Source organism: Apaloderma vittatum, unplaced genomic scaffold, assembly GCF_000703405.1.
Source record: "Apaloderma vittatum isolate BGI_N311 unplaced genomic scaffold, ASM70340v1 scaffold14948, whole genome shotgun sequence".
Taxonomy (NCBI): domain Eukaryota; kingdom Metazoa; phylum Chordata; class Aves; order Trogoniformes; family Trogonidae; genus Apaloderma; species Apaloderma vittatum.
This window is the reverse complement of record NW_009729228.1, coordinates 1-61165: the sequence shown is the minus strand read 5'-3', so window position 1 is coordinate 61165 and position 61165 is coordinate 1. Positions and strand designations below refer to the sequence as shown.

The following is a 61165-nucleotide window of genomic DNA, read 5'->3' as shown; positions in this document are numbered from 1 at the left end:
CCCAGCCACTCCTCCCCCAGTCGATAGCGCTACGGGAGGGTTACTGTGGCCAAAGTGTAGGACCCTGCACTTGGTCTTATTGAACTTCATACCGTTGACCTTGGCGCATTGACCCAGCCTGTCCAGGTCCCCCTGCAATGCCTTCCTACTCTCCTACCCTCCTACTCCAACCCAGTTTGGTGTCATCTGCAAACCTCGTCCAGGTCCTCAATAAAGAACTTGAACAGGACTGGGTCCAGTACTGATCCCTGGGGCACACCACTGGCCACTGGATATGAACTGGATGCAGCACCATTCACCACCACTCTCTGGGCCTGGTCATCCAACCATTTTTTTACCCAGCAAAGGGTGGACCCAACCAAGTCGTGGGCTGCCAGCTTTTTCCAGGAGAATGCTGTGGGAAATTGTGTCAAATGCTTTGCTGAAATCGAGGTAGTCACAGAAGGAGAGAAGGCTGGTCAGGCAGGACTTTCCTTTCCTAAACCCATATTGTCTGGGCCTGATCCTCTGGTTGTCTTCTACATGCTGCTTGATGGCACTCAGGATGATCCGCTCCATAACCTTGCCAGGTTATGAGGTGATCAGTCCTTATAGTTCTGTGTGGGTCAGCCTGGTGATGTGCTTGTGCGTCTGAAAGCTTGTCTGTTACTTGCAGTTCTAGCTTTCCTGTAGATTGTTGAGAGTGACAAAGAGAATAAAAAAGTGATAAAGATATCTAAGTGGGAAACGTAAATAATTTAATTATAGAAGTAAAGATTTTCTACACTGAATAGTGCAGAGAAATGTTCATAAAGGAATCTCTGCCAAATACTAGGGAGGAGGTTTTTTTTGTCATCAGAGCAGCACACTTTAGTGATTAAAATAAAATCTACCACTGAACTCTCCTTGAGCAGGAGGGCAGTCCATGATTAATGGCTCAGTCAGGTTCTTTAGCATTTCTAATCCACAGGCACATAAGTAGCATCTAACTGGTTGCTCACATAAAATTTAGAAAGTTTTTTCACCTTGCATAGGAATGCCTGGTTGCTATCCTTAGATGACTTGAATCATACTATAGAACTGGGCTGCAAACTTTGACATTTACAGTTGAGTGCATGGTTATATAGTACAGAAAACTGTCCGCATAGTAAATTCATGGTGACTGCATACACAGTCTGTATGGAAAGATGAGTCAGACACAATCTAAATATTCCCAGTGAATAAAATGCAGATCCATATACTTTGCACATATGTCTTAATGGTCAGCTAATACAGTCTGTTTTTCTCCTGTTATTTCAGTCAGCTGTCTTCCTATTAGCAGGTAATTTTGACTGTGAAACCAGAAGCCTAGGGTCTTTCTGAACATTGAATCTCAAGGTCTAGATGCCGAGAATCAAATGACTTCAAATGGTTTTCTGCTGCCTGGTTACCTGTGGCAGCCCTGGTATCCTGGCTGCTGAGGGATGAAGACTTTCAGACCAGTAAGATTTTCATTGATGAAACTGAAAGAAATTCTGAATTTCATAGTTGTCTGCTGCCACACTTCTGTTGATATAGCTCTGCTCAGTTTATGAGGAGTGCCATCAGTTACATGAAATCTTTTCTTGTCACACCACTGTTTGAAAAATGCATTTGATTTCAGGAAAAAGAAGGCAATACATAGGGGTATTTCCAGCTCATAAGAAATTTTTCACAGATGTAACTGAGTCTTTACTGTGTGTTTAGAACTCTAGTTGACCCTATGGGTTTAGGGGGTTTGGACAAGATGACCTCCAGAGATACCTTCCAACCTTAAACATTCTTTAATTCTGTGATTTCATGAACCACATATCCTGAATTATTATGGTGTCATAAAGAAGGTAAAAAAACCCGCAAATAATAAAATTGGCAGACCTATGAAGCCATCCACAAACTGAATCAGAATCAATAGCTTATTCAACACCAAATTAGTTCTCCAATTTTACAGATGTTTCCGGAAACTATGAGCAAATTCATTACCTACACATTAACAGGAAAGTTCATCCTTGTTATAGCTAAACCAGCTGTCTTTTCTGCTGAAGGAGTATGTGATGGAATATGTCTCCCTAGTTTGATGGCAGCTAAGCTAGAAAGAGAAAAATATGGGAAAGTGGCTCTGAGGAGGGTGTGAGATAATGGCAATGGGAAGGTACCACTTGCCTGGGTAAAGCATTATTGACTGTAACAGTGGGGAACAATCCAGCCTTGGCAAGAAGACGGATAACATGATCTAATATGACTTTTCCATCTGTAATGTCTCTGATCTGCAGCTGGAGAAATAATAAGTACATATCTGATGTACAGCTGCTTTGTTTCAGACTCACTTCTGTTTGGACTGTGGCATGACATCTCCCTGGCTCATGTTTTCAGAGTCCTTTCTAAGGACTTGAAATAGAAGAGAGTACACATTCAGGTATTGCCCCAACAGCATTATGGAATATTTGGGATACACATGAAGATCCACTATCCTGGAAATGCTCCTGGGCTTCTGCAAACTTGTACAAGAGATTTCTGCCTTGCAATGGTCACACGCACTTCTGCCAAGGTCTTGGCACTACAGAGTAAGGCTTTCCAAAGACAACCTACTCCATACTCGACTTCATAGGAAAAAAAAAAAAGCAAAACCGAAAACCAACAGAAATATACGTCTTATTTTAGAAAGTTCTTTACCAGGGTTTCCCTTTAAAAAAATGTACTTACTGTGTTTCATGTCTCTGACCAGCTGAGATCCAGAAATGAGTTATCCTTCTGTCCTCCCTTGAAAGAACAGTCTTTCCCAGTTAAATCTTAGCTGATTTTTTTCAGAGATGTAACAAGAAAGCTTAGCAGTTTCACTCACCACTCCATCTATACCTTCCACCACCATATGGGGACTTTATAATCAAGATCTTCATTAAAAAACACAAACAAGTCCTGCTAAGTCCTCCAGACAAATGAATCCAGATGTCTGTAGACACATGCATCTTGTACTTGCCATTAAGAACTGCTGGGTCTGGATTTGCTACATATGATAGTGACAGAGTGACAGTGACAGGCAGGCACCTGAGTTCTGGGGGACTGTAGGGACACTAATGACTTTAAGAGGTTTCTTAGATCCCATCTGCAGTACAGTCAACAACCTGAACAAAGAACTTCTACAAATCATACCTCAAGTCACTCCTGCCTATTCTCTTGAAAATGTCCCCATCTCTTGCCAGTAGTTTTTGCATTGATGTATTTTTCTCAACTAGTAAATATTCTGTTTTAATTCTATTTAGCATCACATCCACATCACAAGGCTTCAATGTTGTCCTGACTCACACTACATGTTCCATTGTTGGAAATACAGCTGTTGAAAAAAAATCTGTTAAATACTTTGCTGAGAAAAATTTAAAAGATAATTGGATCAGCAATTAGAGGAATACATGCCTGTGATTCAACACAGATATGATTAAAACAACTGTAACAAATATCAATAGGAGTTATAAAGAAATGGATTATTATAAGACAGGCATGAGGTAGTGCAGCCCTCATCACTTAAACATCCGACACACCACGACCAGCAGCGTATTTCATTTCACAGTGATATATTCCAGGGGTCACTACTGGGCCTGATATTGTTTAACATGGATATTAATGACTTGGGCAATCAGACACAGTGTCCCCACAGAAAGTTTGCAGAGACTACAAAAGGAGGAGGAGTGATTGATATACCTGGTGACTGTTCTGCCATTCAGAAGACAGCCTAGAGAAACTGGCCGACAGAGAACTCATGGAGTTCAACAAAGGCAAAAGCCAAGCTATGCCCCTGGGGAGGAATAATCTCAGGCACCAGGAGAGATTGTGGGCTAACTGGCTGGAAGGCAGCTCTGAAGGTGAGGGTGTTTGATCCTGTCAGCAACACATCAGGTTGACAATGTGTCCTGATGGAAAAGCAGGACAACAGCCTCCTGGACTGCTTTAGGAAGAACACTATTAGCAGGTCAAGGGAGCTGATCCTTTTGCTCTACCAGCATAGGTCAGGCCGCATCTAGAGTGCTGGGTCCAGTTTTGGGCTTCCCAGTGCAAGAGAGAAAAAGAGCTACTGAAATGAATACAGCAAATGACCACTGAGATGATGAAGGGGCTGGAGCACCCGACATATGAGAAGAGGTTGAGAGACCTGGGGCTGTTTAGACTGAAGAAGAAGGTTCAAAAGGATCTCAGCAAGTTCATAAATACCTGGACAGAAGGTGTAACAAAGATGGAGATAGGCTCTTCTAAGAGATTATCAGTGACCGGGGTAAGAGGTAATGGGCAAAAACTGAAATACAAGAAACGCTTTTAATATAAGAAAAAGCTTTGCTATCATGAAGGTGGTCAGTCACTAGAAGAGGTTGTCCAGAGAGCTTGTAGAGTCTCCATCCTTGAAGATAATCAACACTCGACTGGACACAGATCCCAAAGAACTTGCTCTAGCTGCACTTGCTGAGGAAGGGGAATTGAGCTAAGTGATCTCCAGAGATGCTTCCCAGATTCAATGATTCTATGATTCTGTGATGGCCAGTGGAAGTGTAAAGTTTATATTTTTGTTTACAAATAACCTAAACAATGTGGCTTGTAGATAAAAGTGATCACCTCTCACACACATAAATCTCACACATTTTTTACCAGAGATGAGTTAATTATCGAAAATTAGAAAGAAAAATGGCAGGGCATTAGATAAAAAGATGCCTGAAACTATTATTTTTATATTCTCCCCCTCTACATTTGAGTATGTCAGACCTATACAAATATTACAGAACCTAATTTACACCAACTCAGATGAAGTTAAACATGAGGTAAAGTGTATAAAAACATCTAGTCCTTAGCTGCATTTGTACTATAAACAGTATATGGGAACAAGACAAAGTACTGAACACAATTCTCTGCTGACAGAGCACTCCATAGCACAGTTGTAGCCAATGCCAGCTTGCGTTTTTGAGCCCATACATTAATCTGTGAATAACAGATTCCAGGAAATGTTTCAACAGACAGCACAGGCAAGGCTGCACAGATTTTGCTTTCTTTCTTCCTCCAACTCTGCCCAAGCAGGCTTTGCATGTTCAGTTAGTTCCTGTAGGATTTACCACAGTGCCTACAATGCAAAACCTCTGTGTCGTGTTAGAACAGCATCCTTGAAAACACTGTGTTAATTCACACAATCTAAAGCAGAGAGGAGGGGAAAAGGGCATTCCTCCCCAGCCCTGAACAAGGAAATTAAACCACAGGGACATCAGCTGGTAAAAGCAGATTGACATATAGTGCTGTTTAGTGTGGTTACAGACTGAATTTGCCCCCGGACCTAAAAGAACACAGTCTCTAGTTCTGTCTTTATTTAGCAATATAAATATGGAAATTAAAATCAAAAGTCAAGAAATCTACACAGGCAAGAGATGCATCAGATCAGAAAGTGAAGCAAGAATGTAAAATCCAATGCATGGGGATGGGTGAATTTTATGATCCAAAGTGTAAGTGCTGATGCCCTTCCTCTGAGTTCCACATTCTATGTGCAGTAACAAGGTTACTTCTGTTTGACAAGGAAGAAATTAGTAAAAGAAAGTTTGAGCTATATGGTGTTTAAAAGATGCCAATTAAAGCAGAAAGACAAGAATATAGTAAGGCATTAGGAATAAATTAATACGGCTGTAAAGGAGACTGAAATGTCTCCCAAATAAAAACTACCTCTACCTGTCAGTCAATAACGTGCTTGGCTCCTAATGACGTAGTGTCATCCTGATCTTTTACTAACAGCTTGTACCATGAGGAATCATTCTCCTCCCCATGCAGTATCTGTAGCTAGTACTTCCTCTTCTCTGCTAGCAGAAACATGAAACTCATGTTTACCATGAAACTCATTTTATCACTGAATTCTGAATATTTATGCTTAAATAAATGGTAATATACTGATGTGAAAGAAGCTTAATCTTCATTTTATAGTCAGCACAGGTGCTGTATTTTATTTTCAAAACACATTACCACTACTTTCACATGAAAAAGAGGTGCCGCCTGGCCTTACTGGAGCAGCAACTCTGCTCAGCTCCTTCACTTGCCTAAGGAGAGTGATGAGCACCTGCAGTTGGGGAGAAGGAAGTACAAACCAGATCTTATGCAGTCTCTTATCTTTTTTAAGGCAGAAAGACATTTATTGGCAAAGAACTTGAGGAAATGTAGGCCTGTCTGATGACAGTATGTCCAGCCAATATGTTCCCCTGTACTCAGCACTCGTGAGGGTTCATCTTGAATCCTGTGTTCTGTTTTGGAACTCTCACTACAAGAAAGACATTGAAATGCTGGAACGTGTCCAGAGAAGGGCAATAAAGCTGGTGAAGGGTCTAGCGCACAAGTTTAATGAGGAACAGATGAGGGAAATGGAATTGTTTAGCCTGAAGAAAAGGAAGCTGAGGGAAGACCTCATATTAAAAAAAAAAAAAAGTCAGGCATTATTAACAATATTTTTTCTCCTTTCTTAGGCCTTGTTTCATCATTTTTGTGGTCAGGGGTGAGGGTAGAATGATAGGAATGTGTGTAAGAGTATGGAAAGTTTTGTACATGGATGTCAGTCATCTATTACATTTTGGACCTCTTAGGAAATTTCAGATCATAGATAAATTTGGCAAAGTGTTATTGAACACAGAAGATAGAAATCTGTATGAAACAGGCTATGATTTGTGGTGCTCTTTTTAAAGGTTGTTTATTTATGTCTTTGACACACTTTTCCTCTTTAAGGGAAAGAATAAACAAAGTTTTGTTTTGGAGAAGTCGATTTTAATTATTTTGTCTTGTTCTTTATAGCAGGAAAATTTGAGAATCAAGTTTCATATGCACTAAACTAAGAAGAGTTAACTTGACAGCAAAGCTCAGAGGACCAATTTAGAAATGTTTTGACCATATGGATCCATGCCAAATAAGTGTTCAGGTATTCTTGCTGTTCACTTCACATGGGAGATGAGAGGACAGAAGTGACCATTTTCATAGGGTCATAGAACATATTGAGTTGGAAGGGACCTTTAGATATCATCTAGTCCAACCTCTCTGCAGTGGGGAGGGACATCTCTAACCAGATCAGGTTGCTCAGAGCCCCACCAAACCTGGTCTTGAATGTCTCCAGGTTTCCACCAGCTCTCTTTGGGGAACCTGTTCCAGTATTTTGCAACTCTCATTGCAAAAAAATTCTTCCTTGCATCCGACCTAAACCCTGCTCTAGTTTAAAACCATTAGCCCTTGTCCTGTTGCAACAGATCTTGCTAAAAAGATTTTCCCTATCTTTCTTAAAAGTATCCTTTAAATATGGAAGGTCTGCAATAAGGTCTCTCCGGAGCCTTCTCTAAGCTGAACAACATCAACTCTCTCAGCCTGTTCTCGCAGGAGAGGTGTTCCAGTCCTCTGATCATCTTTCATGTATAAATAGTTAGTGATCTTCTAGATCATTTATGTGAACCTATTGCTGGCAAAACTGGCATATTTGGAAGCTCTGCCAGTTATAATTTCTTTGGCATCAGTTTTTCACACACGATACTAAAGGAAGCAAATGAAGCTCAACTGGGAATTCCTGCTTATAAATCCTGAAGTTATTATAAGGAAACACCAAAGAAAAGAGTGAGTTCACTGTTATATTACTAGTAAGCATTCTGACTTGGTAATATGCTAATCCCTTGTTTAATCACACTCTATTTGTTTAAATTACTATAAGGTGAGGGGAAATAAATAACAGACAGGAGGAATCACAATCACAAAAGTTCTCCAGATTTGCTCTTTAGTAAAGATTGTCCTTGCTGAGACAGAAATGACTAACTATATGAGAAGCATTTAAAAGAACATGTTGATTTTCTTTCTGTAGTGGCTTGTGGAAGGATTCTTGTTAAGATAAATAGAAAAAAACACTCCACTAAAAGAGATGTCAGTGTGCAGTGTTGCTGAGCAAACATCTTCTGTGGTTAATAAGGAACTGAGAGGGACAAAGTGTATCAGGGAAACAAGTGTTCATGTTGTATTTCACCTGAATTGTATTCATGAAGAGTGAAGTACGGAAAGGTATTTCGATGACTACAAGAGGTTTTAAAATGTTAGCAAAGCAGAAAATATACCACAACTAGTATGTTACCAATACATCCTCACTTGAAAAATTAAAAACAACCTGTCAGAGGATAGGTTTTAACTAATTTTTTTGCCTCTTGCCACTTCTTCCCCAGTTCTTGTACACACTTTATCCATCAATTCTGTTCTATGTTCCTCCCCACCTCCTACTCTTTTTGGGGATTGGAGAGCACCCCTAATATAGTTACTGTTGCTTCAAATCTAACTTGAATCATAGAATCGTAAAGATTGGAAAGGATCTTTTGAGATCATCAGATCCAATCTACAGCCCTACAACAGCTTACAGACTGATACCTTAAGAGTGGCACAGCAGTGGAGAATGTGGATTAAAGTTAATGATTTAATGACAGTCAAAGGGGAAAGGTGACAGTTTCATGTTCAGCCCCCAGGCAGTCCTAGAAGCTCTCATCTTCACCAAAAAGCTATCTAGTGCTTCCCAGGGTTAAAATATGTCCTTCCACCAAAGCACCATGAAAGCAGATGCTGAGGCCACCTCAACAAAAACCAGTCTGACAGCCCCGTAAGGCTACACAACGTATCAATTCAATGCTTAGATAGCTTTACCTTTCAGGAAGCAGTGCTTATGGCATGTGATTATGGAATTAGAGAAGGGGTTTAATTCTGTTTAAGGAGACTAATGCAGCTTAAAATTCATTAACATGCTAAGTCAGAAAGGGAAGCATCAATTTTCTTCTGTGAAAGCATATAACTAAAACTACACTAAAAGCTCAAAAATATTTAGAATTGGTTTTACTATTAAAAACCCCACATTTACAAACGAAAGCAAACACAGTTTAGCCAAACTCTTTATTGAGTGTTTCAAAACAGAAGTATAAAATCACATTAGATAACTTCTCTGAAACTTTGGTCAGCAGAATTAAGGCACTTTTAACACAATTTTTCTACTCCATGAGCAATTGTTTCCAACTTTTGTTAATGAAGGCAAACAACTTTTACCAGTACAAAACTAGAGTTATAAAATTGACATAATTTACAGACAAATCAACATTAGCACCAGACGTTAGCAAAGCATGTTTTGATATAAAAGCTTTCAGACCTAGCCTCATTTTTGTAAAACCTTTTTCCATGCTGAGTTAACTGTTTGCATGCAATTTATTTATCCTTTTTATCATCTACTTTAATAATCAAAAGACACATTTAGGTAAAAGTGGTAAAACACTTTCTCAGTATGTGTATTGGTATAAGATTCCTTTACTGGGAATGATTTTTCTTATCAATAAAGGAGTCAAAATGATTTCAAATACATTTCAAGAAGCTCATTCTCTTTGCTTTTTTTTCTCTTTAAGAGCTTCCATTAGCCACGTTACTAGATGGTATTTGGATATGCAATGTAGAACAAAAAAAGGATACATTTAACATAAGACATATTTGCTTAGAAAAAGCATCGTTACTGTTGTCATTATGACGTTAAATAAGCGATGAATTTTGACTTATAAAAAGCGTACAATAATACTGAACCAAAAGTGCTCTGTCAAGATCTCATATTTCCTTAGATTATTCTAAAAGTCACTCGTTTTTTTTTTCTAGAAATGATCTAATTTCATTTAAATTTCTTATTTAGTGGAAATAATAATAATAATAAAATACATTCTGTATTGTTCCCTGCTGTTTTTTAATCCAATCCTGCAGACACTTACTAGCCTGCAGAAGAAGGAATCCTGGTTCTACAGAAGCTGATGGACTTCAGAAATTCCAGGATGCCACCCTGCATAATGTTTACTATCAAGAGCAGTTAAAGCACCTCAAATGGACTACTTCACCTAGTAAGCACTTTGCTAGCAGTGAGTATCTGCAGCTTCACATCTTTTTGTGGATTCGTGGTTCAGTTTACATTCTATCAAAACAATATCATTTTCTAATGTTCTTGTTTTCCCAAAACCAGTTTCTCTTCCCCTCAAAGACCATGTTGTTATTTTGTAATTCTGTGAATTCTATCTTGGAAAGGTTTTATGGATGAGCTAGTCTTGTCTTTCTTCTTGCTGTTCCCCCTGGGAAAAATAGAGGAAGAACTGTAATTATTACCTGCAATTATATATAATATGGTTACACTGTATACTGAATTTACTTGTGAAACAGATGTGAAGAGGAAAGATGAAACGTGATGCTGAATCTTCACTCTTGTAAAATTGCAATGATCTCTCATTTTTCTAATTGATTGAAATAATGCAGCGTCAGTGAATTACAAATCCCATGGTGGGGGCAACCCAGTGCCATTTCAACAGTTTCAGACTCCAGAGTCAAATCTCACTTTGATGGTTTTAACTTAATTTGTAACAGTGTATGAACAAAGCACATAATCTAAGCTGTTTTCAGAAGGAAATATATATAAAAAAGAAATAAGGAAACCCTATACTTAATAATACAAATATTTTTTAAACTTCCTTTTTTTAAAAAAGCATAAATGCAACTCTTGCCTTTTGAACTCTGCTTTAAGTTTTTTTTCCTCCTGATTTTTAACATAATTGAGAATAACATTTCTTGTGTGTTGAAATGTTTAAATGTATGTTTTTCTTTTACCTTGTGTTCGCCTTGTTGGTTGTACTTTCCGTACAGGTGCATCTAGAAAAGAGAAATGTTGCAGTCAGAAGTTATTTGTAAGAATCTTTGAATTAAATCTCATTAGAAATGTTGGAAACCCATTGTTGACTTGCAAAGTTTGTTCTATAAGATTTTCAGCAAATTAAGAATTTTATACTATTTGCATATGGATCACCTGAAATGTGAAGGCTTATAATACAGTTCAGATATTTCTACCATGTGCAGTCATCCATCAAATCTCACCAACATTTCAAAAGTATTTTTACATTTTAATAGCAAGAATTAAGCCATTATTTATGCTGATCTCACGATAGTTACATGATGCAGGCAGGTGCCAGCATGTTTTGCCCATGTTCTTCATTCAGCAAACTCCATGTGGCACTATCGTCGATGTACAAGCTCAGTTTAATGTACAGCCTAGGACTCAGTCTCAGCTTTTGGCAGAGGATATCCAGATGTGCTACACAGGCATTACATCTGGAATTGATTCTAAGTGATATGCTTGAAACTCAACCATCACAAGATATTGACCACATTTCCAGCTCTGTTTAGGGGTTGATGCATTTTGAGTTCACATTATGATTTCACATTTAGAGTTCGGTTAATTTTCTCAGACACTACTGTTTTAAAAGGTAGAGTAGAATGTGGGCTATTGAATAGGTACCACACTCATTAAGAAGTATATCAGTTTTCGAAAATATTGACTCACTGAAACTATGGAGAGTTTTTCCTTTTCTCATCAAAACCTAAGATATTTTTTAAACCGTGTCTCCTAATTAGGAGGAAAAACCTTTCACAAGCTTGAGATAATTCTTCTGTTGTTTTCACAGGAATGTTAACTTCAGCATTTTTTCTTCTTTACAGCGATGAAATACTTGCATCTTCACTTAACCTGCTGCAGTCAGTTGTCTTTTCATCCTGATGTACAGTGTATATAAACACATACTCCTGAGATGCCAGCTTCACCTCAATGCAACTCAGGCTAAACACTGGGTATCTGCACCATCGTGATAGAAAACTTCAAGCTCTGCACTGCCTTAAGAAGGACAGAGCATAGTCCATCTGAAGTATGCTTTCCATACTTACATGCTGTCCATACAAATACACTTTCTGGTAAACCTCATGGTCAAAGATTGCACCTATCTGTCATTTTCAGGCAATAGTTTACTTCCCCGCATACCTTGTACTACTCAACATTGAAGCTATCCAAACACTATAGTATACTTTCAGCATTTAGCACAGACTTCAAAATTAAAAAGTAGAAACATATACGTTGACTTCGTTCTCCACAAACCATAATATTTTGTCCTATTAATTTAGTTTGAAAGCTGACAGAATAACTTATTCTGCATTATTAGAATTGGAGAAGGACATACAAAAGAAATCCAAAACAAGCTACTTTTTAACTTTGAATGAAGATCATAAAAAAAAATTATTGTTAAACTTGAAGACCGAATTCCTGGTATAATGCCAGGCTGAATTGTATGAGGCTCCTTTAAGAGATTAATTTTGTACTTCAACACCATTCAGCTTTTTCAAACCCAAGATCTTCCCTCATGCACGAACAGGATAAGCACAGAGAAATTCCAAGAGCCTATGAGATATTTACTCAACCCCAGAGGTTATACTCCCTCCACCCTACCGCCCCCCTTCACCAAGCTGACAACACCCTCACATCAACAGATCACACTAACACTAACAAGAAATAACTCAAGTTAAAAAACAACTCACGTGTTCTTCTTCTGGTTGTGCTGCTTAGAGAAAAGGCAATTTTTTGGTGTGTGTTCCTTCAAAGTTTAGGTTTTACCTAAGCTTAGGTCTTACTTGAGCTTTACGGTTCAACTTTTCCTCTTACCTACTCTGCTTGCCAAATCTTTTAGTTCCTTTTAGTCACAAGACAAGGCTCAGCATTTTGCTCTGCAATATCAGTTAAAGAATTCTTTTCTAAATCAATTACAAACCCCTTCCTGCTAAAATACTGGCTTCAGACCTAAGTATTTTTTTGTGAATAGATACTATAAAAACCCCACCTGGAATGATCACTTCAGACAAAGCTGGTCTTAGTGATACTGGATTTTTAGACAAACTAACCTTCCAGATGGACTTTCTTGATTTCTCTCTCGATAATCTGTGGCTCTCCCTCAATTACTTTAGTAACCTTGGTGTACTCAGTTCCAGCTACGATAAGCATCAAAAACAAATGAGTTAAATCTGGCACAGTATTTTTCCATAGGCAAGGAGCCTTCAGTGGAAACAATGGCATTTTGGGCGTGTAGGTGTATGCAGGTCACCATGTTATTCATGCCTTAAGGTCCTGCTGATTTCCTTGGCCCTGCCACAGGTGATTCCTTCTCTAAGGTTGAGCCATTCATTGCAGTCTTGGCTTGAAGCTTTGTTTCAGCAAAGACTGCCAATTGTAATAAGCAGCCCTGCATATTTTATGAGTATAATTACAGCTCATATGAAAACATTCTTTTACGTTAAACAGTGGTAACACATTCATCTGTGACTGAGCTTAGGAAATTTTCAGTAAAATGGGTGTATTTTGATACAGAAGAGAGGGCTATAAGGCATTATCACAATTAACACTAACAACTGTAGAGCAAAATATATATCTGCTTTTATTGTCTAAGTGTATGGTAAGGTATTATCATGGTAGCTAAGGGTAGCGGACTGAATAAATTATAGAAAAGACAGAGAAAAATCAAATTAAAACAAGAAACATATCTGCCTATTTTGTCCATTCTGTAAAGCAGGAAGCTTGTGCAAACTAACATAATAGCAAGGAAAAAAACCCAAGAATTCAAGAGACAATATTGTTGTTTCCAAATTTACTATAGAGAAACTATTTATTTCTTTTTCATTCACTATATGATCACAGTTAGATCTCTACAGATGTAGAGATGTATCTCTACAGATTATGTCTATTTAGGTGTATACCTCTGTAACTGAAGATGATTACAATTATAATCTTAAGCATTAGATTCTGGCATCAGACCTGTCATTAGTATATTGAGCGGAACTACAGATAAAGTTTGATCCTGCTCTTTATTATCTGGTTGATGCTAATAGAATATTTCCCAGTATATGGAGAGATTTTCTTCCTAAAAATTCTTTCATTTTCAACTTTCCTTTTAAACAATCAAACCTTAAATAGGCATCTCCAGAGAACAACCCTTTCCAAATAGCTGTGACACTTAGGATAAGATGGAAAACCCTCTGGAAGTTCTTATTTCTCTCCAGTCATTTAGGGCAAATTCTGGCTTAGATCTGTAAAACTAAGATTTAGAGGTTTAAAAGAGAAGAAATACAGTCAATAGTATTCATAGCCATATCTTGGCTTTTCACTAAGACTAGCTGTATTTTCAACCCCAGGGTTTGGTTTGGTAGAAAGCTGCTCAGCTGTTTGGCCATGCCTAAATCCTTTACTGGACTGAAGTTTACATCACAACCACAGAATAGTGCCTTTGAAGGACTACAGAATTTAATTCAGTGAAAACACAGCTGACTATGAGCCATTTTACTGGCATTCAGGATTGCAACTTACTGAAAAGTGAACATAAACTGGATTCATTTAATTTATGCCGAGAGAAACATAAACATTTTTGAGCTTCTGACTCAAGTTTACAGTACCATTTACTAAAACCAAGACACTTGAATTCTTTCTTTATTCCTTAGTGCTATTATAGATAGTTTTTTTAATCTACATTAAGCAGAGAACATTCCAAATTTATAGATAAAGATTAAGTTCATAAGCACAAGATCTTTTACCAATTTTCTACAGCTACTGGTTATATATTGCCAAAACAGTTAGAATTAGGAGAGCAAGAAGGAAAGAAACCATTCCTTGGAATTCTATATTTGAAGAGAATTAAAGTTAATGCCTTGATATTCATCACCTGTAGCAAAGAAGGATGCTAAACATGCCTTTAACTATTAACTTGAGGGCAATGAATATTCATTTCTGAAGAACTAATAAGTAAGATGAATTTGGCCTATTACGATACTTTCACTTAATAAGTCTTTTTCATAGATTTAAATTTGCTGGAAGAAAAAGAGTTCACAGCTAGTGGAATAAATCTTCATTGCTCCCCTGAGTTTTAATTTGATAACTTTTTAAAGACTGAAAAAATTATATTTTTCATAATCAATATTATTTAAAAATTGATTAGTCAAATTTTGGTACGTATTTCGATTTCCCAGACATCTGGCACTTCATAGATGGCATTCTATTTTTTTTCCCCATTGAAATTACACTTCCCCTAGGTCAGTCTTTAAAACGTTGAGTTAACGTATCTGAGAGGGTTTTCAGTTACCATAACCTGTTGCAAAAAGGTTAGTTATAATACACCGAATTACCTCCCTGCAGAAGTCGTTTGATTTCTTCATCTTCAAGTAAATGACCATCACCTTCAATAAATTTGGTCACCTTGGTAACCTCTGACAGGATACAGGTTATGGCAAAAAAATTGTTTTACAGAAGACATTTGACAATCCTTTAACAGTGTATTACTGAATTAATCCTGTCATAGTGTTCTGCTGAACTGCAAAATTCATCTGTTAAGACATTAAATTCTGTGTAAACACTGAAAACACCATATTTTATGACAAACATAGCATACTATATATTAGACCCAGGCAGTGTCAGCTCTGGAGCTGACTGAAATATGAAGATCTGAGAGTCAAAAAAGAACATTAGATTTGGACATTTCTCAGGTTCTGAAGTTTAATCATCTGGGTATGATTTTGCAGTATGAACATAGCTGAAAATATGGAGTAACCATTCAGTAATTATCTAAGTAATATAATTTTATTTTAAATATTTTTTGAAGTAAGGAAGAAAACAAGGATACTAACCTTCTTCAAGCAATTTCTTTAATTTTTCTTCATTGTCTGAGCCACCTGCAGTAATTCTGGCATATTTTATTTCAGGACCTGTAAAAAAGATGTGTAAGATAATGATTTTAATCAGATATAAAAGGATTGCCTTTTAAATTACTTTTTTCCTATTTAACACTTAGGTTAATTCCATGGTTAACATGCTTTAATCTGCTTTGACAGAACTTAAGATGTGTTACTTATGTATGCAGTAGCATACATAAGTATGCTCAGCGTAGTTTACCTTGAATAATTCTTTCTTCTGTTACTTTTTTCTCTGTCACTTCCACAGGTCGCCCATCAATGATTTTGGTGTATGTTTTAATAATTGGTTCTACAAGGATTTTTAAATTGAAGACATTAATCAAGTACAAGTGCTGGTTTTGAGATGCTGAAACTTACTGAAGCACACAAGGAAATACCATAGTATATGTTATGAAAAATAAAAATGTTCAGAGGAGACAAGTAACTAACTTCAAATTTAAGATGGTCACATGCTGCTTTTCCTTTAAAACCACCCTAAGTGTGACCTTGCCAATGTCCCACACAAAGCAGAAGGTCAAGTTTTGTTCTCTGTCTGAAAAAATTGCCTTTCTATCACGGAATCACTTACTGCAATTTCGATTGCAGGACAACAACCAGCAAATAATTCTTTTCAGAGACAGATGTTATGCCAGCATGCAGAGCGTTTCTAATGCTGTCTGACTGTGGCTAGGCAAAGCAGGCAGGCATAAAAAACATTTTTTGAAATGCATGAGAAGGGAGAATGAAGCTATGCAACAAAATTACAACACTTTCAGAAGGTCTTGTGAAACATAACACAGTTGTTTTAACCTATCACAGGAATCACCTTTATAACACAGAAACTGTCTGGGAATAGCGAATGTTTCAAATTTTAACTAATACAAATAGAGTTGCTGAAAGCATACCAACCTCCATGAATCACTTTAGTTATTGTCTCCCCTTCCCTGACTATTTTGAGCTCAGGTTCTCCTTCAATTAATTTAGTGAGCTGTGTGATAGATGGGTCTGTGACACAGGAAAAAACACATCATGTTACAAATAGTCATAGAAATATTTATGCTATTCCATGGAGCTGAGATGAAGATAACATTATTCTCCTTACCCTAAATAAATCAGATGGTGGTAATGGAGGATACTTTAAATCTGAGAAGCCATTTGCAGCAATGCTGTACAGTATTGAACTGCCTCACATGCTGTCTTAAATTTAGATCCTATCGTACACTTACTTTTTGCAACTTTTTTTTTTTTTACTTTTGCGTATTTGATATTTTTAACATCTATTGACAGGTGTCAGGCAAAACACAGATCCTCAGAAGCTGAAAGGAAGTTTTCCTTCCTATATATAGGTAAGAGCTTTATTCTGCAATGTTGTTGGAATTTTATGGCTATTGCTTCACTAGTGACTAGCATGAAAACTACTGTGTGAAAGCTTAGAAATGAACTACAGAGATAAATGTTTGTCATGTTATTTCCTACTAATGGCATAGATATCCAAGGAAACTAGCTCTTTTAATCAGAATTCCATCATGTTTGTTTTCAGAAGGTGTTTGTTTGTTAGTTTAGGGGTTTTTCTTTGTTGCCTGGATTTTTTTAATTGTTGGGTTTTTTTTATTTGGCACTTTGTTTTTTTTTCCAAGCCACCAAGACTTGGTCAGTCATCACACAGTGTAAAGAAAAAAAGATGAATAAACTTCATAGAAGTGCTGTAAGGATATCTGTGAGCATTAATAGCTATAATTTTTTGATCTGCAAAGAGGTCATCTTGATTACAGTGGCCAAAACAAGTCTCTTGAACTTGTGCAATCCCTGTAGAACAGATAGATACAAATGTATCTCTGTCTGCCAGATTGGAGCAGTATTTGCTAAATAAATTAGGAACATGCTATTGATACAGTCAATTACCACGAATAGTATGGGTTTAAGTTGAAGGGGAATAGATTTAGATTGGACCTTGGGAAGAAATTCTTCAGTACAAGGGCGGCAAGACTTTGGAATAAATTGCCCAGAGATGTTGTGGCTGCCCCCTCCCTGGAGGTGTTCAAGGCCAAGTTGGACGGAGCCTTGAGTAGCCTGATCTAGTTGAGAGGCGTCCCTGCCCATGACAGGGAGGGTGGATTAGATGATCTCTAAGGTCCCTTCCAGCCTAGGCCATTCTATGATTCTATGACAATACAGTTCTTCTGTAACAATTGTTACAGCAACATCTATTTAACACACACATTCCTCACTCTGTTTTCAGAGTTAGAAACTTAACAGAGTCCACCTCTCACTTTTCTTAAAAATCCTTTAAACATCTTTCCTTATATGAATTTATGTAGAAGTTGATACTGCATATCTTTTTTTTTTTTAATTACTGATCAGGATTTAACAATACTTTTTAATATATGCACCTTGTGTTAATTACTGCAAACAGTACAATTGAAGCTAGCAATTGTCTTTCAATAGTAAAAACCTCAACATTTTTCTTTGTTTTTACAAAAGGTGATTTTATAATGATATGTTAGACTCTTGAGCTAAAGAATTCATTAATTTGCTACAAATGAGATGATAGGATCATAAAAATTCTCATTTATCTTAGAGCTCTATTCACCTACTCTGAGTTTTAAATAGCTGAGGAACCCATTGCTTTTTTATTTTCTAACAAGTCTGGCTAAATAACATTCATAAATATTTTAAAAAAGAAACAAAATTCATTAACTTGTTTCTGATTTAAATTTAAAGGTCTTTTTGCACGTTGAAAATTCATAAACACCAATAGTCTTTTACAGAAGTGATGAGCATTAATGGAAAAATATCAAAGGTATATTCACGTTTTCTACATTACTGTACCTTGCTATGTGATGGATACAGCAGATGTACGCAGAATAAAAGGTAAAGACATATTTTGCTACACTGCTTAGTCTAGAATCAATCTATTGAGTATTTAATGATTACAATCTAGGTTTCAATCAGATTTAACTCTTCAGATCCCTTTAACTTGCCTATGTATGGACAATAGAAGTACAACTTGGTAGAAAACAGTGAGATAGGACAAAGCGGTCATCAGCCTCTAAACTTGGAGGTGGTGGTGGTTTGTTGCTTTGTTTTGTTTTGGGTTTTTTTTACAGGAATCTTCTTTTCATCATGATCTTCTAGAATTTCCTGACATATGTTGAAAAAATTAAAACACAACTTTGACAGCTTTTTCCTACAGATGACTGTGGGTTTATGTAGTTTTGATGAAAGCTGTTGCTCAATACTGTTAATAACAGCAAATTCAAAAGGGCCAGAATTGGCCTATTTGGTCTATTTCTGACCCATCAACAGAAAGGCTGTATTGGACAGAGATCATTCCCTGGACTATATTCCAAAGCAGAAACACCATACTGGCAATGTAAAGGAGTAACTCTTCAATATTCATTAACTTATAAAGTTATTTGACTATAGAAGTGCTCAGACATTTAATTTGTTTTTTGAAAGAAGGTTTTGTTTCAGTTGACTTTCAACTTCTAAATATCATGTAAATCACCTAAACTATATGCTCTGTCTCTAGCTTTAACATCAAAGAACAGATACTTTCAGAGAGCGATTCACCTTCACCATCATCAGATTTGTAAAATATCTTGGATAAATTACCATATGGAATCATCTATCTATTTATATTGCTCTGTGGATCTGATTTAATGACAGATACTAGGCAGCAAAAATCAGCACATATACTAGATGATGTTTAATCCTAAATGGGATGAAGCACAGACAAGCTGCTGAAAAAGCAAAAAGCAAGCTCATGCAATTTCTGCTGGATGGAAGTGCTTCCTGAAACATTGATTAAACAATCTGGATATAATTTTTGCAATACATTTTTAACTGCCTTTTTTCTTAGCTGAGGTCAACCAGATTCCTTCTGAGAGTTTTTACTTCAATGGGAAACTGGATCTTATTAGCAGTGTACCTGGGCTAGTGAAACCAACGGGTGTTTTAGTTAAGCTATAAATCACAAGTGGTTTTGACAGTCTCAGCCCCACTTTTTATTCTCTACAATCCCACCATTAATATTTAAGTCATGCTTTTGCCTCGAGACAGTTTGGTTAACCATCCTCCCCAGGCATCTGACAGATATTGGTATTTAGAACTGATTGAAAACTACAGGAAAAAAAATGGATTTTTTTTTTCTACAAGATATAAGAAACAAATGTAGGTTATTTCTTAAAATAAGTCTTTTAAATAAAAAAGTAAGTACTTTTATTGAAAGTATAGTAATATTTGGCGCACTTAAAAGAAGTGGTTTGAAAAAGTATTTTAAAAATATTTTAAAAATGCCTGTAGAAAAAGGAGAAAATCCATTTGGGGAGAACATCTGTGGGTCATCTTTTTATGCATAATATTTCAGCCAGTTCTAAGTGCAATATTTGTATCTTTGCTTTTGAAGCAAAGTACTGGATGTCCTGGAGTTCCAATGTAAAAAATACACTGTGTTAAAGAAATACACACAATATATATTCTGTATATGCATATGAACATATACAGAAGTATATACACTAAGGGCCTCATTTACCTTCCTTTTTGATGATGGGCTGGACGTTGCTTTCAATTATGTTAATTTCTGAAAGTATAGAAAATGGAATACAAAGTACATTCCATTCTTACAGAGAGTTTCTGTACAGTAACGATCAGTTATAGTCTGATCTTAAAGATGTGAGTTAAAACATAGTAGTGGTGTTTACAAGTCAGATGGAGTCTGCTCGCACATTTTTGTTTATTTTGCTTTTCTTTGTTTGTGCCTTATGAAACCCATGATAATGTGAAGTATATAATAATGGCTCATACAATTCTCTGCATATAGAATTGCACAATTCCCTGACCTATCTTAAATTTGAATCTTGCCCTTGTCATTGGAGGGCTGACCTGGTAAATAGAGGAAACTCTCTCACATTCAGAACAATTCCCACACCTGATAGACTGTCATGAACAACACGACTGTGGTGCCCTTGAGAGATCAAGTTATCTCTCCACATCTGAGAGAGACTCAAGTATTCATTGAACATCTCTGGACAGATTATAATCTGATTCGCATCTATTCACTGGTAGAGAAGCCTTCAGTGGCAGAGGTCTCAGCATTCCTGTTCCTGCATTCAGCTGTATCAACAGTTAAAACCTTCTTGATGTCTGGCATTGATCTCTTTTGCTTCAGTTTACAAGCATTGCTTCTTGTGCTACTCTCATTGGCCGTGGGACACAGAACCATGAAATCATAGGATATCTTGCATTGGACCCTTAAGTTTCACTGACTCCCAATCCCTGCTCATCACAGGACTACTTAAAATGAACCATATAAATAACAGTGTTGTATAGACACTCCTTCAGCTCTGGCAGGCTTTGTGCCATGACCACTCCGCTGGGGAGTCTGGTCCAATGACCAGTCACTCTCTCAGTGAAGAACCTTTTTCTAATGTCCATTCTGAACTTCCCCTGATGCAGCTTCATTCCATTTCCTTGTGTCCCATTTCTGGTCACCAGAGAGGAGGTCAGGACCTCCACCTCCACTACCCTCCTTTAGAAACTTGTAGACTCCTGTAAGGTCGCCTCTCAGCCATCTTTTCTCCAGACTGAAGAAACCGAGTGACCTCAGCTGCTCCTTGGAAGTCTTGCCCTTGAGACCTTTCAACATCGTGGTTGACCTCCGCTGGACACACTCTAATAGCTTGCTGTCCTTCTGATACTGAGGTATCTAAACCTGCACACAGTACTCAAAGTGGGGCTGCACCAGTGCAGTGTAGAGTAGGACAACCACCTCCTCTGACTGTCCAGTGATGCTGTGTGTGATGCACCCTAGGGCAGTGTTGGCCCTACTGGCTGCCAGGGCACACTGTTGACTGATTTTCAACTTGCCATCAAGTTATTCCAAGAGTCTTTTAACTTCAGTGCATTCATTCTCAATTTTCGAAAGCCTAATGAAATTGTCTCTATTTCCACTAAGAAATGTGGGTAGAATTCTACAGAAATTTAATCATCTGCTGAAACTCATATTCCCTTGTAAGCCAAAACATCAGCAGGATCTTTGCCTTCTAACAGTTTGCTTCAAGAGGTTCTACTACAGAAACTAAATGCAAACTCTGAGAAAGGCTGCAAGAGAGCAAAAAAAGTTTCCTTTTTTATATTTGGTTCCTAAAACAAAAATGGTCACAACAACTGTCTCCCATTCAAGCTTCATGTTTGCACATATGGGAAACAGGTAGAATGGGTATGGTCTGTTCCTCTGGAAACATTCATAAAAAAGAAAGCATCTCAGTGAAGTTTGGTCAATGGTACATCTTGGAGAGTCAGTACAGTACAATTCTATGCCGTGGAAGGAGAGGCATTACGACTCTGCTGTGAAAAACAATCTTTCCCATGTGTATCTTGACTACCCCAAAGAATCTGAACAGCTTACTTCAGGGCTACTTTACTGTCACACATCTGGAAAGTGGAAAAAAACACATACAGTAGCACAACTGCCAGACTACTTCGAGTCTTTCTCTTCCTATGCTTCATTGACACATCTTACTTTACCAGAAATTGCTTTCTTTTGATTCAAAAAGAACTACAATTCAAGATTGGAATTGGCAACCTTTAAAAAGCAGTCCCAAACCCATGTGGAAATATTTAAAATGAACTTACTGTAAAATGTCAGTGGAATTTCTTTGAAGGTACTGTCACGAACAAACTATAAATACAGAAAAATAATTTTAAAATTTAAAAGAAAGAGTACTTGTTTTCTAGTTTCCTAATGAGTGTGGGTAGGATTCATTGCTTCATTGACCTAAAAATTAGATTATGCCATTTGCCTACATCCTCTTATTCATTGCTGAGGGAGAATAAATAATGATTTTTCTCCACAATCTATTGAAGCTGGTAGGTTTAATGACATAGCAGTTTAGACACTCAATTATTCATTCAAAAAAAGGATTGCCTCAAGGATTTAGAAATGATTTATTTTGCTGGAGCAATATAAATAGCAGATTTGGGCCAGTTCACATTGGAGTTATACAAATGCAAATATTCTACCATTATCTGGTGTTGACAATCATAAATTCTGTTAAGCGCAGTATATATTTCATGATTATATTTCAGTAACTGAGATCAGTTCAGTGTATTATCTGATAAAGAAACAGAGGCACCAGAGAATCACTTATGAATTATAATGTACATGGTTTAACAGATTCTTCCAAAAAGACAGGGGGATCATTATCTAAAGAGTACCTTAATTTGAATGTACTTAATCAACTTCTTCAGGATTGTGAGCAACCGATCATTTCCAACAGGCAGATCTGACAAAAGAAACAGGCATGTAAGAGGAAAAATACATCTGTAATAATGTTGCTTTCTTTTACAGTGATCAGGAGATGTAATCACTCTCAAACATTCACACTATCATGTACTTGTATATATATGTTCTTCCATATTAGCAGAAAAACAATAGCTTATGGTGTCTTGTATTCTATATACTTGACTTTCACAGAATATCAGAGCTGCCATGATTTCAAGTAAGGTTCTTCCACAAAGAGAGCAGTGAGGTAAATTGTCTATTTTTTATTCCACATCAGAATTGTCTCTCTAAAGTTATTTCATTTATATGACATGTAAACAGATTAATTCCATGAACTGATACTAACCTGCTGGATATAGGAGTTTATCTACTACATGAATGACACCATTGGTTGCCATGAGATCAGGTTCTCTTGATTTCAGTTCATTAACCAGAAGAGTATCATTCACCTGGTAAAGAGAACAGAAGTTATCATGGATATTAAAACCGAACCTCAAATCCTAATATAGTGTATAGAGAAATGCATCCCATTCTGTATTTTGAATAGACAGGGAATGTCAAATCCCTGTTACAAGGCTGTATCAGGGACACTTTTTTTTTGTTTTTCAACACTTAACTGTTTTCAGGTAGAGTTTCCCTCCCTGGATGCTTTTAAGAATGTTTGTCACTCCAGGCTCAAAACCACTTCCAATGAAAACTCCTTGTGTCAAGTGGTAAAGAAGAATATTCCTGAGAGCATTTTTGTCTCCTATTTAAAAATACAAGAGAAGTAAGAGTAAAAAGTAGATGGTAGTGGATAGTTCTTTCTAGAAATTCTAAAAATGAACATAGGCTTGAACTAGAATTAAGCATAGTATGAATGAATGAAATAACCATGAACACATACAATTTGAATATGTTAAAATTGTGATAAAGGGAAAAAAACCTACTCGTATGACAAAAAGACACTCAGAGCATAATCGTATAAAGATGCTATGCAAACTCTTGTACAAAAAAATAGAAAAGCACACAGAATTTTCCTATTTTTCTGTAATATTTCCTCTTATTTGCTTGCACTTCTAGTCAGAATATTTTTGTTCCTTTTCTTAAATACACTCCACAAGTCACTCACAAACACAATAATTTAGGACCACTAAGCAGTTGGCAATATCACATTTCACAAAGCTACTGGATCAACTCCAGTCTTAGTACTGTTACAACTAAAGGGAACCACAGCTTAGAATTAATATAATTATTCTCTTGTGGCAACACTCTTCTGAGATGATTGAGAATAACTCACAACTCTTTACATACACAAATCTCCCATCTGGGACAGCAGAAAGTTGCTATTTACATCAGACAGGAAAGAAAGAGTCACTCGGAATGCTGGTTTTGTCTGTTCTTACAGAGAGCAGACACAGCTTGGAGAAGTTGGGAAAGGAGAAAAAACTCGTATTCTAGGGATGATTACCATATTTCCAAGTTTGGCATTCATATATCAAAAGAAAAGAAAAAAGCCAGCATTTTCAAGCCCATCTTAAAAAGCAAATGTTTTCTGGAGCCCAAGTTAATGTCCTGTTAGTATTTTCTCATACCCGGGTTCATGGAAGTTCAAAGTTGTAGGATGAGCTCTAGGAATACCCACAATCTCCCCGTGAGAGACAGTGTCAGGCAGAGCAGTTTTAAAACACATCTGCTTGCCACTACCTGGGGTATTGACTGTTCTATCACAAGTCTCATATTATCATCACATGCTGATATTGATTGTTATTGGGAGTTTCAGTCGTGACGAAACTGCAATAGAAATATTGTCTGGTAATAATTTTCTCCTTGTGACTCTTTCAGTGAACACTTTTCATTCTTCTGCTTTTTGCTTTGATCACTGATATTACTGCAATTTACTACTGAAATTCAATTAAATGCTCTTTTCTTTCTTCCCAAATTAAAATCTCATCTGCCAAGGAAAGTAAGTAGAAACCGAGCCACAATGATAGGAAAAGATAGTACATAAATCCCCTTGAAAAGCAGAATGTGAATATAATTTATTTCTCAATTACAGAAATAATTTAAAATAACATGAGCCTTAGGTACCACATCAAGTTGTGAACTGAAAATAGAAATTATAGAACTGGTAAACTCAATCTTAGTTAGTAAAATAACTATATAGTCCAATAAAAACAGAACAATGGCGCTTACCCAGTTACTTCGGTTGACAGCCTTGAGGCAAACTTCATTTCATTTTATACCTATCTAATACTGGTCATTTAGGCTAATTTAGTTAGTCACTAGAGACACACCATACTAGAAGATAATTTAAACCATTATTGTAACTTTAAATGGGTGAAGAGATAATTCAAATTCACAGTCCCTCATTAGGGAGTTAGAGGCTATATAGAGCTGGAATTGCTCCTTATCAGTTCTCTGAGCTGGATTTCATGAAGTCATTAAAAATTCATGGGATTTATCTTCCTGCCTTTGATTTTGGATCTGAAAAAGGCAGGAATGGAAAATGCAATTGACCTTCTGGATGTGGGATTTCAGGCAACCACTCCTCCCACACTTGTGCACAGGCCAGATTGACATTACTCTCAAATAAACTAAAAATATTTATAGTGCTGTGGCCGGAGTCCACTCCTCTAGTGGGAAATTCTGCAGGAGATTCGAAATGCACTTCTCTTATGGAAATAAAGCATGACATTAAAGCACCTACTATTAAATCTTGTGAAAAATCTATATAATTCCAAAGTTTAAAAATGTAAGATGGGAAGAAATTGCATAAATTGGCATTCAGCAATATATATATTTAATATTTAACTTGTAGGGCACAGGTGGTATCAGAGATCACTGGGTGGAGGCAAAGAGAAAGGAGACAGGAAAATCAGTACTACATATCTTTTAATGCAATGGTCGCAACTATCTCCTAAGAGGGAATTAATTTTGGGAAGTCCTAATATCTGCCCTAAGCAAAAGGTAAACTATTTTATCAGACATCATTTGTGAAAGAAGTGCACTAGCCAGCTTTCCCATCGTTATAACCTTTGCTTAATTTCTAATTTTCTTATGTTACTTACTTATCAAAACATCCTTGTCATCATCAGTCAGGCCTTTAAAGGCATCATTAGTTGGAACAAACAGAGTCCATTCCCCAGGTCGTGACAGAACATCATCTAAATCTGCAGCTTTCACCAGACTGAGGAAAATGCTGTTTGCAACGAACAGAAAAAAAACCACAAATACAGTCTTCTGAAGTGTAGTAGCTAAAATTGGGTTCAGGCACTTAGTTTCCTCATTTTTTTCATATAGTGCATAGATCTTCAAATACTCTCAATATTGCCCAGAAATAAAGACAGTGGAGAATGAAAATGAGGCAAAAAAGTTAGTCTTAGGAGTAACAGACTGAGGAAAAAGGATTTAAGGACGGGAGGGGGCAGGGTAGGGAGCAGGGAAAGGCAGCCTAGATCAGAGCAGAAGTCATCAAATAAAACCCCCACAGATCAAAAAGTTGAAGGGAGGATGCTATGGGTAGTTGGCCTTTCTTGGGAGCAGTGAGATTTTTTTCAGGAAGGAGACAGAAATGTGTACTAGAATGGTGTGCAATCATGCTGTACCCATCTGGAATTGTCCTACTTGTTAACTAAACCTCCAGACCTCTCTACATTTATAGCTCAGGATGTACCATCCAGCCCATTTTGTCCTCTTTACTCCTCTCATTCTACCGTCTTACCAACTCCTATGTGACATAAATCAGCATTCTAGCATGAAGTCTGGGATCACTTTCAGCACACAGCTGGAGGAGAAATTTTTTTTCCTCTCCTCCCTGTCTTTTTTAGGAGGTATTAATCACTTTCCCACCCTCCATGATGCCCCAAATCCAACAAACTCACAGTCCACAATTACTTCTTGGACTAGTTGTTCTGTGTAGACAGTTAATCTCTGTAGGAAAATCTCAGTGCTGTCAAAATTGCTACTCACCTAAAACGTTTATCATTTCTCAGCATTTCATGCAATGTCTTTTCTGCTGGACTGATGATCTGTCTGAAGATGTGAATGAAACCATTCCTTCCTTCTTTACTTCCTCTGACCATGCATGAATTTTCAACACATACAGCCTGATTAAAAGAGAAACTTGTAGATATTCACACTATTATACACAATTAAACATATTTAGTAAGATGAGATGACTGCATACTTAGGAACCATACAAGTTCCTAAATTTAAAAATAATACTCATATGTATTTTCTACAGTCATATTGTGTGTTCTTGCCAGGAAATCTGGTATTGTTTGAGAAAGTAAAAGTAGGAAAATCTGGTGTGAGTTAATGTGGTATAAATATTTCCAAACTTGATTTTTTCATTTCCCTTGAGAATGTTCTTAACACATTCTAAAAACTAGATCTAAGAATTTGTAATTAATGGAGTTCCATGTCTGGATTCCCATTTCTTTTTCCCCAGAGTCTGCCATGAAAACAAAGTTCTCATCGACAAAGGTCAGATTTTCATTTTTTTCCTAGATTAAAAGCTTAAAGATTTTTGCTAAATAGTAATAATGGTAAATGTTGGAGGTTTCATTCAACATCATCATTTACTTTTTCATGACTCTTCATTTTTATACTTGGTATATATAATTTTAGAAAGCCCCTTTCACTTACTGTACGATACACAAAAACTCGAAGCAGTTTTCCTCCAATCGTCTCCAGCTCTTGTCCATTGTACAGTTCATTGAGCCCAATTTTCACTTTTATAATATGATTCTGCAGGATTGTTTTAAGAAGGCGTTGATCCATCCTTAAGGTGGCATCTACAAAACCATTTAGATATTAATATATATTGATTTATACAGTGAATCTTCACTCAAATAAAATTAACTGTGGATGCTATATTAAAAATACATGGAAATACTGAATCTTTCTGTGAAATGCTTGAGTTAATGTTTTTAAACGGCTTAGAATTACCTGTGGACAGAGCAAAAGGGTTGTAAAGTAGTTTCTGCAAACTCCCATTCCTTATATTCAGACATGAACTTTTGGCATAGTCCTGATTAATTACTATAAATAATGTAGCAGATGATTTATATGTGGGCCTGCTCCATCTTCTGAATTACTCCTAAAAATCTTATTACAAATTTTTCCTTTCTCCACATGCACCTTAAAACCTTTCCATATTTGCAACTGTGATAACGATTTAAACACTCAAATTCTTGTTGGAAGGGGAGGATACCCATGTGGTCACTTCTGCAAATACACAAACATCTGTCCTATAGTGTGCTTGTGCCAGTTTCTATCTGCTTAAAGTACTGGAAAACACCAATCTTCTTGTATAAATCTTTTGAAAGTAAGATGCGAATCTAATGCAAGTCATGCGAAGATTAAGGGAACTGGCAGTTCATTAATATCTTTCCTTTCCTACAATTTGCATATTTCATATCTTTTTTTAGTGATACTATTCCCATTAACCAACGATGCAACAACGTGCATCCTGGTAGTTAGGCATGTTTTGTCTTTCTGCATAGTATGTGTTTTGAAAGTATGAAGTATCTCTATTTCCCTGTGGCTCTCTTTCCTTGGAGCTTATAACAAGCACTAGGTCTTATGTGAAAACATCAGGATAGCATATATTCTTGTTTATTTTGATATTCTGAGCATGCTCTTTTAAGGTTACCAACCTGAGAAAGCACCATTCAGAGGTGCCAGGAGAGTGTATTGGCCTTCTGGTCTTAAAGAAGATGTCAGTCCTAGCTGAGCCACCAGGTCTGTAAAAGTAGTCTGCTGGGCACCTCCAAGCTCAAAGACTTGTTTGGCTGAAGATACAGGAAGAAAAGTTATTTCAACATGCAATTTATTGCTTTTCCTGATTTGGATTCTTATCCATAACAATATATCTGAGGGAATCTAAGCAAGACTGTAGAAAATGTCTTCAGTATAAGAAAATTTTCATACACATCACTGACCAGAATCAGGAATTAGCACTTCATCAATGAGATGGATAACACCGTTCCTTGTTACAATATCTTTACGTTTCACCATCTTCACTCCATTCACAGTCAGACTTTCACCGTCACAACCAACTTCAATTGTGTTTCCCTCCAGGGTTTCATAGACTGTTCCACCTGTGATGGCTTCGGAGCATTGGAGAGTATTTAAAATGTGGAACTTCACGAGAGCTGGGGAGAAAAGATCAAGAAGTTCGAATATAGGTGTTTGGTCACATATTCATATATATATATAAAACTCACATATAGCTGTGGAATAAATTATTACATCTACACTGTTTTTAATAATTTCCTGGCTTATCTAGCATATTGGCATGCATAAATTCTTTACTGAAAGTTATTTATAGAATTGATGCTATAGGCCTTTAAATAACATCTAAAGTGAAAAAAAAAACTTTGTTACCCCTTGTATTAGGAAAACTATATTGATTGTGCTGCAGTCTGCATGTAACAGAGCACACGACTCAATGACCACAGGTGAAATGCTCCGAATGGACATCTGAGCATAAAACTCCATAGGCTATGCAAAGTCAGCCTCAGACTTATATTTTTTTATGCCCTGCCACATAAGTGAGATACAGTGTACAATCCCCTGTGAATACCAAAAAAATCAGACAAAAATTCCTGAAAGAAGACTGAAAGGAATAATCAAAAAGACACAAAAAAATGCTGTGTTATTTCAGGATTCCATTTGTAGTCATTGTCTCACATTAAAATTAGACCAGATCCTTCTTTTGACAATTCTCCATTGAGATACTGCACAGTGACTCAACCAGGCTACAGTGAAATGATGGAGAACTTGTTTAGTGCAGTGGAGCTCATAAATGAGAACAGAAATACAGTCTTCCATTTTTTAATGGTCTGTTGTATTACTATTCACAAAACAGATTCAGTTATTATTAAGTCTTATGGTAGTTTTCAGAATAAGAATAAATATTCTGACTGCTATAGTTTGTCAGAATATAGTACAAACACAGTTCAACTTGCAGGGCGGAAATTTTTTAGAAGAACATGTGCTTTTTGTATGAAAAAGCTGTTCATGTGAAAACTATGAGAGAATCCCACATTCAAATATCCCTGCATTTCTAGAGGAAGGAATCTGTATTGGAACTCGGCAGCTGAGCTATCAGAAACATCAATGTGCCTATATATTCACTTTCCTTTTAATTGGTCTGGAAACTAACTTTTCAGTGATTAAATCCCTAGGTAACAAAAAATCAGAGACAGAAGAAATAACTCCTTCTATACGTTTGAAAGTACAGGTGATTAATTTCAGAGCTACTAAGACGTTATACTTTCTACCTCCTGATTTACTCACCCTCATTTCGTATTTGGAAAAAAATGTTACATACCTTCAGAAGCCACCTTGTCACCCATGATCCTTTCTAAGATTCCTCTTGGAAGTCTCTCAAAAGCTCTATTAGTAGGAGCAAAGAGTGTGTAATGACCAGGCCTTCCAAGAATATCCAAGACATCTGATGTGATGGCAGCAGCCTAGAAGATAAAGTTGTATTTTAATTCTCACTATTCAAAATATTACCAAAATATATTATCCATCTAGTGTCACCTAATGTCCGTAGGTACTTTAATATTAGACTGAGATCAATATTTCAGTAAGATGAAAAAATGAATGGGCAAAAAAAAAATTGACTTTGTGGGGAAAATGTGTCTTGATATACCAACTTACCTCCTTAGTTTAGCATATAGTAAAAAAAAAATTCTCTTTAAGGTGACAACAGGGCAGGAATTTTTATTATTATGGTCTGAATTTTGTATGAAAAATGTGAACGTGTAGGTTTCAACAAATTGGATCAAAACAATAATCTATGAAAGCTAATAATTTGCCTCTGAATTAATAATAATAATAAAGTGTGTTACACCTCTATGACTACTTTGATTAAATATAAGGAACAGTTCTGGATCACAACAGGAGACTGAGGATTGACCTCATTGCTGTCTGCAGTTTCCTGAGTCTGGGAAGTGGAGAGGGAAGTGCTGAGCTCTTCTCCCTGGGATCCACTGACAGGACATATGGGAATTGTTCAAAGCCACATTGGTGGAGATTCAGACTGGACATCAGGAATCATCTCTTTACGGAGAAGATGATCAGGATTCCTAGAGAGGTGGTTGGTGCACCCAGTCTGTCAGTGTTTAAGAGGCATATGGACAATGCCTGTAATAACGTGTTTTAACTTTTGGTCAGCCCTGAAGTGCATAGACAGTTAGACTAGATGATCGTTATAGATTCTTTACAAGTAAAATATTTTATGCTAATTCTATTCTATTCTATTCTATTCTATTCTATTCATCTCAGGCCTTGAGGCTAGGAAAAAATTATCTCTAGGTTTTTGATCCTTAAAAAGTTACTGTGCTCTGGAAATTAAAAATTGAAATTATCCACAATTGATAAAAAATTTTCTCCTTCCTAGTAATGAATAAGAGGTAAGCAGTCAGAACTAAATAAACCCTAATTCAATATTTTTCAAAATTTACCTTAATTAAATCTTATTAACCTGTTCATAAATCTCCTCTGTATGATCTCACAATTTAGGTGTTTCCACTAATGGATTAATCCTGAAAATGCTATGTATTTCTTTGTTACCTGCAACCTGTTCTTACTTGAATCAAAGACTGATGAAGAAAAGGAATGCAGGAAAAGTAATCAAAGACATTTTGAGAATCTATGATGGATATAATATGATAGAGTATGCCAGTATAAATTCTGAACAGATTTTCTAGAAAATGAAAGCATGTAAGACTGAAATCATTTGGACTTGAGTAAAAAACTTGCTCAGTTAAATATGAAATACTATTAACTCATCCCAAGGCAGAAAGATAAAGTGCAGATGAAACTGGTGAACTGGAAAATGGGAATAACCATCCTAAAAGAAATGTCATATTAGTCAGTGCTGATTCTGTTTAGTGGTTTCATTAGCATATTTGCTTTTAGAGATAATTCATTAAAGCAGTATGAAGTTCAGAGGCACACACACAGGAATTAGGAGGTGTATGTGCTATCGACAGGGTCTTCCTCCTTTGAAAAGTCAGAAATGGAGAAGGCAACTGAAAGAAAACCAAGTATGGTGCTAGGATGTATCCTGGTAAACAGGAAGATTTTTTCAAGCAGAGTCAGGGAAGCATGCAAATTAATATGCAAGGAATAGGTATGATCTTATTTAGGATTAAGTGAAAATGTCTGCTTAGAGTTCACAAAAGTTTAACTCAAAGAGAAGAGGGTATACAGGGACACATTCTGTCCTATTGATGTAGTCTTATTTGATCCACAAAAGAGCAGAAGCAGACTCCTTATGTTAACTATACTTTGCCTTTTTATATGTCCAGATTTGCAATATTAGCTGGAGTTCTTAATTTATTTCTGCCTCTTACTGAACTACCCCTTCTTACTCTCAAGTATCACAAACAAACAGAAAAAAAAAATAAGAAAACACTAGAATAGTAGAGATGTTTTTATTTTTGTCTACTTACTCTAAAAGATGAAAGATCATCCTCAACTTCAATGAAATCTTGAATTGTATTTCCAACAGCAGTCAGGACACGATCAATGACATGAACAACACCATTGGTAGCAATCTGGTTGCCGTGGATGACCCTGGCACAGTTAACAGTAACAACCTATATTTGAAGAACCAAGCAGTAAAAGATTAAGTGATAATTTGATCATATACTTGGAATCTGATTCTTACAGATTGGCAATTTATGTACTGTACATTATGTATTTACTCTTGTTTCAGTTTTAATTTGAAATTTTAAGTAAAACTTAGTAAGATTTGAAAGGCTGACTAAGCTTCTGGAAAGCTAGCACTAAATTTATTTTGGCTGCATTGATTTCATATTGTTGTTCTATTTCTTATTGCAATTATTCAGATTTGTTTTCAACACTTGTTTAAAATTATGATTATATTGTTTTTTACTGATATAAGGTGTAATGCAACATAAATGTTTCAATGCATTTAAGAAAAGTCATGAGCGACTTGACTGGGAGATTTCTAGCAGTTATGAAAATGAATTTTCTTCCAGCGAGATAACGGATATGTCCTCCCACAATCTTAAATGCTTCTACCATGCACTCTACTCCAAATAAGATCATATGTTTTGACTACAAAAGGCTTTCTTTTTGTAAGAAAGTTCATTCTTGATTGAACTTTGATTTCTAAACAGCACATATTTGTTATCTCTTTCCTAGTGATTAGTCTACAGAGCAGATAAAATTTCTTCAAGAGAAAATTTATGTATTTATGTCAATGGCAACTGACTTGGTAGATGTTAGGCTTTTTATAAGCTGTTTTCTTAGCTAAAGAAGGAATCAAAATCATAGAATCACAGAATCATAGAACAGTTTTGGCTGGAAGAGACCTTCAAGATCATCACGTCCAACCTTTGTCCTAGCCCTATCAACACCACTAAACCATGTTCCTTAGCACAACATCTACCAGTCTCTTAAACACCTCCAGGGATCGTGACTCAGCCAACTCCCTGGGCAGCCTGTTCCAATACCTTACAACCATCTCAGTAAAGAAACTCTTTCTAATATCCAACCTGAACCCCCCCTGGTATAACTTCAGGCTATTTTCCCTTGTCCTGTCACTTGCCACTAAAGAGAAGAGACCAACCCCTGCCTCACTACAACCTCCTTTCAGGTAGTTGTAGGGAGCAATGAGGTCTTCCTTCACTCTCCTCTTCTTCAGACTAAACAGCTTCAGGCTAAACAGGCTAAACCACTTCAGCTGTTCCTTGTACAAGAAAATATAGAAAATAAATGAAATAAAGGAAAGAGTAATGGTTGTAACTGAATAATTATATTAAGTGAAAGAAAAAAAAGAAAATAAACTTACCCCATTAGCATAATGATTAATAAGCAATTGTTGGCCATTATACATAGACACCAGAATCATGCCATTCTTAAGATCTTTTGTCAACATGCGCTTGTTTACCATGTGGTGGTGGAGAGCATTATACAATTCAATATTTACATTGTCAACCAAATTCCTGTGAATTTCCTGAAGAAAGAAATTTAATTAATTAGAGGCTTCAAAACATTTTTCCAGTCAGAAATATCCAATAGATATCTTAACACATGCTTTCAATATATTCAGTAATGGCTGTTTCCTGTTAGGAGACACGACTTTGGAACCTGTCAATCTGGCTCTACTTAAATGATGTCCCAGTCTGATTGCTTGCAAATGGAAGACAAGAGTTCTCATCACAGATAAGTCATTGGAGAATATTTAATTTCATATTTATTTAATCAAAAGCATTATTAGAAGAAGGACACCTGAATCACCATCACAGTGCAATTATACTCCACATCCTATAACTGCTGGAATTCCTGTCTTATAACTGTACTTATAACTAGCAATATTAATATTTCTTATGCAACAACAAGAAACACTTAAAGTTCCTTAAAACTCCTGAAAATAAATACTGACTCTTTAGCTTCAGCAATGAATGTTAAACATGGAAATTATTTTATCATAACTTGTGTAATGTCCTTTTATGTGCAAAATACTGATATTGTTTCTAGTTTATCTTATAAACTAGCTGTTGCAGCTAAACCAATGTTAACTGAAAGAGAAATATACTCTTACACATGTACACACACACTCACTTACTGGATTTAATTGCTCCCAGGCTTCATTGCTTGGTGCAAAGAAAGTGAATGATCCTCGTCCCTCAATCTCTTCTCTCAGCTTTGATATGTCAGAATATCGCTGCGTGGAGGTAGCTCCCACGATACCGAGTGTACCATATACATGATCAATAGGAGCAACTAAAGTAAACACATAACAATACTGTGAACTCTTCAGTCATCCAGTTTCTCACAATCAAATCTACTTTGTTTCTTTTGGTCGGACAATAATGCTGCCTTTCTGAAACCATTTGAAGCAATATTAAAACAATCTTCTTGCATTAATATTCATTGTAAACACACTGAAAAGCCATCCAAACACATCTGCTTTTATTTTGGTTTGCTTAATACTCTCTTGTGTTGTTGTGCCAACTTAGACCAAAACAGAGAATTATCCTTTGAAGACAGGAGTAAATTCCAACTATAAACACAAAAATTTCAATGGAGCAGGTATTATTTGGTCACTATAGACCATAATGCTTACTGTGATGCCTTTTGCTCTTCTTCCGGTGTGTGGTTTGTACGTATTTTGATTTATCCAGACAGTAAGAATGACCATAGTCTCACAGTTAAAACTGCTCCATGAGAACAGAACTCACATCTTCCAATTCCAGTAATCTAAAAATGAGGCATCTGCATGCAAGCTAGTTATTTTTTATTCTTTTTATGGTCATGGAGAGTATCAGCCAATTCTAGAGTGTGACTGATACCCTAATGTAAACACCTCAAGTGAAACAAACTGAACTCTGCCTTTGTTATGCCTATTACTGAATGTAAAAAGATTAGTTCAGATACAAAATTATGAAATGCATTCCTTCTCTTCCCTGTTGCAATTAATTTTTTTAATGCAAAACAGAATAGCATGAATAGGAGATATCAAGAATTCCTGTCTTCATTTTCACTCATAGTTTGTTTAAAGCCTAGAACTCTCTTTTACTAAATAAGATTCAAGTTTTCTCAGGAATAGGAATAAACAGAATTTAGATACACCACACCTCATCTCCTTGGCTTCTGACAACGTTGGTATGCTTTAGTTTATTGAGGTGTGATGAGAGTAAGAATATAAGTTCTTTTTTTGGCAGCTTTGGGAACTGAGAACACTACTGTTCCTTTCCGATCCAGAAACTGGAAGGAGCTGGGAAATTCAGCTTAAACTATGATCAAATTCAGAGCTGGCTGATATTTAACTGAGTTGGCTGTATGCAAATGAGGCTGTGTATTCTCAGGCAGCAGCTCTTAAAAAGAGGCAATCATTTCTCAAGAAGACCACCTTTGAAAGTCTCTTGTCGTAATGATTCTCATACACTGAGTCATCCATATGAAAATAATCTTGTACCTGCAGGACATCCTCTTGTACCATCCATTTTCATATAGCCAGGACAGCATTCATATAAGACAGTTCTGTTAGGATATAGACAAAAGCACAGTTAAATAATATACAGGATAAGTGTATATTAATTTTAGTTGGGTCTGATTTTTAGGTATTTTATTACTAATTTTTCATTGTTAAGTACACACTCCCCAGATATTAATCCATTTTTATTATTCAAACTTTTCTGTAACAGAATAGAAATTGCTTGCTTTTTACTAAATGAAAGGCTTTGGAATTTACAGAATGACTACCATAACTAAGTTTAAGAGCTATGAAAGAACATGGGAAGTTATGTGTAACATACAGAGAGTTACTAAAAGATGATGTGACTAGAACAGCAGCTGAAGAAAATTAATATAACGAGTCTATTTTGAAAAGACAGGTGGGACTGAAGAAAGGGAAAATTAAACTGAAGATGTTGAGAGAAGCTGCTGTCAGAAAGATTGTAAAGAGAAAAGAAAAAAACTGAATGGACTGAATAGAAATTAAAATGACAAAATTACCTGACGTGACCTACAGACTGGATATAGGAACTAATCAAGTATTTAGGTTCTGAGGATTCCATGATGATAGAAAGTGGGATGGCAGAGACTCAGTTTTTCAAGGAAGACTTAAAAAGCTCAGGAATGAGACAGAGAACTAAGAACAGACGTAAAGTAGGTTATAGAGAAGAAAGACACTTAAGACTGGATGGATAGACACAAGGGAAAGTTTACTGGTAAATGTCGTGAGGATGAAACCCAGACTACAAGAAATCAATAACAGAGTTAAAAGAGTATATACAGAATTTATAGAATATATAGATTACATAGAATATATAGAATTTAGCAATACTAAGGAACTGTTACATAATGATATCAACAAAATATCATCATTCTTGAATACATATAAGCTCCACATAATAGTAAATTGTGGATAACTCATAATTCCATACTGTGACACTCGATCTAGCAATGATATTCTTATATGTCTTCTTTATCAGTATAACAGAAATAAAGGCTCTACGTAAGATCTGCCTGACAAATTCTCTTCTTTAATACAGAAGTGCAAATTCACTGAATTTATCACAGGTTATTTTGGCTCCAGAGGACAGTGGATGTCAGCAAATTATACAAACTTAAGGAAGTCTAAAACATAAACTTTAAAACAGTAGACTTCAGATATTACTTTTCAAATTATGATACACTGTGAATAACAAAGAAAAATTGCCATCACAGTTCTACATAACAGATTTATTTGTGTAGGTTAGCAGTACTAGAGTTCTGAACACAGATTCCTTGATGGTTTTTGCTGAGACTTTACCACTAAATTTCAGTTCTTAATTTGTAGACTCTTTGGGGGCAGCTGAGTACATTTCTCCTATTTTTCATAAACTAAAGCTTACAAAACATTAACCATGTACACATTAAAATGAACAGCTTATTTAAATGAAAAGTTTGGCTTCAACATCCAAACTACTTGAAGAGGTTAAAAAATGAAAGTAGACTTTATGAACAATAGTATAACAAAGCATGGTTTTAAAAGTGAGAATTATAATTCCATGACTGGCAGTAATCTGATCAAACTGGTGAAGATTGAAGAATTTTGTTTTAAACATATAGTCTTTAATTTCTCTGTGCTATGAATATATTTTGTCTCCATTCCCTCACATACATACGGCATGTTCACCCTTCTGCCATGTGCGTTTTTTCAGATGAGAAACCATGTATTGAAAGTATTTGTGTAGTTCTTTTTAACACACCTCTTTCTTTAAAGCAATTCTCTCAATAATTATTCCCTGGGAATACAAGAGTAGCATATATTTCAGGCTACAGATTTTCTAAGTAATTAACCTTACACTCCTCCTTGTTGCATCCCTGCCAGAAGCTAATAATATTAATAAAAAATCTGATTAAAGCAAACTGTATAGCAGAATAGGAGTCAGAATGTTCTCACAACTCTATGAACTGCTTTGTCAAGAGAAAATATTTTTTCCTTCCATGGAATAGGAAATATCTCCCCCTAACCCCCTGAGCAGCTATGAAAGACTGCAGTCTTAATGAGCTTTTGGAAAAAAAAGAAAAAGGAAGCTGAGATATAAGCTCAGAATAAGACATGGCAAGTTTAGTCTTCTTACCAACAATGACACAATAGATGAAAGGCAGAAAATTGGCTGAATATCATAGTTAAGAAAAAAAAAATGTTTCTTCAGCCAAGAAATACAAGATCGGTGCCTTTTTTACCATGTAATTTGTCATGTGGAGTCCAGGGATTTGCTCAGTCATCAAGGGTTACTGTAAGTTCCCACTTACAGTATTTATATTCCCATACAGTTGACTGCAGTTCGAAGGTCCATGGGACAAAGGGGTCGACATGGAGTATCCCACAATAAGGTTAAAGCCAGATAAAACTCAGTGCAAGATGCAGTTCCTCAGCACGACTCATGCATAGCACCACACAGTACACAGGGGAAGTACTGTCTCACACCTCAAGTTATCCTGATCTGTATCTCCCTGCTAGTTGAGTATAAGATCTTACCTCAGTGAAGAAAGCAGTTACTCAGGTAAACAAGCCATGATACATTCGTGAGTTTGGGGAGTTTTAGGGGGTTTTGGTAGTTTTTTTGGCTTTGAGGTGTTTCGGGTTTGGGGTTTTTTTGTTACTTTTTTTTTTTGTTAGCAAGTTAAAAGGGGCAGAGCAGCACTATCTTATGTCCTTGTTTTCCTTGGCTAACAGAGACAGTTTTCAATTTATTCAGATCAGCTCTGACTCATCTGTTTCTACTGCTTGCTGGCATGGAGATAAAATACTGCACAGAAACAATCGAAAGACTTCTGGTCCAATAGAGTTTGATTTTACCAAATCTTTAAGTTGCATCCCAATTGGAAATCTACAGCAGTGGATAGGAATTGTAAATAATAAAAGCATTGTTAAATTAATATTTTATAGAACATATATACAAGTCAGTGAGGACTTGTTAACATGGAGATATTAACATGAGAAAAGCCGTTATCCTTCAAATTAGCATTCTTATTACAGGAATCTCTTTAGTCATGTCTGTATTTCTGTTTTGAGTACACAGAGTATAAAACTCCCATTAACAGCTAAGACTAGATGCTTTGTTATAGGCACAAGATAAAATCCCTCAGGAGTTCTATGACTTAACTTACTCTCATACAAACTGCTTTCCCATCCAGCCTTGTTCTGAGATTGTTTGTACAATGGTAGGAGTGTTAGAAGAGGAGGGAGAAAGTAGGTGACAGTTTTGTGTAGACTATCATGCCCAAATCCACCCAACCCCACTGCTCAATATCTTCTTCAGGTTGGCTGTAGCAGGCTTCTCACTTAGGGCCTTGCACAAGCTCTGTAAAATGTTTTACAGCTTACATTCTTCTAAGTTCTAGTCATTGAAGAGATTAACCACCTGACTTTAGTTCAATGTGCTCAAACTGCCTATTGCTTCCAACAGTTTTTCCTGAGACATGAAGGTATCTACCACTGCATAACTTATTTTACTTCTGGAGCTCAGTGAAGTAATGAATTTCCTGTTAGATTTGTGCTGAGAGTAGTCTTTCTGTCATGGGAAGTCATGACATCTATCTAGGAATAAAACCACAGGAGTAGGTTGTTTTCCAAAACTGACTTTGAGAATATCCAAATTTCAGTCTAAGTCATGTCCAGGAAATACCCTTCTTCCCAATGTGTCTGCAGTGGAATAAGATGTAGTGCCAAAGAAGCCAATGGTATGGCAGACTTTACTCAAAAGGTGATGTATTTTGGATGACTTTCTGCATGTCCTCTGAAGGAGAAAGGGAGTCAGTGTTATAATGCCACATGGAGGAGAAGGAAAGATTCTCATAAAAACAGTAAACCTATGAGTCCTGAAAAAAATTGAAGGTAGAGGTATGGCAAATGGCGACACAGTCTGGTTTGGCTGGAAATTGCTCATTATTACCATCATCAAAAGAAAACAAATCTGTGATTTGTATGAAAAGATGAATTGTAACCTGTCTGGATTTGCTTATAAGAACAAAGCCAACATCAAAATGGGAGAGACCGGTTAAGATTCCTGCCCGGTCCCCATGTGTTGCCTGGTCTAGTCAAGAGGTGGCGTCCCTGCCCATGACAGGGAGGTTGGACTAGATGATCTCTAAGGTCCCTTCCAGCCCATGCCATTCTATGATTCTATGATTCCAGACAGTCAATTCTGTTCCAAAGAAACTTCTGTGGATTTAGAATAATCAGATTTCTTGTCTTTGTAGGATGATCATTATGATTGTGTTATGTCCACTCTAACTTACTGCTGTTACCTTACTCCTTAAGTAAGTGATTAGTAACACATAAATTTTCAGTAGCAAAAAGCTCAAGGGTGACAACTTGGACCATAAAATCAGGTGTTCTCCTCAGCACTGGTGGTGCCATACTATCATTCTTCATGTTTAGACTGACTTCAGAGTTGAGATTTCAAAGCTGTGGCAGTGCTTGAAAGACAAGACTGAGTGTTGGAATCAGTATCTCACTGTATTGGAAGTATAATTCAGCTCCATTAATTTATGATATGCTTTCAGAGCACTGAAAGAATTTTCTCAGAAAGAAAGTGGAAGAAAACTTCCTCTTACTACATCTTCCCTCAACCTTTTTCCTAAGAATCCTTCTCAACACTGTGTTAAGACATGTAGCATCTCACAGGAATCTAAAAAAAAATGCGAAGCATCTGACACCCAACAGGAGCAGTAGCAGCCACAACCCAAGCCTATTTCAGGTCCTTGCCTGACTACTATCTGAGTCACACGCCTGATTTTAACAGTGCAAAAATTGTTACTGGCAGCATTTTCCTTACATAAATAATCATTTGGGAGTCTTAATTAGTTTTACACTACTAAGTATAGGGATCATGCTCAAGAAGAACTATGAGTATAATTGTCAGCGAGGACTGTTGAGTCAGCTAAAAAACGAAACAGAATGTAAAGCTGGCTTTGAAGAAAAATGAAAAAAAAATCAATAGGAAAAGGATACATTTTTAAATTATGAAAGTGTCATATATGTAGAGGCACTGAAGAGAGCATGAGACATTGTAGCCATAATAGCAATGGTGATGCATGGACACACCATTTTTTGTGCTTCTCCCACTCCCCAGTAAAAACTCAGATTGTGTCTCTATGCAATTCATTCTCAACATAGAATTCCTTGACATTCTGTAAAGAACAGTTCAATGAATTTCATACAAGTTTAAAAAGTTTTAACTTAAAAGTATTCTCTTTGTAAAAACTCACTTGGAATCAATGTGAGCTATGTGTAATTGTTTAAAGTCAAACATACCTATTTTTTTTTCCAGAATTTATCACTGTTTCTATATATAGAAACAATTTTTAACTTGAAGAATGGACTGGAAAGTGCAGTTCCTATTTACTCATGGCTTTGACAATTAGGGGAATAAAAATACAGCTGCCCAAGTGCAAATTATCAGTCATACCTTGTTTAAATTCTCCTTTCTAATTTATCTAGTGAATTACTGTTGATCTGAAAAAAACATATTCAGGAGAATCTAAGAGCTTTTTATGCACAGGGAGTAATTTTGCACCAGTTTATGTTGCCAACATCATGGATATTTTTCTTCCATATTAGCCCCTGTTCAGGAAGCTTTTGACATAGAAACAAAAAAATCTCTATTTTGCATTATATTAACATTTAAACAGTGGCTGGTATTCATTAGGAATGTTTTAAATCCAAATCTTACTTTAAGTGGTGTTGAGTTCCTCATACATATAATTTGTACCATGTATCCATATAACTTAACATCTTCATGATATATAGCATACAATCAGCAACTATTGAAATTCTGCACTTAAATATTACTTGAGTGTTTGAAAGAATTTTATAGGCCTTCACTAAGAGACTCCTAATGCCCTAAGACAGAGCTGTAATTGAAGCCTGAACTCCCTGTTCACTCAAGCCCTTCTGAAAATGTCACCCCAGACCTATTTGGACCCTGTAAGAGAACAACAGAAAAATAAAAATAACAATTTCCTGTGACAACTGCTGAGAAATTTATCCAAGTAATTGCATAACAGTAAGATAAAGTGTAGAACATGAGAAAAACAGTAGTTTATTATATTGGGTAAACAACATCAGTGTCTGTTAAATTACTTAATTCTAAGTGAGACAAGGCGGGCAGATCAAATTCAGGACTGGGAAGGTTTGTATGTGTTCACGTTCTGAAGCTGCTCTATGGTTGATGAGACAGTAGTGACTTTGACATTTTGTCACAGAGAAGGCAATGACTCGCATTCTGAGAGGAAGTGACAATTGAAACATACACACAGATTCCGAAAGAACACTCAACTCACATTTAATCTGTATCCTCAACCATATTTTGACTATTTTTTTTCTTTGGGGAGAGATGTGGTCTGAGCACACAGCTCTGCTGGGTAGTGCTGAGTTCTTTACACGACTGGCCTATTACACCCCTCTGTGGTTTTGGATAGGTCACTTAATCTCATGTCTCTCTGTGTTTAGAATAGAGCTATGAATATTTAACTCAGAGAACTATTACTGAAACAAATGCTTTGAAGCCTTTTAAACTTAAAAAATCTACTTAGTATGCTGTCATTTTCAGACTTTCCACTCTTTTTGTGATTATTTTTGGCAACAATTATTCGATCAGTTATCCATGTGGTTTTAGAAGCAGTTAAAAGTGAAGCTGTAAACCTGTAAAATTATGAACTGAATTCTTCCTGTATATCCATTTGAAACAAAGAGTTTGTCTCTGAGAAAATGAGTGTTTTCTAACTGCACATTAGTTTATATCAATGCATGGGGAATAGTTTTGAAACAGAGCGTACTTACGCTTTCTTTCCACAGATGGCTCCCTGGTACCAGTTTCTGCAGGTGCTGAAGTATTTCTTTTTTGTTCCCATAACTTGCTGAAGGGCACAGACATTTGGGCTGTGAGTGAGAGTGAGAAACACTTTTAAAAGAACTTTCTGTACATTTCATAGAGAAGTTTCTCATAAAATAGCGACAAATACCATTAAGAAAGAGTAAGAAATGAACATCTGGCTTCAGTTCCCGGGGCAGGTGTGTTTTCCAGCAACCACAGTGCAAGCTCCTAGGATTGCCCAGCTGGGATCCTTGGCAAGCCCACCATCCTGGCAGGGACAGAAGGGTCCCCTCTGTTCTGGTTTGACTCTCGGTCTCTGATGGGCAGTGATGGCCAGCTGTGCCTAGTCAAGTCTCAATATGCCTTTCATCTCTCCCATACCCCAGTAAAATGAATTAATTACTAGGCACCAGGGAACAAGCTGTGAATACAATCAGGCTCTTTTCATTAAAGTTTTTGTCTCGTACACATCTGTGCAGCTGAAGGTCATGGGTAGATGGGGAAGAAAAGTGCCTTGTTCTTTATGTAGAAGGAAATCCTGTCTTCTGTAAATCAATCAACTATTTTGATTACCAATCATTCGGAGCACCACAGGCACCTAAGTAAACATTCTTGGAATTACTGGGGACCAAAGTGTAAATTGGCCTGTATCTAAAGGAGGCACAGATTTCAAATGAGGAATACTTATTCCTTAGTATGGTAGTGTACAGAAGAGGAATTTCTTCAGGACAAATTCCATGAAACAATGGCTTTTTTTTCAGTGATTTTTTACTTCTACAGTTAAAAAGAAAGTAATGAATTCAAAAGTTAGTGCATATATTTTACATCCGTGGGAAACCAGTGAACTTTCTCATTTGAAAAGCTCAGTGCGTGTATGCATAGCAGGCAGAGGGAATTCAGTAGAGGAAGAGAGGATGGTAAACAATTCTTATTCACAGAATGTTTTTCACTCAAGGAGATCGAAGGAAAATATGTTTAAACGCATGGCTCCCTGACACCAGCTGTTCAAATTATTTCTGTGTCTCTGAGCAGCCTGGCTTGTAAGCATTGTCTTTTGGGTACCCTGCCGAGCAGCTTGCCACATTCCTCTAGTGGGAACAGAAGTTTTACAAAGGGGTCCCAGTATATGTTCCCATGTTAGAAAGCATTTAAATAGGGATCATGGTTTTCATTAGGGTGGAATAAAGGGAGCAAATACTGTGGGATAGGTGTCAACTCTATTCAAACATGTGAAAACATATTAAACATAAATGACGTCCAATTATATCAATTGTGAACTGTCATTAACCTCAGTGATTCTAAAATGCATATATTTTGTTCATTGAGAAGTGGTGATTTTATATTCTTCCACGTTGTAAAGGTTAACAATATTCTGTCTCCTTTTGAAACTCCCCAAAAAGCTTTGTATTTAAGATCAATTCTTGTAAAATTAATTGAGAAAGAAATTTCTACTTGAATGATACTAAGAATTCTTAGTGAAACATTACATTTAATATAATCTGAGAAAGAAGGAGGAGAATAAATATTAACAGTCTCCCTTTTAAAAAAGAATTAAAACCCAGTTACTCACCCTTGGTCGCGTGCCCTTATTCGACTATGAGTTAAAATCTTGTCATAGTGAGCAGAAGCAGCTGCTTGTTCAAAAACAGACAATAAAAAAGTGGAAAAGGTGAATAAGAAGAAGATCTTCATCTCTAGTCCTCTGTTGCTTCTGGCAAGTCTAGAAGAGAGAACTGGCAAAGGGTCTGGAGAGCTGACAATTTATATACATGTTGGAAGGTGGTGGGAGGGAACCGCAGGATCAACCTGAAACTTTGTACCACCCCTCCTTAGAATAGCAGCTTTCACTGCCAGCTTCAGTAACCTAAATTAGTATCGTATATTAACCATATAAACTTTTTTTGTTTTAATTCCCAGTTGACTAATTTCTTCCTTATTACAGAAAGCTTAGCATTGAATTCTGCTGACACAACAGCAGAAAAAGTTTGAGATGCTTAGACTTTGATTTATAATTTGATATTTATAGCACTGAAAGATCCAGAGGTCATGATCACTGCATGTGGCTTCGTTCAAATCCAGAGGAAGATGTTGCCTATTCCCATAAGAACTGTACTGTTCTCTTTTTTTTCCTTGTTATCAATTATGAGGTGTTTAACTAGTGAAGTTGATGAAAATTCCAGGCAAGATTGGTGTCAACAACCTAGAATAGAGAAAGCCTTATTAATACACATTCTAATTATGAAGTAATTACACAATCATATGGAGTATTAGCTTCAGAATTAGTTTTAATTCTGACAATAACAGTTGATATTACATAATGCATTTATTCAGACCTTTATGTAATCATGCAAAAATCTCTGAGTGAGTATCTGAAAATTTGAATATATACTTTTTTACCTTTATTATTCAGTCCTTGAGAGCCTTTTATGCAAATGGAAACTGCAATTCCAGGCTCTAAATGAAGGAACTGAGGCAGAAAGGTAAAGTGACAGGCTCAAGATTCCAGTGAATTGATAGTCTTAAGGCTTCACGGACAGTAAGCATTTGGACTGTAATCCAGGAGTTTTTCAATTTTCATGCAAAGGTAAAATATCTGCCATTTATATAGAAGTGTTTGCATATGAGTGCAATTTCAAGGTATAATCTACAGATCATTTCAGATCTTTATGAAAGTAAGATGAGTTCTAATGGCAGTTCTTTGCTGTAGTTTCTTCCTCCAAACCAGAGCAAGTAGTGAGGTGAGTAATTGGAAACTGATGGAATAATGGACTGACTGACATACCTGGGTCAAACCTCTCGTTATAGAACAGATAAAAATGAGGCAAAGAGCAGTGGGCAGAGACTATTTCCTATACATCATATGTAAAATTGCAACTAGGTGTTGGTGTATAGACATTTTATGATTAAGATATCTCTTGCATAAGCATAGCGCTTCACGGATTCTAAGGTTAAGAGTAGGGACATTTCATTAAATGGTAGGTGAATTTCTTTTCTACTGTGACCTGTACTCATCCTACCCACAAATGACTTGAGGTAGTTTATGGAACTATCAGCATCTCTAGACTCACTGTGTGTGAACTCGATAAAACTCCACCCCTGAAACAATCACTGTCAGATCAGCTGATGGAGGTGATGGGTCAGCTCTGTGATATAATACTATAAACTTTAGGGTAATGTTAGTGCTGTGCTCCTTCTATTCCTCTCAGAGCTTTTTATCTCTTTCTGATCTTTGCAGCGAGTAATATAGTGACATTATCTCTTAAATGTCTAGCTGTGATATTTCAAGCTGCTAACAGCCCTCAGTTGATCACCCTTTGTAGAACTCAATAGATGAAAAAATTAGAAGATACCCTGTTAAAGTATCTTGACAAACTTGAGAAAGTCCCAAAACTTTCCCAGCAGCTGGTCTTCTCAGGAGTGCCAATCTCCTGAGTGTCTCAATTCTCAACACATTCTTCTCTTCCATAGCTACCATGTAGCATCAAAATGAGTAGAAATTAATGCTGCTGCATGCACTGATCTCCTATTGTTTGCTAGAGCTATCTACCACAGCTAAAGAAGGAGCAATCTAAACAGGGCAAATATTTTTACTTCCAGATATTTCTAGCTTTCTGATTAGTGACCTTACCTCAAATCACAAAGAATTCGATTTGTTGTCTGCATGGAGTACAGTAGGCTCTAATTCTTAAACTGGTAGTTCCTGTACATAAAACCTTACTCTTCCCTGTTTCCACTTGTTTTTCTTTGTGGTAGAAGCTGTATATAATGGGAACAAATAGTGATTCTGAGACCATTCAGCTTCCCACTTCCATATATTAATGTTATAAAACGCCCTTTTCCACTTCAGAGGTACAGAAAAAAAGATCTGAAGGACTCAATATTAAATATGGTGAGAGAGGTAATAGAGCAACACAGAAACTGGTAATAAAGAAATATACAACCATAAAGGCATATAAATTAATCAAATTAAAGAATAATCAACGTCAGGGGGCCGGTTATCTCAGTTAGTTGAGAGTAGCACTAACAACGCTAAGGTCGTGGGTTCGTTTCCCATGCAGTCCCCATGTGTTGCCTGATCTAGTCGAGAGGTGGCGTCCCTGGCAGCAGGGAGGCTGGATTAAAATGGTCTCTAAGGTCCCTTCCAGCTTAGGCCATTCTATGATTCTATGATTAAAACTTGTATCAACCTTGGTAGCATCATTATATTTAATGATGCAAATGTTAATAAAAAATAGCCAATGTATAAATTTTACTGAAATAAAATAGAATAAAGAAAAAATAATGATTATAAACTTGACTTTCTGAAAAATTCCTAAATCACTGAATGAGTTGTTCTGCCGAGTGATGCAAAAATGCACATATCCTAAAATGGATTAAACTAATTTTTAAATTTTGAAAAGTATCAACTAAATGCAAGTTGTAAAAGCTTGTAATATAAAAACTTTCAATGAAAAAAAGCAAACAGCGAAATACATCAAGAAGATAAAACAGTCCAACTACATAAATCTTATTCATCATTGTGTTTATTTCAGCCTGGATACAAATACAAATAATGAAAAGAGTCTCCATGTTGCCTATGATGAATTGACATGCTGAAAAGCACACTAGAGTAATCAATTTCAAGTTTACCAGCTAAAATACTGTTCTGGTTAACCAACACTATTCACTTGTGCTCACTGCTACTCTATTTATTTTAATCTATTTTTATTTAGCAAGGTGGCTAGCCCACCAAGAAGCTGTCTTAGCTGTTTTCTTCCTTTGGCTAAATATTTTGTGCAATATTATACTTGCTAAGGGATATGATGTTGAAATTCAAATTATAAAAGTTGAAAACCTAGTATTAAAATTCAATAAAAGACCTCACGGATGTGAATTATTATTTTAGTAATAGCATTTTTTATTATGCACAGAAGAATAAACATATCCAAAGAGATACCTGGAACATGTGTAGAATAAGTGCTGATTTTCATCTTCATGAAATGTAGTGTCAAAAAGAAAAATCAAGGTAACCGCTAGTCTGAATTGTTTCTTGTATTTCTCTAGAGACCTCTAGTGGAGGTTTCTCTTTAAACGTCGTTTTCTCAAACCTGCGTTATTTCCCTAAGAGCTTATTGTACGATTAGTTTAATTATGTCATGTGAAAATCTTTGAATTCTGATATTTAGGAATTTGACATCTAAATGAAGTGGGTTTTTTACATCTAAATGAAGTAATATAAGCTATGTGTTAGTCACTTATGACTAATTCTACTGATGATGTGCAGAAACGGAGCAAATAAGAATGGAAGGAAATTAAAGGGTTTTTAAATAGTCTTTTCTCAGTTAAAACCTGCAGATGTTTCACATCATTTACCATATGTGTCCTGTGTTACACATACTCTACTTCTTTATTTTATAAATACTTCATGTGCTAACTTTTTGTTGTTTGAGTGTATGTGTGCAGTGGAAAGAGCAAATGGGCAAAAAAAGTTTTAAGATAAAAAAAAAGACTTCCTCTATCCTGCAATCGTTGCTGGAATCCTTCGCTGTCCCGAGAAATCCCAATTCAGCAAATTTGGACTTTTTGTCATTAACTTCACTTAGATCAGTAATTTGCCTCTGCAGTAATGTGCTGTGTCTCTTCTTAAAAAAAAAAAATTCTTTTTAGAAATGCCATTGATATGTACTAGAAGAACCCAAACAACCCACTGTGCTTTTAGGAAAACTAAAAGGTAAAAGAAATCTAGTGTTTGCAATTGCAAATGGTTTGCAGATGGTTTGGTTGTAATAGAGTTCTGTGCCAGGTGCAGGTGGCATATGTGGCTTCTCTGCATATCTGCCTTGTAGAAGTGTTGTAAGGGAGCTGCAGTCAGGGAAAGAAATATTTACTGCAGCACCACCTAGGAACCACATCAAATAAAGCAAGAAAAAAACATGTAAAAGTCTTCTGTTTCCTTGAGAGTATCTAGCAAAGAAACACTAGGATGGTCACTGTTGTGACTGCCTGGCAGAGATTTGCTGCTGATAGCTGTCTCTTTCCTTTCCATGCCTATTTTACCAAAGATGAATCCATATACAACCATCGCCACAAATGAGAAATGGAAATAAACCTCAAGAAAGTAACTAGGAAAGACTTGATGATGGGTCCTGTGAAGAGAATGCTCATGAGTGCATGGGTTGACAGTCAATCAGACTTGTTGGGAAATTACAGGAAAATAGTCCCAAGAAGGCTCCTAATTTTTTTCTCCACTATCATAGGTACTTAGATGCTAAGAAATCTTCTTAACCTACCCACATATTTTGTGTCACAACAGGGTTTTACTTTAAGGTATCTTGACTCACTTCTGAAACATCATGAACCTGCTCAACTGATGATTTGATGTGATCGCTTTTCAAATAGGGTTCATATCACCTAAATTTATCTATTTCAAAGTCAAAGCTAGTCATCTTGACTCCCCTTGAACCCTAGATGGAAAGAGGGCAGATTTTCAGTGTGGATGATTTATGTACTCTGTCTCTTTCCTTTAACGGCAGAGCAGATGAGACCTCTAGTTTGAACTAGACTCCTAATGTTTAGAGAGCTCGATGTCATGTAAGAAGAACCGAACTCTGCAATCTTTTCTTGGGTTGATTCTTTTTCAGAGAATAGACACTGAGAAATACATTATTTAAATAAGGCTGCTTTACAGTACCGGGCACGTCTCCATGGAGGATCACCGCCTCCCGAAGGTTGTGCTCTGTGGTGAACTCACCACGAGCTGCTGCAACAGAGGAGCCCCAAAGAGGAGATACAGGGACTCTCTGAAACAATACCTCAGTTTTAGCCATACTGACTGCCATCAGTGGTCCACTCTGGCCTCCAACTGGCAGATGTGGAGATACATCATCCATAACGCTGCTGCCTCCTTTGAGAGCACACGTAGAACTAGTCTTGAGGAGAAAAGACAGCGCAGAAAGAACCGTGCCTCGCCAGTACTGCCTAAGGAGACTTTCCGCTGTGCCTTTTGCAACCGGACTTGCCTATCCCGCATCGGCCTTTTTAGCCATCAGCGTACTTGTAGCAAGTGTGGGTAGAGCCCTTCCCATATCTTCGTTCGCGAAGCCCAGCCATGATGATGATGATGTTTTCAGGTGATCAGCTGGTTTATTACCTTTTTCCCCTGTTCATTCCCAGCCCTATGATGCCCCTTACTGGTATTCTGCCTAAATTTCCACTTTTATTAAGGTCATCCTATTAAGCATAGCTATATCACACCTGTTGGAAGTAATTAATTTTCCTCCTACTGTTGTGTTCATTTATTCAGACGCTTTTAGACTCTGCTCATAAATCTCATTAGGTTTCTCATTGCCAAGCTATAAAATTTGAATGTTCTTATGTTTCCCCACTACCCAATTCTTACAATAATTACTCTTGTCTGAACTCAGCCTTTCTTGTCAAAAATCTCTCTGCCAACAAGATACACAAAAGTGAAAACAAATCTCAACACAATTATGTCATGTTTCAAGATAAGCCAACACTAATTCTGGATTAATCTCTCTTTGGTCATTTACTGTAGGACCTAGACAAAGAACTGTGCTCCTAAATATTATTTTTTTTCCTAAAATTTAAATTTCATTTAGCACAACATTGAAAAGATTTTTTTCTCCTCATATTTTCACTATTTTTCACTATCTAAGCTTACTCTCTATATAACTCTCTCCTCATAACCTTAATCAACATATTAAGCAAGGTGTTTAGCAAATAAATCTTGTATTATTGTTGCCCATGATAAACCCTCAATGAATGCAGGAGATAGCATGTGTATGTCAGTGAGGCTTAAATCACAGAAAGCATTGATAGATAAAGAAACACAAAAATAGCTCTAAGCCATCTAAATTTGGGAGAAAATGGAGAAAAGGAGACTCAAAGTTGTCATTATTGTGGCTCAGAGTTGGACGTGTCAATTAATACTTTGGCTCTTGCAATATGGAAGGAAATATCCATCCTTCAACACCTTGGAGACTAAAGGTGTCTAAGCTTTAGGCAAATAAATAGAAATTGTAAAATGAGTCTAATGCCTTAGAAAGTTTTATTTTGTAGTCGTATTCTGATGGAAGAAGAGATATTGCCAAATTTTAAAATATCATGGACTATGCTATATTTTTTGTTTATTACAAAAATATTCAATAATGTTTATGCATAATTATTAAACTACAGTATTCCTAGATGTGATGGTAAACTAAGACTTATGGTATCTGATACGTCCATTTTATAAAAACTGACAGTTCAGCATAAATGATAAAGTCCTATTCCTCAGTCCTGATCTACATATTTAGCTTAGTTAGCCTGAAAAACAAAATGAGCATTAGGCAAACTTCTCAGGAAATGGGACTGTTGATTCCTCATCCAACAGCAGGTGATGCTGTTGCCACAGGCAACAAACTCATCTCCTTAGAGAACGAGCACAGCATCTGATAACGCAGCCTGAGATAAGATCCACAATATCAAGGAGTTCTTGTGCTTATACAGAACGTGATAAGTGCAATACTGAGGTAAGAGCTGAGTGGAACAATAAATAGGAGTTAATAAACTATTCAGACAGCGGTGAAGTGTAGTATCTGGTCACGAGGAAGCAGCAAAAGCCTACACCAAGGGTGCTTGTGCTGTCACCCACTAATATTTTGAGGTTGCACTAAACTTAGAATGACTGATAGTGAACTACACTGTGTGCTCACAATCTCTATTCTTTACCGCTTAAAGGGGAAAAAAAAAGCCCAACAAACAAAAATCCTATGAGTCAGTCAGTACCATCCAGTTTATCTAGTTAATATGTCTCCTGGTAATTTTTTTTTTGTGTGGTTGAGGTTGAAATTAAGGCAAATTGCCAGTAATATGCATTCAAAGTGGCCCAAATAAATGCTGATTTACTCTTCTGGAAAGCTCTTACAGGCTGCAAAGCTCAGTTTATTTACTCCAGTGAAGGCAGAAGTTCCCACACTTGTAGTTAATCAAAAGGCCATATGTTGCAGTGTCTGAATTTTCGGGAACACTAAGGAGGGATGCCCAGGATACACATTATTTCATCAGGTGTGATGGTCACTGTCAACTTAAGGTAAAATTCTGAGCTTCTTGTTATTTAGAGACAATCTTGACTGACATGAGTCCTTCCTGTTACAGCCTAGCTTTGTGACCTAGAATAAACATGAATCAAAACAGTAAGAAAGATATTGGGGTTTATGTGGTGGAGTGGAATGTGATGATTGGGAAAGCTTTGCATAAAAAAATCATTAAAAGAATGATAATAATCAGCATTTAAGATTAAATCCATCTTTTAAGTTAGGTGTTTGATCACATCAATAATAAAATGACTGGTAATGCTTTGCACTCAGTATAGTGCAGAGAGAGACACAGGATTGGCTGCAAATGGGAAATTAATTTGACATTAATATGCAGGTTCATTAATGATTTTTCTTCTCAAGTTTTAGTTGCCTGTGTTGTAGCAAAATACGTTTAGTCTTATTGCTGAGTAAAGGATGTAGTAGTGTCAATTGAATGTGAGAAAGGAGAAGAGGTCAAGGCATTTAGATGCAGTTTTTTGATAATTATCTGTTAGATTTTCAAACATTTCAGCAAAAAGAACTGTTAATATTTTTAGTAAGATCTAAAAGTACTTCCAATGCAGATTATTTTTTGAACTGGAAGCAATGTGGTTTAGTTTCAGAAGTCATTGCATAAACTAACATAAAATTCATCACTGATAAGGCAATGATAAATACTAAAAGCAGATTACAGTATTTTTCAGTGAAGGTTAAATCTCAAAAAAAAATCAAGCTAAAATAATTATTTTACAAGGTTAATTATAAAACACAGAGTAAAATCCTGAGTTTCAAGAATTGCTGTGTAATTCTGTGATATCCACAACTTCCACTTAAAACGAGCAGAGAATTGACGAGACACGTTGCCTTCCTTCTTCCCATTTACATTGCTATCCAGCCTATTGGGGTCCTACAACTCCGTGAGACAGGGCAATTGTCTGGTGTCGATTCCTAAAACCAGATATAGTACATGGCACAAATTTTAGGGATTTCTTAATATCTTGTTAGACTGCTTTATTGTAAGCATATAATAAAAAAAAAAACAGTATGGGTTCTGAATCATGGTTTCTTCCAAAAAGTAGATAATTTGTCTAAGCGTTGAAAAAACTTAAGATGTGGCGTCCCTGCCCATGACAGGGAGGTTGGATTAAATGATCTCTAAGGTTCCTTCCAACCTAGGCCATTCTATTCTTTCATTCTATGATTTCTGTGTGTTTAGTTCTTACAGGAAAAAAACTATCTCGTGCAGGAATGGAAGAATTTAGAGTTTTAATTTTTAATATTTATGGGACCCTTCGTTGGATTTACATTTATGCATAAACAAAGGCAATGTCACAAAGCGAATCAGAACATAAATACATTTCTTGAAAAAAATAATGAGATTGTCTTCATGATGAAAATCTTAAAATCTGCAAGTTGTCCTCTGAAGAGCTAAAACGGTATGGAAATACGAGTAACGTCACCTTTCTAAAGCAGATCATATAAACCAGCTTGAAGGAAATCAAACTTCTGGATTTAGCTGGATTCCATACAGGTTCTGTAAAACACATTTAAGAAAAAGTGTTGTTCTGGTAGAAGATGTGAGTTTCATATTTAGATTTCCATTCAGCAAATTATATGAGCACATTTATTGCATTTTAAACTTTTCAAAGCATGTGCAGTCAGACTTAGTATGTCCTGTACATTTCCGGATATAGTTCAATATTTGCACGTCAGTTTTATTTGCAGTCCTTTCTTGAATATGTGACATTTCATAAGAGATCACATCTACCTGTAGCTTTTATTATTAAACTGAAACTTTGTTCAGTTTAAAGATCATGATTTCTAAGGCAAAATTGCACAAACTTAATCACGCAAAATATACCCTACCCTGACAAATCAGGAGATTTAAGGCTGCAAAGGTTAGAGAAAACTGATTTTCTCTTGTCATGGGGAAAGACTTGAGGAAAAGATTAAGTATATTAATGTATTTTGGAGGGAATATGAAATCTTTATATATAACACTGTCAGGCACACAATTGTTGCTTCAGTGGTTCAGTGGGTTACCATAGCAATACAACTCAGTGGCTTTTGAAATACTTTTTTTAGCTTTCTCACTAGGGAGGGGGTTATTTTATTCAGAATCAAGCTTAATCAAAATGACAGAATCTTTTTATCCCCCTACAACTACAGTAAACAGCCCATAGCTTCACAAAAGATGCTTACAGGTCTGTCTTTTGAAATCATCCTCACTTGTGCTACTTAGTGCATTAATATATTTTGAAGGATCAAGAGTAAATAACTCAAGTGGCCACTTCTAATGTTATAAGGATTTTATCCGTGGCTTTGCAAGATTCTTATCTATTTTGTGTGCTTGTAGAATACTAAGTTATGTGTATATGAAACAGCTCATTGCTGTGGGTTGGCATTCACACTGGTTTCAAACAACATCCTCGTGAGAGGCAGGTATTCAGAGCCTGCCTGATGCATCTTTAAGTGACACAGCTCCTTTAGCAGGCAGTGCTCATTGCAAGAATTTCAGTATCGGATTGTTGCTGCAGAAAAGCTGAATCGGCTTCTAGGAGTAAAAGCCATGGAATGTAACAAGTATCCACATCCATAGAAGATCAGGTGTGTGGTGAATTAAAAATCAGATTCCTGAAAGGTCATGGACAGACTGAGATATAAATTACTGGATTATTAATATCATAGAATCATAGAATCATGAAATCATAGAATCATAGAATGGTCTAGGTTGGAAGGGACCTTAGAGATCCTCTAATCCAACCTCCCTGCCTTGGGCAGGGACACCTCTCAATTAGTCCAAGTTACTCAAGGCCTCATCCAACCTAGCCTTGAACACCTCAAGGGAAGGGGCAACCACAACTTCTCTGGACAATTTATTCCAAAGTTTTACCACCCTCGTGCTGAAGAATTTCTTCCTAAGATCCAATCTAAATCTGTTTTCCTTTAATTTAAATCCATTTCCCCTTTTCCTATCAGTGGACGCTCCTGTAAAAAGTCCCTCCCCAGCCTTCCTGTAGGTTCCCTTCAGGTATTGGAAGGCAGCTAGTAGGTCCCCCCAAAGTCTTCTCTTTTCCAAACTGAACAATCCCAGCTCCCGCAGCCTGTAAATTACTGCCCCCCCAAGCCTGTCCTCAGAGCAGAGGCGCTCCAGCCCCTGGATCATCTTTGTGGCCCTCCTCTGAACACGCTCCAACAGATCTATGTCCCTCTTATGGTGGGAGCACCAAAACTAGATGCAGTATTCGAGGTGGGGTCTCACAAGAGCAGAGTATAGGGGGAGAATCACCTCTCTTGACCTGCTGACCACGCTTCTCTTGATACACCCCAAGATGCGATTGGCCTTCTGGGCTGCATGATCGCACTGCCGGCTCATATTGAGCTTCTCATTTATCAATACCCCCAAGCCCTTCTCTACAGGGCTACTCAAAATTCACTCTGTGCCCAGTTTGTATTTGTGCCTGGGATTAGCCCGACCCAGGTGCAGGACCTTGCATTTTGATTTGTTGAAGCTCATGCAGTTTGTACTGGCCCATTTCTCAAGCCTATCAAAGTCCCTCTGGATGGCATCTCTTCCCTCAAGTGAGTCCATCACACCACCCAGCTTAGTGTTGTTGGCAAACTTTCTGAGGGTGCATTCAGTGTCACTGTCCATATCACTGGACAAAGATGTTGGACAGCACTGGACCCAGAACGGACTCCTGAGAAACTCCACTTGTCACTGGTTTCCACGTGGACATCTCATCATTGACCACAGTTATTTGGGTGCAACCTTCTAGCCAGCTCTTTATCCACTGAGTGGTTCATTTATCAAGTCCACGTCTCTCCATCTTAGAGACAAGGATGCCATGTGGGACAGTGTCATACTGATGAAGAGAACTACTGTTTGATTATTCTGGCTGTGAAAAAGAAAGTTTTATAATTTCTCATATCATCTAAAATAGTAAAGTATAAGCCCAAACACTATACTGTATGTTTTGAACGCCAGAAATATCTTCCCTGGAGATAACTATTGCAAAGGGAGATGCACTGTTTGTGTGAGGGATAGTTTTTCCTTTTCAATCATGCAATAAAGTTTATACCAGATTGCTTGAGTGATTGGGTAAATTTATACATTTTGCAGTACAGATGATGCCATTGTAATCATAGAATCATAGAATCATAGAACGACCTAGGCTGGAAGGGACCTTAGAGATCATTTAGTCTAACCTCCTTGTTTTGGGCAGGGACACCGTCTCTCGACTAGACCTGGCAACACATGGGGTACCGAGCAGGAATGCTAAAGAACATACTACAGATGGCACAAATCTGGCTGATCATTACATAAATTTAAACTCCACTGAACATGTTGAATTTTAATGAAATAGCTAATAAATTATTAGACACATGGCAACAAGCTCTTTAAATAGCAAGACTGTGACACTTCAGAGCTGTTGACTGCTGTGTCAGTATCAATATCAGAAGACTTATATATTATGTGACTGACTCGGAGGTGATCCAAGAAAATAACTAGTACCTACAGTTTGTATAAAACTCACACTTTTGAAAGATTAGTGTTAAAAATGTGCAAAATATTAGCTTTTTCGATACTACCAATGCAAATAAAAATAAGTTTACAAATCTAGTTATAACTGATAAGGGAAAAAGTAAAAGTCCCTGGCTCTGGACTGGAAAATTACTATCTTTGTCAGGGTTCCTGCCTCAAGACAAGTTCCCGTCCCAGCACAAGCGCCCCAGGCCATTCCTGGAGGCTGACTGCGGGGCCTCAAAATGTGCCAGAGCCCTTGGGAGGGACACACATGGAGGAAGATTATGGGAAAAGTAACATGGACATGGTTCTCAGGGAGCAGTCAGCCTCCTACACCACTCTGGAGAGCACCAGAAGAACTCAGCACTCCCTGGCCTTGCCCAGCTCTTCCATCCTCCACCACCCCAGATCACCAGCATGGCCCAGCATGAACACTGCAGGAACAGCAGGATGGGGAAGCCTCCTGTATTGTTTTCCTGGAGCCTGTGGAGTAAAAGTTATCCTACCACAAGATGGTGCTCCCCATCTTAGATGTGCGTGGTACCAGGTAAAATATGAGGTTGCATTCAGGTGCGAGCCCTTTCCTGGACCATCATGCGGGCACAGCAGGTGCCCAGCAGCACGCCTTGCTGACACCAGTGGTGTCTGTCTTGCAGGGACAGGCACTCCATGAGGGATTGTTCTCCTCCTGACACTTAAAACATAAAGGTGTGGAGAAAATCCTGCCAGAAATATCTTCCACAGGAATTCCAGTCCCAAGCAGGGTGGTTCTCTTCTGCCCTTTCACTGTCTCCACAAGAGAGAAAAAAGGCACAGAAGAAGTGTTGGACCAGCCCCTGAGTGGGGTGCTCTGATCTTGCAATCTTGAAAATCTGATAAGAAAAAGTGGCTTGACTCTTCTCCAGAAGGGCTTTATTCACATCTGTGGTTGTTTTACACATCTTTGCAAGTCATGAACAAAATATTGTATAAGCTAATTTTACTGTAAATAAGTTACATTTGCAGGTTGTCATGACCTAGGGAAGTGGATGCTTGTCAGAAGCAAAGAGTTAGGAGGAATAATAGGTAGGGATTAAAAGGCACCTGGCAATCATGACTCATCATCTTACCTACTGAAAAAAATCAACTTTAGCTTTGCTGACAGGCCACTTAACCCAGAAAAGGAATATGTTAATTATGTGTTCAATAATTAGCCAAATGCATTATTTAATTAGTGAAGTGCATGAATGGATGAATGAGATTTCCACTGTTCCTAACTACTACCCAGTGAAACCACAGCTGAGGGAACAGGTTTAGTGGATCCAGCAGGGGAAGAAGACTCTGTTGAGTGTGACTCTAGTCTGGCGATGTGAAGAGACGTGAGAGGTGTAGAATAAGAAAGGAGGGGATTGGTATGTAGGAAGTAAGAAGGAGGATCAAAACTGCCACCTTAGAATTCTGAAGGACAGACTTTGCCCTGCTTAGGAGACTGGTTGACAGAGTCCCTTGGGAGGCAGACCTGAAAGACGAGGGAGATCAGGAAGGCTAGACACTCTTCAGGAAGGAAATCTTAAAGGTGCACGATCAGGCCATCCCAACGTGCAAAAAGATTACCTAGAAATGGAGAAGACTGGCCTGGGTGAACATTAACAACAAAAGGAAGACTAAGGACAATCTTCATGCTTTATTCAATACAGGGGAAACGTAGTGGCAAAGGATGATGAACTGAGTAAGGTGCTTTCTTAGGGTTAATGCCTTCTTTGCCTCAGTCTTCAACAGTAAAAATAGTTTTTCTGCAGGTGCCCATCTCCCTGAGATGGAAGGCAGGGATGGTAAACAGAATGAAGACCCTATAGAATCACAAAAATGTAGCATGTGTTGGGTTGAAGGGGCCTTTAAAAGTCATCTAGTTAAAACCCCCTGCAGTGAGCAGGGACATCTTTAACTAGATCAGGCTGCTCATTCTGAAGGACAGACTTTGCCCTGCTTAGGAGACTGGTTGACAGAGTCCCTTGGGAGGCAGACCTGAAAGACGAGGGAGATCAGGAAGGCTAGACACTCTTCAGGAAGGAAATCTTAAAGGTGCACGATCAGGCCATCCCAACGTGCAAAAAGATTACCTAGAAATGGAGAAGACTGGCCTGGGTGAACATTAACAACAAAAGGAAGACTAAGGACAATCTTCATGCTTTATTCAATACAGGGGAAACGTAGTGGCAAAGGATGATGAACTGAGTAAGGTGCTTTCTTAGGGTTAATGCCTTCTTTGCCTCAGTCTTCAACAGTAAAAATAGTTTTTCTGCAGGTGCCCATCTCCCTGAGATGGAAGGCAGGGATGGTAAACAGAATGAAGACCCTATAGAATCACAAAAATGTAGCATGTGTTGGGTTGAAGGGGCCTTTAAAAGTCATCTAGTTAAAACCCCCTGCAGTGAGCAGGGACATCTTTAACTAGATCAGGCTGCTCAGAGCTCCATCAAGCCTGACTTTGAATGTCTTCAAGGATGCAATCTACACCACCTCTCTGGGCAACCTGTTCTAGTGTTTCAGCATCCCCACAGTAAAGAACTTCTTCCTAACATCTAATCTAAATCTACCCTGCTCTATTTTAAAACCATTACCCCTCGTCTCATTACTACACGCCCTTGTGAATAGTCCTTCACCAGCTTTCCTGTAGGCCCCTTTTGGGAACTGGAAGACCACTGTAAGGTTTCCCAGAGCCTTCTCTTCTCCATGCTGAACACTCCCAACTCTCTCAACCTGTCCTCATAAGAGAGGTGCTCCAGCCCTCTGATCATCTTCACGGCCCTCTTACAGATCCACTCCAACAGGTTCATGTCCTTCTTAGCCTTAGGCCCCAGAACTGAATAGAGTACTGCAGGTGAGGTCTCAGCAAAGCAGAGGGGCAGAATTGCCTCTCTCTATCTCCTGGTCAGGCTTCTTTTGATGCAGTCCAGGATGCAACTGGCATTCTGGGCTGTGAGCTCACATTGGTGGTTCATGTCCGGTTTTTCATCCAGCAGTACCCACAAGTACTTTTCTGCAGAGCTGCTCTCTATCACATTGCCCCCCACCCTGTACTGATAATGAAGGTTGGACCAACCCATGCGCAAGACTTGGTTTGCGGAACCTCATGAGGTTCACATGGGCCTTCTTCTCCAGCCTGTCCAGGTTCCTCTGGAGGACATTCTGTGCCTCTGGCATATCAATCACACCACTCAGCTTGGGGTCATTTTCAAAACTGCTGAGGGTGCACTCAATCCCACCGTCTACATCATCAACAAAGATATTAAACAGTACATACCTCATATTCATTTGAAGGAGCTGGTGAAAGAGCTCGTTCCAGCCTAAACAAATCCTATCAGAAACAGATGGAAAACTGATACTGTATCGTATTTCCTACCAAGCATTGCCTAAGAATGAGCAGCAAGTACTGTAAATAATTACATTGTCAAAGTACCATTTTCCACTCTTCGTCTCTGGATCAGAGAAGTGCCTTCAGCAGGCGCATGCAACACAGAATGTAGGTAATCTGCCTTTCTGCAGCAGATATTTTTTAAATGATAACAATTTGCTTCTGCGTTTCTTTAATTTACTCAGCTGGTAGCTTAAGAACATAGCTGCTTTATATGCAGACAATGGAGGAAATTGGTCATTGGCTGATTAACGATTTGATTGATTAATGATTTGATTGCAAAGATAAATGTTTCCCACTACTAACTGACTTTGGCTCCTTTCTGTTTTTCTGCATGTTTTGTTCTATCTAATGGATTTTGACTCTTCATGCCTGTGTGTTTTAGCACAGTAGGTGTACTGGCATCAGCGAAAGAAGCCTGGTTTTGAAGAAATGTAAATTATCTCTGCCCTTCAGCAGCAATGATACAATCTGTATTCCTTACTTGGCAAGTTAGATAGTTAAATAATTATTTTACAGTTAAAGTAGCCTTAGAGTTTTCTTCTTCAAGCACAGTTAGGAAAATCCAAGCATTCTGAAAAATATTCCTTCTGAAACAGAAAGCAGAAGGTCCTAATCTCAGTGTGCTGATTTTATCTGTCATAAGTATATTTAAAATTTCAAATGGAAAATGCATTATTGAAAAGGAGGTGGTAATGATGAGTAGACAAGACAAAGACATAAAATAATCTCTGTTTAGAGCTACACTGATGTACTGTTGTAACAAGTCTGTAAAAAAAAGTATATGTAGAAAAAGAAAATATATGTTTTGGAAAGCATAAAATTTAGACAATTTTGATGGCTCTAGTGTCTGATGTGGAAAAATGATAATCATGGTTTTTTGAGGAAAAAATAGTAACATTAATCTCATCTAGCTTTAGATATTTAAAGTTAGATAGATACCTAAATCCCCTGGGTGTTTCACATTTAGTGGAGTGAAATGAGGCTCTCCAGGCATCCTAATTTAACTTGGGAAGGATCGCGCTCTAATAATATGCTCTCTTCTTTCAGTAAGGTGAATCTCAGTATCTTTTCCCAAGTAGCAAGTAATAGGACAGTAGGAAATGGGCTCAAGTTGTGCCAGGGGAGGTTTAGATTGGATATTAGGAAAAAATTTCTTCACAAAAAGGGTTGTCAAGCATCAAAACAGTCTGCCTAGGGAAGCGGCTGGATCAAAATCCCTAGAGGTGTTTAAAAGACATGTAGATGTTCTTAGTGACATGGTGTGCTGTTGGACTTAGTAGTGTTGGGTTTTGTCTTGGTTTAGAAGACAGGGGAAAGCCTCCCTTGAAACTGGGAAATGTAAACACCCCCACACACACCTCCGAATTACTATACCTTTGAAACGATGGGGCTTTCATACAAAGATATGGGGATAGGAATACCAGTTCTTTACTGAGAAATTGCAAACTACTGGGGGTAATGATACAGGGGAAAAACAACAAGAAACAAATAATCCCCGAA

General features: G+C 37.2%; 1 protein-coding gene across 1 annotated transcript; it reads right to left on the bottom strand.

The window, feature by feature from the left end:
- Positions 1–9994: 9994 nt before the first annotated feature.
- POSTN (periostin, osteoblast specific factor) lies at positions 9995–44411 on the bottom strand. Its single transcript, XM_009874372.1, has 23 exons — positions 44255–44411; positions 42651–42749; positions 35790–35854; positions 34437–34594; positions 33660–33824; positions 32293–32439; positions 30159–30300; positions 28765–28977; positions 28480–28614; positions 27467–27615; positions 26789–26925; positions 25888–26018; positions 23455–23585; positions 23184–23286; positions 22771–22838; positions 22189–22234; positions 16462–16557; positions 15773–15862; positions 15508–15585; positions 15010–15090; positions 12742–12828; positions 10630–10671; positions 9995–10100 (listed from the first exon to the last, which is right to left on the bottom strand). Exons 1-23 carry the CDS (start codon positions 44374–44376, stop codon positions 10060–10062), a joined length of 2526 nt encoding a protein of 841 aa, XP_009872674.1. The 5' UTR covers positions 44377–44411; the 3' UTR covers positions 9995–10059.
- Between the last annotated feature and the right edge of the window lie 16754 nt (positions 44412–61165).

Excerpts from the sequence above, each read along its gene's own strand:
- POSTN (XM_009874372.1), bottom strand. The coding sequence starts at position 44,376 with ATGAAGATCTTCTTCTTATTCACCTTTTCCACTTTTTTATTGTCTGTT. Across the intron at positions 34,595-35,789 it reads TACAAGAGGATGTCCTGCAG|TTGCTCCTATTGATCATGTA; the intron begins GTACAAGATTAT and ends TGTTTACTTTAG. Across the intron at positions 12,829-15,009 it reads CAAACGACTTCTGCAGGGAG|CTGGAACTGAGTACACCAAG; the intron begins GTAATTCGGTGT and ends TGCTTATCGTAG.